The sequence below is a fragment of the Amblyomma maculatum genome, chromosome 6, assembly GCF_055883805.1.
Source record: "Amblyomma maculatum isolate TAMU_Amacu chromosome 6, ASM5588380v1, whole genome shotgun sequence".
In the NCBI taxonomy this organism is placed as follows: domain Eukaryota; kingdom Metazoa; phylum Arthropoda; class Arachnida; order Ixodida; family Ixodidae; genus Amblyomma; species Amblyomma maculatum.
The window spans coordinates 65,813-135,743 of record NC_139349.1 but is presented as its reverse complement, the minus strand read 5'-3'; the positions used below and the strand labels follow the sequence as shown (position 1 = coordinate 135,743).

The 69,931-nt window shown below is 49.6% G+C and overlaps 1 protein-coding gene and 1 pseudogene across 1 annotated transcript; both read left to right on the top strand.

Annotated features, from left to right (window-relative positions):
- Positions 1 to 23,961: 23,961 nt before the first annotated feature.
- Positions 23,962 to 24,879, top strand: LOC146184916 (uncharacterized). The gene is made up of 3 exons (XM_084605840.1): positions 23,962 to 24,085; positions 24,206 to 24,304; positions 24,351 to 24,879. The coding sequence occupies exons 1-3, from the start codon at positions 23,962 to 23,964 to the stop codon at positions 24,602 to 24,604; spliced, it is 477 nt and encodes a 158-aa protein (XP_084461966.1). The 3' UTR covers positions 24,605 to 24,879.
- A 2,686-nt stretch (positions 24,880 to 27,565) lies between these two features.
- LOC146184915 (uncharacterized) lies at positions 27,566 to 30,765 on the top strand (annotated as a pseudogene).
- Positions 30,766 to 69,931: the final 39,166 nt, after the last annotated feature.

The following is a 69,931-nucleotide window of genomic DNA, read 5'->3' as shown; positions in this document are numbered from 1 at the left end:
CAAGGGAAACGCGCGCTCGCTTTTAGCTTCGCCCGTGTCAGTTGCAACCGGCAGGTCCTGACATTTCGCCCCTTATGGTTTATACAAAGTCCGTCATCAACATCGAGCATTTATCATGTACGAGGAATAAAATACAGTCAACAATCTGCTCACGCGCGCGCTCCTTCGTCAGTGCGGCCGTGCACGGTCGAATGAAGCTTCGGGTATACTTCAACATTTTTTACCCCTAAGTTTTGTACAAAAATAAATGTACCAGGCTATGCAATGTGCCTTTGAATGTTGTAAGCAGGTGTAGAGCGACCTGACGGGAGTGCATGGTGAATTGCTGGGTGGAGATTCTGTCAACCGCTATCTTTTTCGTTTAGATCAGAAAAGGCACTGGCAATAATTCATGGCACGTCTCAGATTCAGAGTAAAGAACAAAAATTTACTCATATAATAAAAATTTCACTTGTCTAGTGGAGTGGGGGATTCTAGCTTCGTTCAAAACATATCAGCTGGTTGAATGACCGAAGATGTATATGTAGTCTCGCGACTACTTTTAATCAAGGAAATGGGCATAAGCAGTTAAGCAGAATGGAAAAGAGCGGCAAACAATAAAAAAATTATCCTTCAAAGTTACACATTGCACTATATATTCCTATGTTCATCAAAATGCGACCTGCGTCTAGAAAATTCAGGCTCAAAATCTTCTTGCACGGCTTGTGCACATAAGGAGTTGGCCTCTCGGTCTTCTCTGTCACTTTCCTGGTATAATTATTAATTGAGAAGAATTCTGAGAAATTTTTCAAATATCAAAGAAGCGAACCTAGTGAGATAGCTGTTGTCAATTCCTTTCGGCAACTCAGTGTTCTGAAATGCTGACAGGATCTTCAGTACTTCGTGAACATTTGTGTGTAGTAGGTGCACGGCAGCTTTTTCAAAAAAAAAAAAAAATCTTGTCCAATAGGGCAACAAGCTCTGGTTTCAGATAATGCAGTCCACTAGAACTTTGTCCTCGTAGAAGAGCGTACTACTTGGGTCTGCTTCTTTCACCAGTTTCAAGAAGAATAGCGCAAGCGTCACACCCGAAGTTGATTAACTAATCGATATATCCAGCGACGTAAAGTGAACCGGAATATGTGACAGTGGGAAATGGGATGGTAGGTGATGCCATCACTTCCTTCAGTGCCTTGATTTTATTTTGCTCTCGGATGAAACGTCCGTCTTGACAATATAGTCATGCTAGCTGTTACGGCCCTCGCATCTAGCATATGTCATTCCCTTCCGCACATTGACCTTACTTTCCCGAAGATCGAGAGAGCCTCAATGGGTCACTATATAAGGCTTGAAATGAGTCTTCAGTGAGAGTTTCCTTCTCTAACGCTTTAGAAGTTTCTTGCACACTTTCGATATATAGCAGGTGAACTCATTTGTAAGTCACTGCATCGAGTATCACCATCATTTATTGGCCTCTTTTTACCACTTCGAGCACAAGTGGTGTCATGAATATCAACCATTTTTTGTTTTCATAATAAGCATAATATCATGTAAAAATTTCATTAAAACAATGTTTATTTCCAAAACTAAAATAATGTTTATAATACCACACATTGCGTAATATATGAATTGTAATAACATTTAAAACTCAACCCTACAACGTTTACTTTGACTGTTATACTAATACTTTATATCATGCAAGCATTTTGCAATTTACATTACATTTTTATGAAATTATTTTCATCTTTGGTGCTAATGAATGGTTTCGCATCTAGTGCTGAAAGACGGTTTTGCTGTTGCAGATGAGTTGCTGTCATGTTAGCCTTGAAGAAGCTTCGATGTGATCACTGCTCATTCAGTCTTTTCGTTCCTATTCTTGTACAGGCTTGGGGAAAATTCGGATTAAAATGGACAAAAGTATCTACCGTGCCGCAATGTATACCATGCTTGTCGAACGTTTGCTGAACGACAGTGTTTTTTTATCCGTTCACGTATGGTACGTTGACGACATGCCACTGCAGCATCTACCTTCTGTGCTCTTTAATTTCGGGGCTGCACTTATCACGAAACTTGCGAGCAACAGCGCGAAACCAGGCAAAAGCCACCCGCCGCCGCTGAAGCAGACGCGGAGCGAACAGTGAGCAGGTCGCGCCCCTTGCGGTGGCGGAGAGCGTAACTCAAGGAGAAAAGTTCCCATTGTCCCCGCGGCGATTGAGAAGGCCGTAAGAGAGAGCGCGCACTCTCTCCCTCGAGACCGGCCGTGGCTTAGCGCGTCATGCCATTTGGTTTGAAAAACGCGGCCGCAACTTTTCAGCGAATGATGAATACGCTGCTATCGAGGCATCAGGCCTATGCTGCGGCATACTTTGACATCGCTATTTTTTCGGCTTCTTGGCAGAACACCTGAAGCATTTAAAGACTGTGTTCAGAACCTCGTGCCACCTACCACGAAACAGCTGCTGCGGAGCCTACTAGGGCTATGTGGATACTACCGCGAGTATGTACAGAAGTCGCTGCACCACTCGCGTCGTTAACGAAGCGAGGGGTACCAAACGCGATCCCTTGGACTCTGGAAGCGCTGTGAGCTTTCGAGAAACTTAAGACTTCGCTTTGCGAAGCAACAGCGTTAAACACAATTGATATCTGGAAGCCATATTGGCTCTTCACGGACGCGTCAGACGTGGCGGCCGGTGCTTGTTTGGCGCAAATTGGAGATTCTGGCAGAGAGGAACCAATTGCCTTTGCCAGCCACCGGTTCACGCAAACTCAAACCCGCTGGTCAACAATCGAGCGTGAGGCTTTCGCCATCATCTGGTCGCTCAAAAAATTTGATCACTGGGTGTTTGGAGCGCAGGTTAACGTGGTTTCTGACCACAATCCCCTGTCCTCTCTGACCATGAGCCGCCTCATGGGGCAATACTGGCAAGATGGGCGCTGGCATTACAGTGCTACAATGGAGTAGTTACACATCGTTAAGGCGCCTGCCATGGTAATGCAGACTTGCTGTCTCTCATCTCCAACTCCGGGTGGGGAAAAGAGCAACAAGATTATTGAGCCATGGCCCCTTAGTGGCGTGAATGTTCCCACCACCGCCGTGTTTTGTGATGTGAACAGTGATAAGTTGACCCCAGGCTGAGGGCAGCTCGGCCCCGCAAGAGGGGAGTTGACTTGAGACTTTGCGTGGTCGTCGAGTTGTTGATGGGCGCATGCAGACGTGCCGAGTAAGCACAATAAAAAAAAAAAAACGCTCGCTCTTTGGCCTCGGCGCGTGGGGGGTTTGACTGCCAGCTCGACTCCACGCACGAGTCGATTTTCACTGCGGCCTTACACGTCTCTCCTAAGAGGGTAAATGAGCTTGGAATCCAGGCATTTACACAAAAAAAAACAGGCCGCCACGTTCCTCTTCAGGCGACCATTTCTCCAGGCTACAGCGCACCTAAATCCGTCCCCACTGAGGAAAACCGTATGCTCGAAGTCTGGAAATAAAACCAATGCAAATCAACGGCACTGAAAACACGAAATTTCTTCATGACAGCATGCCAAATCTTGCATTGCGCACAGCAGTGTGCCCTAAAATTTGCTATACATGAGGCACATGTAAAGACATACCAGGAGTGTTTAACGCTGTTGCTTCGCAAAGTGAAGTCTTAAGTTTCTCGAAAGCTCACTACGCTTCCAGAGTCCAAGGGATCGCGTTTCGTACCTCTCGCTTCGTGAACGTGAGTGGTGCAGCGACTTCCGTACATACTCGCGGTAGTATCCACATAGCCCCAGTAGGCTCCTGCAGCTGCTTTTTCATGGTAGGTGGCACGAGGTTCTAATGAGCAGCTAGCTTTTCGGGATCCGGCGCGAGTACCACCGCCCACTACATGTCCCGGGTACTTTATCTGTGCCTGCGCGACTTGGCATTTCTTGGGGCTGACCTTGAGCTTAGCCTGCGGAGTAAGCGAAACAGTCTAAATGCTTCAGGTGTTCCTGCCAAGAAGCCGAAAAAATAGCGATGTCGTCAAGGTATGCCGCAGCATAGGCCTGATGCCTCGATAGCAGCGTATTCATCATTCGCTGGAATGTTGCGGCCGCGTTTTTCAAGCCAAATAGCATGACGCGCAAGCATACTGCCCTTCGTGGGTTACAAAGGCCGTCAAGTGTTGGCTTCCTGCGGCTACCGCTACTTGCCAATAGCCTCTACGCAAATCTACCATTGTAATACAGTAAAAGCTGGTTAATTCGACTCCCGTTAATTTGGAAAATCGGATAATTCGACCTTCTCGCCTGGTCCCCAGAATTATCTATAGGAGCATGGGACGAAACTCTCGTTAATTGGGACGGATTTGACCGCACAATGGATAATTCGGACAACTTCGGGCAGCTACCAAGGCTCGAAAACGAAAATAAGACGAACGCGGCGCAATAGCGATACCCAAAAGCAGCATCGCCATTGACATTAATTAATCAACTTGGCTCCACTTGTGGCTGGATGGGTGCTTTTTCTTGTTTTTTCACGAGTCGACGTTACTGGCGGTGCCATTTTGTCGTTTTGCTGCTGTTGGTGCGCTACGCTGTTGTATTGAAGACTGCTCGCTTTAGTGCGGCTCATTGCTTCTCTGTTGTGCGCTGGTATCGGCGCACTCGTTCCCGATGGCAACACCGGCAAAACGGCCAAAGAGCTACGAGGCCAAGGACTTGGCTACCAAAGTGGAAATTTTGCGGGCCTTTAAGAACGGGCTCTCCCGACAAGAAGCAATGAAAAAATATGACGTTAAAAGGAGTACTTTAAGCACATATGTAAAAAATGAACAGATTCTTCAGGCATTCGAAAGCGAGAAGTTCCAAGCGTCAAGAAAGCGTCTGCGAACAGCAGCTCATCCGGAGTTGAAAGAAGCCTTGCGTCGGTGGGTGGTCAACTCGCGTGATGCAAACCTCCCATCGAGCGGACCCCTCATCATGGCACAGGCCGAGAGGTTTGCACTGATGATGCATATCGATGGATTCAAAGCGTCAGAAGTGTGGTGTGCGCGCGTTAGAGACAGACATGGTCTCATTTTCAAGACTGTGTGCGGCGAAAGAGGTGCCGTCAACGACGATGTTGCCAACAACTTGAAGAACGCTCAGCTGTTGGAACATATCGCAGCATATGATCCAAATGACATTTGTAATGCTGATGAAACAGCACTTTTCTTTAAGGCATTGCCTGACAAGACTGTGACAATGAAAGGAGATCCCTGCATCGGAGGAAAAAGGAGTAAAGAACGAGTCACATTTTTTAGCCGCAAACATGACAGGGACAGAGCGCTTGCCGCTTGTCGTCATTGGAAAGGCACAAAAGCCACGGTGCTTTAAGAACGTGCCTGCTCTTCCGGTGAAGTGCCAGGCTAATAAAAAGGCCTGGATGACATCGGAAATTTTCGCGACTGGATGCAAAAGTTAGACCGACAGTTTTCCACGAAGAACCGCAAGGTGTTAATTGTCCTTGACAACTGTAGTGCACATAACAGTGCCACCGGACTGAACAACATTGAAGTTGTTTTTTTGCCGCCCAACACTACATCGGCCCTCCAACCGATGGACCAAGGTATAATTCAGTATGTGAAGACTAAATACTGCAGGCGCGTGCTGGAACGCATGCTACTGTGCAATGAAGTCGGTAAGCAGGGCGACGTGGATCTTCTGAGCGCGGTCAACATTCTTGCCTACGTTTGGAAGAACATGCTTGCGCACGGCATCGCTAACTGTTTTTGACACAGTGGCTTCGTTTTGCCTGAGCCCTGCAATGACACAGTGTCAGAAGTGTCGCCAGACGACAATGCAGATGACTGCCCGGATTTCGGAGGTGTGCTGCCGGATGCGGTGACACTCGCCGATTACATCAGCATTGATGACGGCGTTGCTACAGCCGGCTCTCTAACTGAGGAAGAAATTGTCCGGGACGTGCTGCACGGCGAAGATTCGGAGGAGGAAGAGGGGCTACGAGAGGAGCAGCCTCGGCCCCCTCGCACTGTGAAGGAAGCAGCAGAGGCCCTCTATGTTAGATGAATTTTGTTGGGGCACTGCAGATGGCATGCGCGCTGCTGAGCACCTGGAAGGACTGGGGAAAATAGTATCCGCGCGGGTTTCTGCGGGAAAGCAGACAAGCATCCATGATTACTTTAGTAATAAAGGTATGTTGAGATAAAATCGTGCATGTTTTCTTTTTGTTCTCTCGATAATTCGGACATATCTTACAGTCCCTAGAAGTCCGAATTAACGAGCTTTTACTGTATACAGTGGAACCTCGATTATACGACTTTGAGGGGACCACGCAAAACCGTCGTATAATCCGGACGTCGCATAATCGAAAAATGTCAACAATTATTTTTAAAATGTCAGCACTCGAGCATTTGTTTGGAGGAACTGTGAGTAACCCTTTATTCTCACCTTTAAAAGAAATCCGTTATTTTTTTCTGGACATTTACCCAGCCACGACGCATTAGTTTTCTTTCAAGGTTTGCGACATCTGACAGCAGGTTGCCGTCTTCGTCGTGAACGCAAACAAACTGCCGAATGTTGTCGACGCTGCGCAACACATCTGCGTAGGTTGGAACAGACACGCTGGCTTCCGTAGTCATCCGCGTCCTCCTCGTCGGAGGTACCTGCAGCGTCAGCACACACACTGTCGGCGATTTCATCCAGCGACACTGCGCTACATACAGCGTCATCGTCGTTGTCGGCACTAACGTAATCAGCAAAGGTCACTGGCAGGTGTAGAGTGCCAAACTCGGACTCTTCATCGACCGACGCCGCAGCTTCAATGGTAGAGGAGGCATCGCATCTCTTGAATCCACAGTGCCGAAAGGAATTCGCGATCGTGTCTGAGGAGATCGCATCCCAAGCACTAGCTATGTAGTGCATAGCACCCAGGACAGATAGCTTCCTGTCTTCCTGTCCCCGTTCCATGCCCGCCAGCGACGCTGCCCCCAAAACTTGTGGTACTTCTGCTTCACGCACTTGATGATTCCTGCGTCAAGTGGCTGCAGCTGCTTGGTGCAATTTGGCGGCAAGAACATTACTTCTACATTCCTCAACTGCGCAGTGTCCAATGGATGGCACGGCGCATTGTCCAGCACAAAAAAATTCTTCCTGTTCCTGGTGCCCATCCTCGTATCGAGCTGCTGCAGTAATGAAGAGAATATAGCAGAAGTCATCCAAGCCTTTCGGTTGAAATTCTATTGGCACGGCAGCCTCTTCAAATTCTTCAAGCAGCACGGCTTCTCAAATTTTCCAGTTACAAAGGGAGCGAGTTTTTCCGAACCGTCTTCATTGGCACAGAACAGCTTGGTGAGGCGCTCTTTGCTCCGCTTGTGGCTCTGGCAGCTCTCTCCTTTGAATGTCAATGTCTGTTCTGGCTGCAGGTTCTAGAAAAAACCCGTTTTGTCCGTGTTAAATACGTTGGACAGCTTGTACCTTCATATTGTCACATAGTGGTGACAAGGCTGACGACACAAATGAAGGGTCGATGATCGCACTGAAGAAACTCTTTATTGGGCTGACTTGCGCCCGCAAAAGAACTAAGCAACTCAGCAGCGGTGATAGCAACAAACGTGCTCGTCGGTCCTCGAACAAAGAATGCCCGTCACACTCGTCAACGCTCAATTTAAAGGCTGCTCAGAACAATCTAGATGACGTCATAAACTGTACTAGTGCACCCTGAACATTGTGGAAACATGCAAGTGATCGGAATCTTCGAGACAGATCTCAGCGCATCTTTCACGACAAAGAAAATGATAACGCGTCATATCGCGACAACGAGCATGAACAAACACGGGATACGGAATTGATACGCGTGCCAGAATCACAGTGATAAGGCATCATGCTGGCGGCTGTTAAAAAAACAACAAATACAGTTTTGAAGGTTTCGCGGCATTACTCCCCCCTTAAAAAAGACATCGCCTCCATGTTCCAAAACAAAGCAGCTTAGACATAAACAATGCAAAGTTTAAACACCGCAGGTTCTTTTAACGCGCGTAATATGGCTTCAGTCGTACATGTACAATATCTGGGTGTGCGCGTCGTTGTGATGCTGACGTTCCGTCGGGAATGACTTCATAGTCCAGTCACGGCCGCTCAATGGAGGCGCACTTGGGTGCGGCCCGTCGCGTCGCCCAAAAGAGCCGTATTGCGCCTAGTTCTCATCGCCACCGCTGTGGCGCCACCGCTCCGGGACGACTCCGGGCGGAGAGCTGCGCGCAGCGGCCGTGGCTGTGCTTTCGTTTCGGCATCCGCGTGGTCGGCGCTTGCTCAATTTAGGATTATGAGCGGCGTTTCACACAATATGTGATACTATGTGCAAGTTTGCTATTGATAAGGTGATAGCGGCAAGTCATCATCACTAGGCTTTTCCAAGTCATTCGTCGAGAACGAGGCAGTCGTGTGCTTCGCTGAGTGCGCACCCATTTAGTTGCGTTTCAACCACTGTAACAACGTATTAGATATTACAATCTTGAAATCGGGACACGGTTTGGGGCCATTTATTCAGCGTGCACTTTTCTGGAAACTTACAATTCAGGACGTAGCGTTCAACATTATTGTTCAGCCTGTTCCTCTGTTTTCACTGGAAATAATATTCAAGTCGGTACCACCACCAAAACATACTAACACAAACTGTTGCAAAAGAAACAACACAAGACAGCCAGTTCAACGACACGCCCGCAGGCTCAGGCAATTTTTTTTTTCTCGTTTGATTATGAAGCCGCGTGATGCACAGAAGACACGCAAGCTTATTTTACAAGCGACAAACTTTCCTCAAAAAAGATTTATATGCAAGCGTGATTTCTTCCACTGTCTGATTGATGTTGCCTGTCCAGTAGGTCAGCAGTGGTCACATTAGTGTGGTTAGGTCCTTAGTTTGACTGCGGTCTTCTCTCTCGCAAATCAATTCCGGAAGTTGCACAAAATAGGGAAGACGGGATGTAATTAACATGTTGCATAGCTTGCTGCTTTTTATGACCTGCGGGCACTTCATCACCTTGCTAACAAAGGTGCATGGTGATTTTCAGATGCCTTAGGTGTCCATCATCAAGAATTTTGATGTCCAGGGTTTTGCAGGAATCACAAGGCACAAAGTTAATAAATGGATGGGGACTAATAAAATAAAATTATTGACACTCTAAGTAAGCACTAGAGGTTATTTAAACTTTGGTAATATATAAATATAGAAAACACAGGTAGGCACTGAAACAGAATAAATAAAAATGTTTCATGAGATTCTGTAAAACTATTGATACTTTCTCTTCAAATGGACGTGCAAGGTAACCAGCCAAGAATGCAATCGGTGCTAACTTTATGTCAGCTGCTGGTTCACACCACACATGAATGAATCCAAGCTGACTCGAAAACTCGAGACGTGATATGGCAGTTGGCAAGGTACGACTTCCATAATCACGAATGCCAAGTTTTCTAGCTGCCTAATTGTTGATAGGTGCATTTGCAGACTTTGATGCTTGCAATATGCCAACCTGCACAAAGCATGGCAAAATGTGTATAATCTCAGTCGATATATATATATTTCTTTCGCTAGTGGTATCTTCAGTATTTTCTCCGAGGTGAAAACTGCAGCCCTTGCGTCAACTTTGTCGTTCCCGCCTTTGAATTGCCCTAGGCTGCTAAAAAGTGATACTATAAACCCGCTTTCAGAGCCTGCTTTAGGGCGTATCGGAAGCTGAAAATAAGATTTGGTTAAATGCAATGCACTAGTAAGGCACACAGAAGACATTGTTGTAAGATACTTGATGTGACCAAGAAGGTACTTAATTTGCACCACTGTGGATCTGGTTGTCATGATTGTTGCTTCGTACGTTTGTTTGGTTAGCCTTTGCTTCGACGTGCCTCCTTAGACCTGAATGTCTTCGATATGGCAAAGTCCAACTCTAACCAAGAGAGTCGCTCGTCATCTGACAAATAGAGCGGCTCCTCTTGGTGTCTCCATGGCTTCACTTATGCGATGTTGGGCAAGGCATACCATTTTGCTATCATCGTCATAAAAGTAATCGTGGCGGAGCTATCTTGAAACACACATGCTTCAGGATGACACGGGGGGTCAAGGAGAAGTGTAGCTGTAACAAGTGGGGAAAATATTCCTGTGCAGATTAATTTTTTTCAAGGTTGTTTAGCTCAACATGAGCCCGCGTGAGTAACCTAACTTGTAATGTGGGCAGTTCTGGAACACGGAGGGGACAGCTGAAGGAAGCAGGATCTTCAGCTTTATGTTCTTCCTGTAATCGTCATCAGTAAATGCAGTAAGTATGCTAGTGACTTGTCACTCGGCTCCCACCGGCTTCCTTTTCCATCCTAGCCCTCCCAAAATATGTTTTTTCAGCCATGCTGCTCGACGTTGTGAATCGCACGGGAACTTTTTCTTGCTTTCGTGGTGCACCGCGGCACACAGCAGTTGCCTGGCATGGTGCTGCATACGCTTAGGACGCTGTGGACACAGGCACCGATGACACGCATGCAGAACTATCAGAACCACGCTGTTATGCTGAGTAGTCAAAACGATAACACCTGCCAACATAGCCAGCACGCTCCTTCCGCTTCGTCTGTGCCAGCGGCGCCTTGTCATGAAGTGGTGGCGCCCCCGCGGAGAATGACGGCGGAAACTGTAACTTCTCCCAATACGCGCTTCCCCAGCCATTGAGCCGCGACGCGACGGTTGCACCAAGTGCGCCTCCATTGAGCGGCCGTGGTCCAGTGGTCCGACGCGGCGAATGATTTTGTACGGTCCAAAGTATCGACGCAACAACTTTTTACTTAGTCCGCGACGGCGAATTGGCGTCCGAACCCACAATTGTTCTCCTGGATTGTATTCTGCGTGGCGTTGTCATAAATTGTATTGTCGGCTGTCTGTGCGCTGTTGGTCTTTGATATGCAGCCGTGCGAGTCGTCGGGCTTCCTTTGCACGCTGCAGGTAGGCAGCGACGCCAAGGTTGTCCTCGTTGGTTACGTGCGGCAGCATTGCGTCGAGCGTCGTCGTGGCCTCCCTGCCGTACACAAGCTTGAACAGGGTTGCTCTGGTCGTCTCCTGGACTGCTGTGTTATACGCGATCACGTACGGCAAGATGGCATCCCAGGTCTTGTGTTCAGCGTCGACGTACATGGTGATCTTGTCCGCTATCATTTTGTTCAGGCGCTCCGTAAGGCTACTGGTCTGGGGATGGTACGCAGTTGTTCGTCGATGGCTTGTATGACTATTCCAGGATGGCTTGCGTCAACTCTTTCGTAAACGCCGTTCCCCTGTCCGTGATGAGCACTTCTGGGGCGCCGTGTCGCAAAAGAATTTGTTTGACAAAAAATTTGGCGGCTTTTGCCGCTGTACCATTTGGTAGTGCTTTTGCTTCGGCGTAATGGGTAAGGTAGTCAGTGGCCACTCCACTTGTTACCCATAGACGAAGCTGGAAAGGGGCCGAGGAGATCCATCCCAATTTGTTGAAAGGGCAGGTTTGGGGGCGGAATCGGATTTAGTAGTCCTGCTGGTCTGATAGGCGGTGTCTTGCGTCATTGGCACTCACGACATGTCTTCACGTAGTGGGCAACTTCGGCAGGCAGTCGCGGCCAGTAGTACTTCTCCTGGATTCGACGCAACGTCTGTGCAAATCCGATATGGCCTGCTGTGGGCTCATCATGCAACGCCTGCAGAATTTCCTGCCAGAGGTTTTAGGCACTACAAGGAGTTGCGCAGTCTTGTTGGGTGCGAAGTTCTTCACGAGGAGGCCATTGCTTAACGCGAACGAAGATAATTGTCGCCTGAACACACCAGGAGGGGAAGCGGTCTTTCCTTCTAAGTAATCGGCTAGCGCTTTCAGCTCAGGGTCTGATCGCTGTTGTCTGCGAAACTGCTGGCGCTTACCGGTCCCGAAAAGGCGTCGTCGTCATCGTCCTTCGGGGGAGCGTCGACGGGAGCGCGGGATAAGCAGTCTGCATGGGAATGCTTTCGGCCCGACTTATAGACTACAGTCATGTCAAATTCTTGAAGTCGTAGGCTCCATCTGGCAAGGCGGCCGGAGGGATCTTTCAAATTAGCCAGCCAGCGGAGCACGTGATGGTCGCTTACCACCTTGAATGGTAGGCCGTATAGGTATGGACGAAACTTAGAAGTGCCCAGATGGTCGTGAGGCACTCCTTGGTCGTCGAGTAATTGACTCTGGCTTTTGTGAGGGACCTGCTAGCATAGGCGATTGCTTGCTCCAGTCCGGCACTCTTCTGGACGAGAACGGCTCCTAGGCCCACACTGCTCGCGTCAGTGTGAATTTCGGTCTCGGCGTTTTCATCAAAGTGGCCAAGTACAGGAGGGCACTGCAGGCGGCGATTGAGTTCGTCAAAGGCTTCTCCTTGCGGCACTCCCCATTTTAAAGGTACGTCAGTCTTTGTAAGCTGTGTCAACGATTCGGCGATGCACGAAACGTTTCTGACAAATCGTCGATAACAAGCGCACAGCCCAAGGAATCGGCGCACAGCTTTCTTGTCGGCAGGCGGTAGGAATTGTTGCGATTGCAGCTGTTTTCTCCGGGTCTGGGCGAATACCATCCTTGCTAACGATGTGACCTAGGAACCGCAGTTCTTCGTAGGCGAAGTGACACTTCTCCGCTTTTAGCCTTAGCCCTGATAACTTGATGGCTTCCAGCACTGTCTGCAGTCGTTTGTTGTAGTCTTCAAAGTTTGATGAGAAGACGTCATCCAAATATACCAAACAAACTTGCCACTTCGAGCCTGCCAGGACTGTGTCCATTACTCGTTGAAATGTAGCTGGTGCGGAGCAGAGGCCAAATGGCATCACCTTGAACTCAAAAAGACCGTGTGGTGTGATGAATGTGGTCTTCTCGCGATCTCTTTCGTCGACCTCAATTTGCCAATATCCGCTCTTCAGGTCCATAGATGAGAAGTACCTTGCATTGCAGAGCCGGTCGAGAGTGTCGTCGATGCGGAGAAGCGGGTAGATATCCTTCTTAGTAATGCTATTCAAGCGGCGGTAATCAACGCAGAAGCGAAGTGTGCCGTCTTTCTTCACCAAAACGACTGGTGACGCCCAGGGGCTGTTCGATGGCTGGATTACGTCATCCCACAGCATTTCCTCAACTTGATTGCGAATGGCCTGGCGTTTTCGCGGCGATACACGATAAGGGCTTTGGCGCAGAGGTCGGGTATGTTCGTCCGTTGTAATGCGGTGCTTGGCCAGTGGTGTTTGTCGTACCTTCGATGCTGACGAGAAGCACTCTTATAGCTTCAAAGAAGACTGCGAATCTGGTTTTTCCTGCTGTGGGTCAATGCCGGGTTGATGTCAAATGTAGGCTGACGGAATTGGTCCGGTGCGTCTTCCAGTGCTTAGTCGTGGAAGGCGAATACAGTACAACCTTGTTAATTCGAAGTCATCGGGACCGCGAGAAATCTTCGAATTAAGCGGGTTTTCGAATTAACCGAACACACCAAGAAATAAGACTTAGGCAAAAAAATTCGTTGCAGGAATGTGTTACCTTTATTCGGCATATTTTGAATTACTACTGAAAGTAATCAGAGATGCTGGTTTGCCGCGTCCGGTAGTTTGCGGCTCCTAAGGTCATGCTCTCGAGTTGGTCAAATAGACGAAACATCTCTGAACTTCCACCGCGGCACTCAACAAAACTGCGGATAACGTTCAGCGATCCGATAACTTCACCAAGAGCAGGTGCTCGGGGAGGCTCGTCCAATCCTCGACAACGCTCTCGTTAGTGCTGCCGCTCTCACCATAGAAGGTGAGAAAGTTAAATTATTGCGTTCTTTAAAACGGCAAAACCATCCATTGCTGCACTTAAATTCCTTGTGCCCAAGTTGTAGAGCTAGGTCGTTGGCCTTCTCCCGCAGTAGCGTTCCATTGACGGGAAGGTGGGCAGCGTTTGCTTTCTGCAGCCAGCGAAGCAGAGCAGCTTCCACATCTTGATACGTGGGAGCCTGCACTCGTGACCGCTTCAAAGAATAGGTCTTGCCGTAAGCCTCTAGTATTTTTGACTTGTTGCTCAATATTGTGGACAACGTTGAGAGGGGCACGCCATGCCTTTTGGCCAACTCGGTCTTCGAACAAGCGCTCTTGCCTGTTTCCTGGATCAAGCAGAACTTCTGCTGCAGCGTTAAAGTCTTGTACTTTGGCATTTCTGCACTGCTACGGTCACAAAGCTAGCACTTCTGCACAGTCCCGCCCAAAAAACGGCACAGTAGCCGACCCTTAACCACAGCGCACAACACAAAGAAATGGCGCAGGCGAGACCGGCGCTGCGGTGGTGGTGGCGTACTTGCAGCGTCGGAGGCATGGGGGAAGAGTGGGCGAAGCACACCAAGGGATGGAGTGGGGGCGAGGTCACGTGATAAAAACCGGTATGCCCGCCGTGTTGCAGTGAAGCACGTCTTCTCCTCTGCAGGCGCGTGTGTTGGCGGTGCGCGAGGCGCACTGTGGACCGATTTTTGTGCAGAGAGTGCTCCGGCTGGGGCGCTTCGCCTATAAATCATCACCATTACTATGTGGCTTTGCCTCGCGGCTCCGTAGGGCCGTCGTTTCGCCGGGTTTGCGGCGAAACATGGATCAGGCATTGCCGCATAGCAGTCCAAATTTTCGAATTAACCGGGCTGGCGCAGGCCGCCTGGTCGAATTATCCGGCCAAATTTACATTGGAAAATACAGGACCACAGAAAACCTTCGAATTATCCGGGATTTCGAATTAACCGAGTTCGAATTATCGAGGTTGTACTGTACGTCTTTGAGGTCCGCTAATTCGTCGAGAAAAGCGATCCTAGTGCCCTTGTTGAGATGCCGGTATTCTTCGGTGAAGTTTGTTACCAGCACCTGAGCTTGTACTCTCCGGAATTTCGCGATGCCTCTTGAGATGCCGACACCTCGTTCCAAGAGCAATTGGATATTTCCTTCGACGATGCCTTCAGCGGTTTCGATGTCTGCGCTACCTACGCTGACTGCGACACTTGATCGGGGCGGCACGGTCAATTCTTCGCCGATGACGTTTAGAGCGACGTGTTGCGTTGAAGTCGTCGTAGTAGGTATGGCATTGTCTGCAGAGAGCTTGATGAGCTTGGATCGGAGGTCGATGATAGCCCTATGTTTATTTAGGAAATCCATGCCTAAAATCACGTCTTGGGAGCACTGCTGCAAGACCACAAAGTTGGTGGGGTAAGTATGCCCATTTATGGTTATTCTTGCAGTGCATCGTCCCATTGAAGTAATCAGGTTGCCACCTGCTGTGCAAATCATCGGGCTATCCCAAGCAGTTGTAACTTTCCTAAGCTGAGAGGCTAACGGTCTGCTGATGACTGAATAGTCAGCTCCGGTGTCTACTAGGGCAGTGACTCTGTGACCGTCAACTTCAAGGTCGCTTATTTGCGTCCTCGCGTTGCACATGGGCCTTGGTGTCCGATCTCGGCTCCGTCGTTTCTTCAGGTCATGGCCGGGGCAGACCGTTATTTCGCTGGGCGGCGGTGTCGGCTTGCACTCTGGTTGTGTTGTCGTGCGTAGCGGCAATGAAACAGCTGCGTCGTCAGTGGTCGTCGTCGGCGGAGGATCTTCGTCTTTTCGCCATTGAGCAACCTCACCTTCAAAGGTTGGTGCCTTTAGTTTTCCTACGGGGGCTAGGAGACTGTCCTTGCACGTAACTGCGGCCCGGCGACGCAAATCGGGCATTGTACGGCGATGGGGAACGTGACAGACGCCTTGGCGACGAGTGCTCTCCGCTGCGCATGAAGTCGTTGATTTCCTGTGGTCGCTCGCCAGGACGAAGTCGTGGGGCGTCGACAGCGAAACCACGGAGGCCGATCTCCCTGTACGGGCAGTGACGGAGGATGTGTCCTGCATCACCACAATGGAAGCAGAGCGGTCGGTTGTTTGCTGTCCTCCAGGCGTCGCGCTTGGGGGTCGTTGGTAGGCTTGGCGGGCAGGGGCCAAGGGGCGGTTTTCAGGAACAGGACGGTAGCGGCGAGGGCTCGGAAAGTCATCACGTCGGGGCGCAGGTCGACGTAATACAGCAGCGTAGTCCATCGCTGTTGTCTCTTGTGCTGGAACAGTCACAGACGTCACTTGAGGAACGCCCAGTGCCGGCTGGACTTCTTCACAGACGACGTCCGCAAGTGTCGCCACCTGGGGTTGTTGCGAGGATGGCATCAATTGGCGGAGCTCCTCTCGCACGATCTCCCAAATGAGGTCCCGAAGGTTTTTTGCGCTTGCAGGTGCCCTGTGGTAGTGGCTTGAGTATTCCGGCTAAAGTGGTTGCTCGTAGTGGCTCATCCGGGTGTCCAACGTCTTCTCGATGGCAGACGCTTCCGTTTCATATTCCGCCACGGATTTTGGCGGATTTCTGACAAGGCTTGCAAAAAGCGATTCTTTACGCCTCGCATATAAAAATTTGACTCACCTTCGGTTATGTTAGGGTCGGCGTGGTGAAAGAGGTGCTTCATCTCCTCAACGTACGCCAGGACAGGCTCGTTAGGAAGTTGAAGTCGACTGAAGGAGGGCCTGGGCTCTTTCCTTTCGGACGACGCTTGAAAAGGCAGTCAAAAACGCTTCCTTGAAAATCTCCCAATCTTTCATAGCTGCCTCATGATTTTCGAACCAAACTCGGGCATGTCCTTGAAGAACAAAGTAGACTTGCCTGAGTTTCGCGGCGTCGTTCCAGCCATTGAATTCTGCCACACGGTCGAAAAGGTCCATCCAGTTTTCTGCATCTTCGTCCGGTCGTCCATGGAAGCAGGGGGGCTCACGGGGTTGAACGAAAACAACCGGTGCTGTAGGCTGGGGTCATTGTCAGCGTCGATGCCTTCCGAGATCGAATGGGGTCCGGCAGCAAACCGTGTTCAGGTTGGAGCCCTTGAAGCCGGCGACTGGTTCGGTGGCCTGTTGGCTGTTCCTCCAGGGTAACAGGAACCAGGCTGGGGTCTTCGCTTGAATGATCAAAGGCAGCACCTCCACCAGATGTCACGTAGTGGTGACAAGGTCGACGACACAAATGAAGGGTCGATGATTGCACCGAAGAAACTCTTTATTGGGCTGAATTGCACCCGCAAAAAAACTAAGCAACTCGGCGGCGATGGTAGCAACAAACGTGCTCGTCGATCATCGAACAAAGAATGCCCGTCACACTCGTCTACGCTCAATTTAAAGGCTGCTCAGAACAATCTAGATGGCGTCGCAAACTGCTACTAGTGCACCCTGGAACATTGTGGAAACATACACAAGTGATCGGAATCTTCGAGACAGATCTCTGCGCATCTTTCGTGACAAAGAAAATGATAATGCATCATATCGCGACAACGAGCATGAACAAGCACGGAATACAGAATTGATACGCATGCCGGAATCACAGTGATAAGGCCGCATGCTGGCGGCTGTTAAAAAAACAAATACAGTTTTGGAGGTTTCCCGGCAATATCAATTCCATCAACGATGCAGTCCACTGCAACGGTGGAGGGGCTGACCGAAGCGCTTTCTCCACAGCAGCGGCTGTAAACGATCCCATTACGTTTCTTAAAACGTTCTAACCAGCCATTCGACGCGCTGAATTCATTCATGTTGAAGCGCAACGCAACTGCCGACGCCTTTTCTTTCAAGATTGCACCATCCACTGCAATCCCCGAACTGCGTCCTTGGCGCAACCACTCCACGTTGTGTTCTCCAGCTCCCTTCCGCTTCTCAGCTTCTTCTATTATTCGAAGTTTTTCTCCGAAGTTTAGTGGCTTTCGACTCGGCAACATTGTGAGCCGCACCGGTCGCAGTCGAAAATACGCCAAATATACCACGCAGACCAAGAAGGAAAACACGTTACCGGAACACTGTGCAGCACAAAAGAGAAGCAGCGGCCCACGCCGGATAAAGCAAGTGCATGTGTCAGTTTCGTACCTGATAATAAGACTTATCTGTTTCGCATTTAATTTTTACTACTTGTAATATAATTTTACTAAGGCGGTGATAAATGTCCTTGCAGGATACATTTTTGACATCACAGATTTGATCCCATTTTTCTTTTTTCATAGCTGAAGTGCAGTAGTACTGCATTCTTGCCGCCACAGGCCTTGCCCTAAAAAAAAAAAGAAAAACTATTGGGCATGCAGAGCGGCAGCAGCTGCCGCTGTTTGCTTCCTTTGTGAGATTACATACTTCCCATTCATTATCAGCCGGCTACAATGTGCTTACGGAACAGTCTGTGTCTGCTTAGATTTTTTTTTTTTTTGCGCTGTACCAGGGCCGTCGTAGGAAGCGAGGTCGGCGTAAAATTGCGTCGTATAATCGAGGATTTTAATACATTGTCTCTATGGGGGTATTGCGGGGACCAAGCCGATTCGGCATAAAATGCGGGTGGTCGCGTAACCGAGGGACATATAATTGAGGTTCCACTGTATTTGGCGCGGCCGATCCTCATTAACTCCTGCGGGGGCGTCATCGGGAATGCATCAGTGTGCGTGGCCGCGTTTAGCGCGCGGTAATCGGTACACAGTTTCTAGTGCTTTTTTGACCTCGTCCTTCGTCACTGGTGGAACGTCTGAATGTTTTCCCCTACCGCCAATCTCATTACGGTCCTGACTACTTTGGCTACTGTAGAGATCTGTATAGAACTCCTCGGCTATTTTGACTATCTTGTCCATATTAGTGATGATGTTGCCTGCTTTGTCCCTTATCGCATACATCTGGTTTTTGCCTATGCCCAATTTCTTCTTTACCACTTTAAGGCTTCTCCCGTTCTTTACAGCATGCTCAATTTTCTCCATGTTATACTTCCTTATATCGGCCACCTTGCGCTTATTGATTAGCTTTGATATCTCGGCCAATTCGATCTGGTCTGTTGGATTGGAAGCTTTCATACTCTGGCGTTTCGTAACTCTTTCGGGACCGCCCAAAAAAAGGCAATTCTGACACATGTTTGAAAATATTTCTTTATTCGAAAAATGTTTACACTGTCCTGTTGAAACATACATCAAACTGAAGCTAATTGATTGGGCTTTTATTGTACATAAATTGAAATGACTAAATCATATATATAATATATAAAAAAAATTCAAAACAAAATTTTTCTTCAAGGAAACCAAAAGAAGTTGAAAATTTTTGCATGTGAAAGAAAAAAACGCCACTAAAAAAATTACAGAATATACAAAATGTGTAACAGTACCTCTGAGATAAACTCTGAGGCAAAAAACTAATTCAGGGTAATGTACTTTTTTTTTCTTGTGATTTCTCACATCACTGCTCACTTCTGTGCACGCTCTGTGCCACTCTAGGAAGCAGTTCCGCGATGCGTTGAAACACAAATGTGCATTGCAGTCACTGCAGAAAACAGTAGTTTTCACCTCAGTTTTTGTTTCTTGATAGCACAGCTTGCAATTTTTTGCGTTTTTCCACTTTTTGGGGCTTGTGAAGGGGGGGTGTGGCAGGTGGTGGTGGAGGAGCACGAGCTTGCTTGGCTCCTTCAAGATGCAAAAGCTGTTGCAATAGTTCCTCCCTGAAAGCTAGATGGTCATATGAAGCATTTCTGGCCAGCTCAGGGACTTCTGGGTGTAACTTGCGGTATTCTTGGAATAGTATGGAACTATTCACGCATGCGATGTCGATGCAGTGGAAGAAGAGCGTCTTCCACCAGCAGACACTGCGCATCAGTACATTGTAATAGCCAATCATCTGATCTATCAACTCCAAGAACGGAGGTTTGGGCTAGTTGGTGATCATTCATGTTTAAGCAGCAGCGCGAAAGGACAGAGACAAGTGGAAGGAGGTACAATCAACTCCAAGCATTCCAGAATTGTAGTCGTGAATTAGCAAAGGCTTTGGGATAGAAATTTGGGATAGAAACCTCCACTTCTTTCTCTTCTTTTTGCGGTGACTGTCTCGTTGGCGGTGTGCATCGTGCTCATCATATTTACTACGTGTCGGTCTTTCCATTGTAGGTAGAGAATTTCTTGGTCGCGCAACCATCTAATTTCACCTCGTTTAGATTTTTTTTCCCAGCGTGTATCTCTCAATTCAGCAGGGAATCCCCGGCGGTCTTTTCGAGTAGTTCCGCAAGCCAATGTTTTCCGGTCGAGCAGGTGACTGAACAGGTGTGTAGAGGTGTAAAAGTTGTCCATAAAAATTCTGTAGCCCTGATCAAGGTATTCAGCACACAGCTGGCAAACTACATCGAAAGCCAACCCGCGAGGCCTGGCCGCTCGCGCTTGCCTGTGTACACCGCAAACTGCACTGTATATCCGGTGTCAGGGTCAGCAAGGACCCACAGGTTGTATCCCCACTTGGTTACCTTGTCCTTGATATATTGCCGTATCCCTGACCTCCTTTTAGACTTCACCATGTGTTCGTCCACAGAGAGGTCTCGATGAGGCTGAAAGTGCTTTGCCGACACTTTGTTGATGTGCTGAAGAAGCCACCACACGAAGCGAAGCTTTCCTTTCGACACCTGGGTTGCATCGTCCAGGTCAGCGACATGCAGCATCGCAAGGAGTGCTATGAAGCGACGCCGAGGCATTATTTGCGGTGGCAGCAAACCACCATAGACGCTTCCCACATTCCAGTACTGTTTGATTCGTGGTACTTTTACGATGCCCATATAAATTACAAGGCCAATGAACTTTATCATTTCGCTAGGAGTCACCTCTTCCCAAGATCCATCGGGACGGGCATGAGTGGGTTTCTCCAAAATCATCATCCAAGCACATTTATTCGTGTTGTCACAAATAGTCTTGATTACTTCGTGAAAAAAAGGAAAAAGAAGTCCAGAGCGGTCAGGAATTTCCTTGTGGTGGTCCGGAAGGCAACACCCACATCTTCGTTCACATGCACGCCAGGTTCACGCCTGGGAGCAAGCTGGATACTCTTCTGCCGCGAGGGTAGGAAGTCGTTCCCGTAGGTTGTGGAAACCCTACCAATCACAAAAAAATAGCGAGAACATATAGCGATCCTGCGTAAGTACTCGAGAGCAAGCAGAAAGTGATACGGTTTACAGTCGAACCCCGCTACAACGAACGTCGCTTCAACGAAATTTTCGCTTCAACGAAATATTTCCAATTCCCCGTCAGCTTGCTATACAAAGTAATGGAACAAATTTCTCATCACAACGAATCATTTTTGGGGCGCGTTTCCGCTTCAACGAAATTTTTGCTATGCGAAGCTCGATTTAAAAATATATCTTACAATAAAACAAGCATATCGCCGCCCATCTATGTACTTCCATAGGCCCACGCTGCTTTGTTTCGCTAAACATTCGCTGGACCCAACTAATCCACTCACTGAAACGCACATGATCGCCGCCATAGCTTGGTGTTGATGACAATCGGGCTGGCTGCCTTGCGACAAGGCGCGGGGGCAAGCTCCCGTTTTCTTCCAATCCAGAGCCGCAAACAATCCGTTGCCAAAGGACGCAGCAGCCTGGCAACAGCAGCGCGTTTGCCCTAGTTTTTTTCACTCGTGCTTGTGCTGCTAGTGCGCTGTAATGAATGCGAGCATGGCGACTTCATCTAGAAAGCGGAAGTTCCTCTCGCTTGAAGAGAAGGCACGGATTATCAGCGCGGCATCCAGCGGCAGGAAAAAGGGAGATGTTGCAGCGGACTTCGGCATCTTACAGAGCACGCTGTCAACGATCTTGAAGTCGAAAGACGCGATAGCGCAAGCTCTTTCTTCGGGGACATCCGCGAAGCGGAAAAAGCTGACGCAAGCGGCTCACGAGGACCTTGAGAAGGCTCTCTACACGTGGTTCCTCGACGTGCGCGCAAAGAAGATGCCGGTCAGCGGAAACATGCTGCAGCAAAAGGCGCTTGGCTATGCCTGTATGCTGGGCATCAATGATTTCAAAGCCAGCTCAGGGTGGCTGACCCGTTTTAAGGCCAGGCATGAAATCGTCGCTAAAGTGCTGTGTGGCGAGTCCGCCTCATCAGATGCCGACGCTGCATCTGCTTGGGCATCAGCTACTGTGCCGGAATTAATGGAGAAATATGCCACATCAGACATATACAATGCCGATGAAACGGGACTTTTCTTCGAGCTCCTCCCCTCCAAGACGCTTCACATGAAGGGCCAGCCATGCAGCGGAGGGAAGCATAGCAAAAAGCGTGTGACTGTGCTCCTGTGCTGCAACATGGACGGGTCTGACAAGCGCTGCCCACTGGTGATAGGCAAAAGTGCGAAGCCGCGGTGCTTCAAAGGTGGCAAGAGCCTGCCCGTCAAATATGTTGCCAATAAGAAGTCTTGGATGACACGGGCCGTTTCAAAGAGTGGCTAACCGCTTTCGACCGTGACATGACGGCAAAGAAACATAAGGTTTGTTTGCTCATCGACAATTGCTCGGCGCATAACGTTGAAGACGTTCAGCTTCAAAGCGTGGAAGTAAGATTCTTCCCACCGAATTGCACGGCTTTAATCCAGCCACTGGATCAAGGTATTATCAATAGCGTTAAAAGCGCTTATCGACAGCGACTGATTCAGCGGCTGGTGTTAAACATCGACACCGGTCGGGCAATCAAAGTGGATTTGTACATGGCTGTACAGATGGTCTCAGCAGCGTGGACGGCAATCAGTCGCAGTATCATCTACAACTGTTTTGTGCACGCCGGCTTTCACTCCGATGCTCAACTGGCAGCGAACTCCACGTCGGACGAGGAAGGCTGCAGTACTATTGCTCCACCCTCCACAGAGGCCAGTGCGGTATGGGCAGCCCTTCAGGACTCCGGAGATGTGCCGGCCGATGTTCACATCGGCGACTACATCGCTGTTGACAGTGAAGTGCTAGTAGCTCACGAGGAGCTGAGTGACGAAGCTATAATTGAGGGCGTTCGCCACAACGACGCATCATCGGATGATGACAGCGACGCGGAGGATTTAGCGCCACCACCTGCAATAAAAGTGATGGATGCTTTTGATGTGATCCGCAGGTTTTTCGGTGCTCACGATGACGACGTCGCGATGCAACTGTTCACCGAGTGCGAAAGTCGCGCCACTGCACTCGTGGCAAAAAAAAAGAAGCAGAAGAAGCTTGCCGACTTCTTTGGAAATAAATGATGTTTTGGCACTATGTGGTCCAACCTCACAGTGTTTTTGGGCTGTTTTCGCCTCAACGAAATTTCGCTTTAACGAAATTTTTCGCGCGCCCCGTCAGTTTCGTTGTAGCGAGGTTCAACTGTACTCACTTTCGGACACTTGTTGACGGTCCAGGTGATTGCAATGCTGGATCACTGTCTGAACTAAAATCAGAGCTTGATAACTCATCCTCGGACTCTTCGCTGCTAGTTTCATCGAAAAAGTCCGTTGTCGAAGCAGCTGAGTCGCGTGACAGACGCTTTTTTCTTTGCGCAGCCTGACGTGACATCGACGCCATGCTTTTGAATCTCGGCCGCTACCGCGTCTAAGATTCAAGTCTCTCCTACGTCGCCGCCTGCCGAGAGACAGGCAAACTACACAAAAACAAGAAGTATAGATGTTTAATAGCAACTCCACTAGGTGACGAAACGGGTTCCAGCGCGAAAATTGAGTTTGAAAAGGCGCATAATTTGATCGGGCATTTTTGCACGAAATTGGGACCGCGGTCCTGAAAGAGTTAATCAAATCTTTCGTCTCCTTAGACAGCTTACCGGTATCTTCTCTAACTATCCTACCGCCTACTTCTACTGCGCACTCAGTAATGATATCTCTGAAATTATCGTTTCTTGCCTCTAGGGTAATGTCGCCATCCTCAGTTAGAGCTGAATACCTATTCTGTAGCGAGATCCTGAACTCTTCTGCCCTCCCTCTCACCGCTAATTCGTTGATGGGTTTTTTTCTTACTAATCTGTTGCGTTCCTTCAGATTTAGGCTAATTCAGGACCTCACCATCTTGTGGTCACTGCATCGCACTTTCCCGGTTACCTCTACATCCTTTCATTATTACAGCGCAAAGACGGATGGAACAAGAAGAGGACACAACAGCGCTGTTGTGTCCTCCTCTTGTTCCGTCTGTCTTTTCGCTGTAATAATGAATGTATGTTCCTCGAGACCATGGGGTCGTAACTGGGTTCCATGACACTAGAATTGTCAGCCTGGGGCTACACAATGTTAAAAACCGATACCACTTGGAGAAAACATTTTTTGGTGTGCTGAAGAGTTTGTTGCGTTTACCAGTGGATCGCCCGTACTTGTATATACCCAAGGCTAATTTTGAAAACCTTCCGGATCACATTAGAGTGGTAAAATGCGCTGTAAAGTAACTCCGCATGGCTTGAGTACACTGGAAAACTGGTCCATCTGTAGTACAACCAGTAAACTCCGTTTTTTATGGCATTGCTAGCACAGGTCTGAACATGAACATGGATAGGGGTATGTGTCGCATAATATAGGACGCGACTGGTAATCCAATGAAGGCTGTGAGCATGCAACTGTTCTCCGAAACGGACCACGCACTGCTCGCCAAAAGCTACTGGGGACTCAAAATTAAGCAAGGCACCGAAGAAAGCGAAGGCTATGACTACCGACGTGTGCACAAGCATGTGTACACAGACAATTTCGCCTAAGACTATTCATGTGTGTGACACCAGCCCCAGCTTGATAAAATTTGTAAACCCGTTTCTGTTCAAGGGCCACGTAGGGACGCTGATAATGAACGAGCACACATTAACCCGGTAATAAACGGCACTGTCGTCTCTCTTGCAATAAAAAGGGTATATAATTTCTCTTCAAGGAACTACTGCAACGCGATTTAATCTCAATTAGCCAGGCGAGTAAAAAGGAGGCCCCTGTAACTGAGGACGACTGGACTTCGCAACCTCATCATACACGAGGACTCGTCGTGTTGAAGGTAAGTTTGCACCGGTTTTTCGCTAATTTTAAGTAAGAACTTTTATTCTTTAGATGGAGGCTGAAAAACGAAGGCGCACAGATACTGATACAGAGGAAAGTGACGCGGGGTCAGACTGTGAAGAGGTACTACTGGTATTCGCTTTAGAAGTACTTTTCAGTGATTCTGAATATACGCCATGCGCAGTGCTTATTGGGGTGCCACTGAAAGCTGCGTAGCGGCGGGCGGCGGAACCCGAGGCGGGCCTCTTGCGGCAGCGTGGAGGTGGTGCGCGCATGCGACCTGCTGTTTGTGCGCATCTCGTGGGCACTTCCGCGGTGCCAGTGTGCGCAAGGGGATCATACTTTATAATAGTGGACATGTGTTCGATATCACGGCCGTCTGGAACTACATCACCTAAATATGCATCGTGTCTGCTGCAGACGAGCGTCATTAAGTTTGCATACGAAGTGGAGCTCATTTTGAGTGTCCCGCTGCCATTAAAACGCCACGCTAATTCGTTCATTCCTTGACCTATGAGCTAATGTTCTTTTCTTAATGGTACACGCTTGCTTCGTTTACATGCTATATATTGTTACAATAAACAAGGCAGCGTCGTTGAAACTGCGAGCAGTTTTGTACTGGCGCGACGGCAGGGAAAGCCAGCAAGCTGGCAACCAAGCTACAGCATTCTGAGCATCAGAAAAATAATGCATATTGGGCTCCTGTAGCAAGTGTTACGATTTTTCATGCTTGCGCTTTACTACTGCCTGTACAGCATGAATTTCACGTATTCCGTCGTCAAAAAGGCAGAGCAGGTAGAAAGTTTCTTGGGGGAGTGAGATATTAGCAGAGGCAATATCTGAAAAGCTGCAGCACAGGTTAGCCAAGAGCGTATTAGATTTAAATCTTATATCCTATTTCATTACTGTAGTATCATCTCCATTTCATTTGTATTACCCTGCGCCCAACTGCGGAAATACAGGGTGCTTTATAATAAGCTCTAGAGCCCTTAGTCTGAAGCAAGTGCAGTGACATGTTTTTGTAATCTTGCCAAACAGGAACACTGGCTCTGGTCTTCAAAGTAATTGCATGGCAAGTTTCAAAACGCATATTGGCAAATATCTGTCTAATACCCGCCGCAGTGGCTTAGGCTACTGAGGAAGATCGAGTTATCGGGAGCGAAGTCGACCACGCCGCCCGCGTTTAGGTGGAGGCGAAACACAAAATGCAACCGTGTGCTGTGCGATGTCAATGCATGCTAAAGATCGTCTGGCTAAGCGTTTCACAAATCTAATGCGTATTGCATCTCGGCTAGCGGACATGACCAAGTTTAAATAAGTGTTCACGGAAGGTGCAATGACAAGCAGAAAACACTGAAAAATAGTTATCACTCTGCCCTGCCATACGACAAATTTATGCCTTTTCCATCGAATGACGCTCGTTCAAAATTATATTTGCTTGCTACTACATGAGAAAATACAGTCGGACCTGGATATATCGAATTTTGGTTATATCGAACTCTCGGAATATCCCCTTGAAAATCCCATGTAAAAGTACAGGAAAGCCGCGTCATATGTCGAACTCAATTTCACCGGTCGTTCAATATATCGAACTCCGCACCACGCACTGGAAAGTGTGCCTTCCCCAAAGACGATCGCATCACGCTTGGCCGTTTGCCGCGTGACGTTTTCAAGCCACGTGCGGAATGAATGAGAAGGGACAGTTCTGGACAGCGCCGCGCCCAATCCCCAAAGGCGCGCGCATCTGCAGTCATTGTTTCCCGCGCGCCAACACATGACGTTTGCAAGCCATGTGCGTGGGTGTGCCCATTCTTTTGCCGAGCTATCTCTCTCCTTCAGCACGCGCTACGCATGCGCCAAGCCAGCTCAGCCCGTTTTCAGACAGACGTCGGACGCTTTCTCCAGCGTGTGTTGCGAATCCTCTGCGCGCGGCGGCTGACATGGCTATGGCGCCTGCGGACGTTAAGAAGCGGCAGCTCTCTGTTCTTTTTTTTTCTTTTTTGCGAGAGTCATCCTTTATTGTTGTGCTGTACGCACGACGTATCGTAAGATATGGCGGCTGCGGACGTTAAGAAGCGGCAGGCTTTTTTTTTTTGGCGGGAGCCGTTTATCTTTGCATGTATGAATCAACGGAAGCACGCGGTCTGCTGCTGCGATCATGACGCCCGCCCCAAGCGCGGCGTGATAAATCGAGCCAGGCTTGTCCAATCAAGCCATCACGGGCACTCTGCCAAGTCGCTCCCCGCCACTGGAGGAGCAATAAAAAGATAAACGCACCCTGAAGCATCTTGGCACACTGCCAAGAAATGAGCTGTGGATGGAAAGACCGAAACGGAGTGACGCGCGCCATCCACATGCAAGCGAAAACGCTCGCAATTTCTGCCGCAGCGACACAGAAACCTTGTATTGAGCTGTCGCGGTGGCTCAAGCGGCAAGGGGGACGCAGTTCCAACAAGTTTGAAAGTTTTCGCTCTGTCACTGCCGCTCGTCGCTGAGATCGCTCCATCGCTTGCATGTGAGCGAGCTGGTCTTAACGCATTTTTTTTCAAATTCTCGGGTGAAAAAGTGGAGGGTGGGTTCATTATGCGAGTGGATTGATTACGCGACACGTGCGGTATCGTTTTTTGGCATCGCAAGTGCAGTCACAAGCCGATTTTTGTATATCGAAATATTGATATATCGAACTATTTCGCGATCCCCTTCGAGTTCGATATATCCGGGTTCGACTGTATGACATTAGATGAAAATGACATTAGGTATCGAATGAGTTTGAGTATACTCATCCGAATGCGATCAACGTGGAAATGTATGTCGACATCAGACACTCGGTGAGAAGATACACCCAAAATAAACTACAAAAGTGCCACCTGCATTAAATACTACTGTGCTCCTATAATTTTGCAGCTAGTCATCTATGTGAAATATGCTAAATAGCATTGTCAAAAAAAAATGCCCCATCGCTGCCAGCCAACCCGTAGCCACAAAGCACTCGGCGCGGACGGAACAGGTCGCTTCTGCTGCCGCTGGCGCCGAATCGCTGACACGGCAGATTTCTTTCGCCACCTTCAGAAAAGCATACTCTGTTTATCTTAAATAATATGCACTTAATTTGAGGAAGGAATTTAAAAAATATCTTTACTGAGGAGTGCTGTTATGTAACGAGATTTCGAAAGAAGTGACAACAGCAATACAAGCAAATTTCTGCTTTTAGCAACTGCCGCCAGTGTGACGCAGCTCATCTGATTTCGTTCTCTAGCTCCGCTGCTAAGGCGTTGCCGAAGTTGCACCTTCTGTGTATTGTAAGACAATTTGGAAGACAATTGAACTGATAGTAAGGCAGTTTTATGAATAGGAAATTTACTATTTCCAAAGCACTTCCAGCTGCGGCTTTTATGCGAAACCGTTTAGGCCTAGCGACGACGACGGGCCTAGCACACGGCCAGAGCGCCGGCGTCGGCCGCCTTCGCGGGCAGCATCGTTGCGGTAAGGCACCCGATGTAGCATGCGTTACGAATTTGCGGTATTTCTTAATGAGGCTAAGGTCGAGCATTTTTCGACAGGCCTTGATACGCCGAGCGAACGATTTGGTGAAAACATACGGGAGTCAATGAGGCTGTCGTGTGCTGCGTCGTAGGGCAATACTTGAAGGTTCTATAAAACCGCCGTCGGACAGTTCTCTATAATACTGCCTATTTTACGTATTGCTCTTTACACTTGCTTTCGTGCGGAAGGTGTACGTTGTTCAAACTCGTACGCGTTTCACAGTCGAGCGCAGACGTGCCCACCTTCCGTTCAATGCATTTCGCAAACAAATGCCACCTACACAGCTGCTAACTTCGTAATTGATAGTCCTAATCAAGAGGTTGGTTACAAGGTATGCAAGGCATGAATCAATTTAAAGGCTGCTTTCGTTTATAAGTGCCTTCATCTTCGCAACATATTGAAGGCACTCCAATATTAGCATATCAATCACAGTTACCATAATTTGGAAATAGCATTAGCTTTGGTCGTGTAGCAGCACGTCGAAAAAATTACAACCTGAACGTGATTCGGTGCGATTGCTTGCTTTCTGCGTCGAACAGCCGCGATTCACGGGGCCCCGTCGTTCTTGTGAAGCATCACTGAAACTTTACAAATGTTCGTGGCTAGTTTTTTGTGTTCGAAAAAACAACTGCGCAGCAATTCTTCCCGGACATTGCTAAAGGTTGGCAGCGGCATTATATCTGTTTAACCGCAACCAAAGACGAAAACACTACGCGTGCACATAGACTCTGACATGAACAGCGCCTGACTGAGCCTGTCTACGCTTTGCGGCTTTGGCGACAGGCGGTGTTGGCGTTCTGCATATCGCGTATATCCCCAGGGATACTCTGCAAGCCAAGCTGGGTCAAGCATCCAGGACGATTCCCATTAACTTAGTGAAACCTTGGAGATGCTTTCAAAAGCTGACCGAAGGGTGGATGGCGTTTCAGACGCAAACATATCCCAATCAGGAGCCACACGAGATGGAACTGCAAAAAGTAGACTGTAATTGGCAGTTTCCCAGACTGCAGTTGAGCTACACAGAAATCTGAATCGAAAAATTGCACGTGTTTCCCATCATAGACGGTGGAGAAGCTGAGGACATTTGTCACCAACTTATTTCACTGTTTGAACTCTGCCCCACCCAGTATGCAGTCACAGGTGTCTCTATGCATGTCACAGACAACCATCCCTCATCCATGTGCTCCATGACTGAAATGCACTGTTCCTTGGCCTTGCTAGAAGACCTAACCGCGCGTCAGTTTGGGCTTCAAAGAACACCCAAGGACTTCCATCTCATCGTATATATCAATGTGCAATTAAGAGGGCTGCAATACTTTAAAGTGGGAAGAGCTGACATGGGTAACGACTGGCGGAAATTATGGAGCAGCAAAGTGAGGGACACATCACGGGAATTTTGAAATATTGTTATCGAAGGTTACGAGTACATGTACATGCAATGAAGGCCAAAGAAGTGCACAAGTCACAATGATAAGTCAGCAAGACAAAAAAAAATGAACCTGTTTACGACTCGCTCAGGCAGAACCTCGTATCACTGCTCGTGTGCACACCGAAATGGTTATCCAATCCCGAAATGCACTTCATAAGACAGCAAGCACCTGCAACATGCCATTCAAGTGCACAACCACAAAATGTGAATGTTGGACTTTATCGAAATGTACTGCAACACAAGTCCCTTCTTTGATGCACCTAACGGCAACGTCTACGCTTACTACATGCCCGTACCTGCATCATTTGCTGCGATGAATGAACTGTTAGCTTTCCAATTCTATGACAGATTAAATAACCTATACGCATTGGCAGAAACACTAATACCTAAAAAAAACTGCTGGAAATCATTACTCTGCCAAGCGTGAATAAGAAGTTCAACCCGGTGCTTCGTTCTACTTGAACTGTGGCACAATTCGGAAGTTTAACTGATTCTCAACTTTTCCGCTACAAGACACTGTCGGCCGCTGCATACTGTTCTGAAACGAACCAAACTGCCAGTCTTCTGTGCTCCACACGAAAAAATTTTCGGTGGTGACAAACTGCGGCAGTCAATTATTCCCAAGACGTCTTGGGAATACTTGACTCACCTGCACCCCGGTCGTGCTCTCCAACAACTGTGTTCCCCAGACGACTCCTTCAATCATCGCATGTTTCACCAGCAGTGGAAGGCAAGCCCAGCACCAACTACAAGACCCACTCACTTGCCCTCATCGCCTTGTTTGACGCCCAAGGCAGACAGAATACATAACACCGCGAGCACTCAATAAAAAACTTCATCCCAAGTACTTGGTCAATGCTTAACATTCTACGACACACGACATCACTTGGTTTTGCATTAAGTCAGGTTAGGTTTGGTCTGGACTAATTAGGTTTGGACGGGTTGGATTTGGTTAGGTTAGGTCTAGTTAGATTTGATTTGGTCGGGTTGGATTTGGTCGGCTCTGGTTGTGTTCGGTTGGGTCTGATTGGGTTTGATCGGATCTGGTTAGGTTTAGTCGGATCTTGTAAGGTTTGGTCAGGTTGGATTTGGTTTTGGTCGACTGGTTGGGTTTAGTCGGGTCTGGTTAGGTTTGGTCGGGACTGGTTAGGTTTGGTCGGGTTGGATTTGGTTTTGGTCAGGTTGAATTTGGTTATGTTAGGGTTGGTCTTGTCTGGTTAGCTTTGGTCTACTTGGTTTTGGTCAGGTCAGGTTAGGTTTGTTACGTTTGACCGGATTAGATTTAGTTAGGTTAGCTTTAGTCGGGTTTGGATAGGTTGGTCTGGTTGGTTTTGGTTGGGTTTAATCAGGTCTGGTTAGGTTTGGTCGGGAATGGTCAGGTTTAGTCAGGTCAGAGGTTCGGTCTGGACTAAACAGGTTTGATCGGGTTGGATTTGGTTTGGTCAGCTCTGGTTGTGTTCGGTCAAGTCTGATTGGGTTTGGTCGGGTCTGGTTAGGTTTGGTCAGGATGGGTTAGGTTTAGTATGGTCTGGTTAGGTTTGGTCGGGTTGGATTTGGTTAGGTTAGGTCTAGTTAGATTTGGTTTGGTCGGCTCTGGTTGTGTTCGGTCGAGTCTGATTGGGTTTGGTTGGGTCTGGTTAGGTTTGGTAGGGAATGGTCAGGTTTAGACAGGTCAGGTTAGGTTTGGTCTGGACAAAATAGGTTTGATCGGGTTGGATTTGGTTTGGTCGTGTTGGGTTTGGTCGGCTCTGGTTGTGTTCGGTCAAGTCTGATTGGGTTTGGTCAGGATGGGTTAGGTTTAGTATGGTCTGGTTAGGTTTGGTCGGGTTGGATTTGGTTAGGTTAGGTCTAGTTGGATTTGGTTTGGTCGGGTTGGATTTGGTCGGCTCTGGTTGTGTTCGGTCGGGTCTGATCGGGTTTGGTCGGGTCTGTTTAGGCTTGCACGGGATTGCTTAGGTTTAGTCGGGTCTGGTTAGGTTTGGTCGGGTTGGATTTGGTTTTGGTCAACTGTTGGATTTGGTCAGCTCTGGTTGTGTTGTCGGGTCTGATTGGGTTTGTTCGGGTCTGGTTAGGTTTGGTCGGGATTGGTTAGGTTTAGTCGGGTCTGGTTAGGTTTGGTCGGCACTGGTTAGGTTTGGTCGGGTTGGTTTTGGTCAGGTCAGGTTACGTTTTGTTTGGTTTGGCCGGGTTGGATTTGGTTAGGTTAGGTGTGGAATAATTAGTGTAAGATGTTTGTTAGAGCACCAAGACCATATGCAACGTCCGCAAACCAAAGCGAGGGGAGTAGTGTTCGAACCAACAGCTTGCCAACAGTGCAGTGCCAACAAGGCTCCGGCTCCACTTCGTCTACCTCTTCGGGTTGGCACGCGAGCTGATGGCGATCGGGATTACTACAATACCCCCCGGCGAAAAAGGAGCCATCCTGGCGACTCATGGTGAGGAAAGGGTAGGGGGATCATGATACGGCTTGAGGCGGTCGACATGTAGTTTCTCGGCCGCGGCGGCGATGATCTGGAGATGGGTTCAAGCTCTCTACTATGTAATTGACAGGAGATTGAGAATGCGGTAAGGTCCATGATAGCGCGATAGGAGTTTGGATGAGAGGCCGGGTGCTGAGGCAGGCACCCAGAGCCAAACGAGGCACTTGAGGGATATGAAGACGCTGGATTTGTAGGGTCCCCGTTATGCTTTTGTTGAGCCTGGTTCTCCGTTGTGAAGGAGCACGCCAATTGTCGGCATTCTTTGGCAAATGTGTGCGCTTCAGACAGTAGAGTGATCTCTGAAGCTTCGGGGTGGTAGGGCAGGATAGTATCCATGGTGGACGTGGGTTCGCAACCATATAAAAGAAAGAAGGGGAAGAACCCAGTCATAGTCTGCGTAGCCGTATTGTAGGCGTACGTTACGAAAGGCAGCACTTGGTCCCAATTAGAGTGAGCGCTATCAACGTACATGGCTAGCATTACACTAAGAGTGCGATTAAATCGCTCAGTCATGCCGTTCGTTTGGGGGTGATATGCGGTGGTGCTCCGGTGAATGATCTGGCACTGTTTGAGGAGGGCTTCGACAGTGTCGGAAAGAAACGCATGTCTGCGGTCACTGATCAATTCTTTCGGTGCGCCGTCACAAAGAACGAGGCGATGCAGAATGAACGAAGCAACGTCCCGTGCGGTGGCAGACTTCAAGGCCGATATTTCCACGTAACGGGTTAGGTGGTCAATGGCTACGATGACCCAGCACTTGTTAGCCGAAGTGGTCGGAAGCGGGCCATGCAGATCGATACCGACACGGTCAAAAGGGCGGCTGGGGCAAGGCAGTGGCTGTGACGGAGCGGCTGGATGAGGGGGTGGATTCTTGCGATGTTGGCAGGCGGTACAGGATCGGATGTATTGACGAATGAAGTGGTACATACCGTGCCAGTAATATCTGATACGCAGTCGAGAATAGGTTTTCATGACACCTGCATGGCCGCATAGGGGATCGGCGTGGAAAGAGGCGCAGATTTCAGCACGGAGATGTCGCGGAATCACGAGAAGCCACTTTCGCTCTGTAGGATGGTAATTGCGGCGGTATAAAAGTCCATAAGTGGCGAAGTGGTGGACCTGACGACGAAGTGCACGTGACGGAGACAGCTCTGCGGGCGTAGACAGCAATGTTAAGAGGGAGGATATCCATGGATCCTTCTGCTGCTCAGATTTCATGTTGGTAATGTTGAGCGGCGACATATCGTAGGCACAAACGAAGCCAGCCGTCGAGTCGTTAGAAAGCGGTGAACGGGAAAGGGCATCAGCGTCGGTGTGCTTGCGTCCAGATTGATAGATGACATGGATATCATACTCCTGAAGACGTAACGGCCAGCGGGCGGGGCGGCCGGAGGGGTCTTTGAGGGAGGATAGCCAACAGAGTGCGTGGTGGTCGGTAACAACGTAGAATGGGCGACCGTAAATATAAGGACGAAACTTGGTAATGGCCCATATGATGGCCAGACACTCCTTTTCGGTCACAGAATAGTTGGATTCTGCTTTCGTGAGGGTACGACTAGCGTACGTGAGGACATACTTGGAATATCCAGGTTTCCGTTGAGCAAGAACAGCGCCCAGACCTACGCCGCTCGCATCAGTGTATTTCAGTCGAGCAGGCAGGGTCAAAATGGCGGAGTATAGGGGGAGAGACCAGTAGACGGCATAGTGTACTGAACGCAGCATCACAGGCTGGTGACCAAAAGGAGAGGTTCGGGCCTCCGGTGAGAAGTTGCGTTAAAGGGGCGATGATACTGGCGAAGTTGCAGATAAAACGGCGGAAATACGAACATACACCGACAAAAATGCGAAGTTCTTTCAAAGTTGTGGGCTTGGGGAAGTCTGCGACGGCACGAAGTTTGGTAGGATCCGGTAGAACGCCATCCTTGGATATGACATTACTGAGTATTGTGAGCTTGGTAGCGGCAAAGTGACATTTTTTCAAGTTAAGCTGTAGGCCGGCTTCAGTAAGGCACGTAAGGACACGCTGAAGGTGCAGAAGGGAAATCTTTCGAGAACACGACAATGTCGTCTAGATAACAGACACGTTTCCCATTTGAGCCCACTGAGAATGTTATCCATCATTCTCTCGAAGGTGGCGGTGCGTTGCAGTCCGAATGGCATCACATTGAATTCATACAAGCCATCGGGAGTGATGAAGGCTGTTTTCGGGCGGTCAGCGGTAGCCATCGGTACTTGCCAATAGCCAGAGCGCAAATCTAGTGACGAAAAACTCCGCTCCTTGCAAACAATGTAGCGCGTCATGAATTCGTGGTAGTGGGTAAACATCTTTGCGGGTTATCTTATTCAGACGCCGGTAGTCCATACAGAAGCACATCGTGCCATCTTTCTTCGTCACCAACACTACGGGGAGGTCCAAGGGCTATGAGATGGTCGTATGATGCCCTGTTGTAGCATATCGGCGACATTGTCACGAATGATGCGGCGCTCAGTGGGCGACACGCGATATGGTCGCTGCCTCGGCAGCATGAGGACCAGTGTCAATTGCATGAGATACGGTCAAGGCGCGGCCCAAGGAAGGCTGGGACACGTCAAAAGATGCACTGAAGCACTGAAGGAGGGCGAATATTTTGTCCCGTTGGGCGGACGGAAGGTCGGTCGCGATAGCTCGATGAAGGGCGTCGACAGGAAGCTCATCACTCGTAGCAGCACAAGACATCAGGGCAGTGACGTGAGGAAAAACTTCAGGTTCGGAGAACATGTAAGTGCGATCAGGGTCCACCTCTTCAATGTAGCCGAGGCACTCCCCGCGAAGAACCGTCGGGCAGGGAAAAGGGTTTGAAGCATAGATGACACAGCTGCCATAAGGAATTGTTAGAACGGCGAAAGGAAGAAGGAGGTGGTTATGGTGGGCGGAGGCGAGTTTGGGCGTAAAGAGAACAGGACTAGGGAGGGCAGATATCGAAATAAGGGGAACGAGAACAGAAGAAAAGGGAGAAATGTCGGTGTCTGCAGCTACAAGGAGTTTAGCAGGGCGCACAGGCGGGTCACACGGAAACATTACACACAGGGGAAAGCTCAACTTCTGCACGGGCACAATCAATCACAGCACTGTGAGTCGACAGAAAGTCGTAGCCGAGGATGATGTCGTAGGAGCAGGCGTAAAGCACCACCATCTCGACGAGATATGTAATGTCTGATGCAAACTCGTACCGTGCACGCTACCACAGGGCTGATGCGCTCTGAACTGGCTTACGAAGTGAAAAGGCAGAAAGCGGCGTCGTGACCTTGCGAATTTTGCGGCGAAGGGCATCACTAATTACGGAAATGGCAGCACCTGTATCCACCAGCGCAAGAACGGAAAAACCTTCTACGAACACTTCAATGATGTTGGCGGGAGAAGGCGGAGGACTTAACGAGCTCGTCAAACGCACAGTTCTTGCCTCCGGAACTGCGGCATTTAGTTTTCCTCTTGCGTAGGGCCCTGTCGCCGGAGCATCGGCGTAATGGAACGTCGGCGAGGCAAGGCGAACGGCGTGTCGAGTACTGAGCCCGAGGTGGAGACGATCCAGAAGAGACGTTGCTCAAGGGAGGCTCGGGATCGTAGTGGAACTGACGGACTGTGTTCTCAGGATGAAGCGGGCGCTGACGGCAAAAGTGAGCGACGTGACCCGGGAGCCCACAAGAATAGCAAATCGGACGATTGTCGGCGGTTCGCCATGGGTTCGTAATGCGGCGTCGCGGTCGAGGGTTCGGAGATTGTGGGGCCATGAAAGGAGGTTGAGCATAAAATGTAGGGCCGTTCTGGTAAGACTTCATCTACCTCTTCGGGTTGGCACGCGAGCTGATGGCGATCGGGATTACATTAGTTTGGTTGGGTAGGATTTGGTTCGGTCGGGCCTGATTGGGTTTTGTCGGGTATTGGTTAGGTATAGTCGGGTCTGGTTAGGTTTGGAGGGGTTGGATTTGGTTTTGGTCGACTGGTTGGATTTGGACGGCTCTGGTTCTGTTCCGTTCGGTGTGATTGGGTTTGGTCGGGATTGGTTGGGTTTAGTCTGGTTAGGTTTGGTGGGGTTGGATTTGGTTTTGGTTGACTGGTTAGAGTTGGTCGGCTCTGGTTGTGCTCGGTCGGGTCTGGTTAGGTTTGGTCGGGACTGGTAAGGCTTAGTTGCGTCTGGTTAGGTTTTGATCGGGTTGGATTGGTTTTGGTCGACTGGTTGGATTTGGTTGGCTCTGCTTGTGTTCAGTCGGGTCTGATTGGGTTTGGTTGGCCCTGGCTAGGTTTGGTCGGGATTGGTTAGGTTTAGTCGGGTCTGGTTAGGTTGGTTGGGTTGGATTTGGTTTTGGTCAACTGGTTCGGTTTAGTCGGCTCTGGTTCTGTTCGGTCGGGTCTGATTGGGTTTGGTCGGGATTGGTTGGGTTTAGTCAGGACTGGTTAGGTTTAGTCGGGGTTGATTTGGTTTTGGCGTACTGGTTGGATTTGGTCGGCTCTGGTTCTGTTCGGTCGGGTCTGATTGGATTTGGTCGGTATTGGTTGGGTTTGGCCGGATTGGATTTGGTTTTGGTCGACTGGTTGGATTTGGTCGACTCTGGTTCTGTTCGGTTCGGTGTGATTAGGTTTGGTCGGGATTGGTTGGGTTTAGTCTGGTTAGGTTTGGTGGGGTTGGATTTCGTTTTGGTCGACTGGTTAGTGTTGGTCGGCTCTGGTTGTGTTCGGTTGGGTCTGGTTAGCTTTGGTTAAGATTGGTTAGGCTTAGTTGCATCTGGTTAGGTTTTGATCGGGTTGGTTTTGGTCGACTGGTTGGACTTGGTCGGCTCTGCTTGTGTTCGGTCGGGTCTGATTGGGTTTTGTCGGGACTGGTTAGGTTTGGTCGGGATTGGTTAGGTTTAGTCGGGTCTGGTTAGGTTGGTTGGGTTGGATTTGGTTTTGGTCGACTAGGTGGGTTTAGTCGTCTCTGGTTCTGTTCGGTCGGGTCTGATTGGGTTTGGTCGGGATTGGTTGGGTTTAGTCAGTACTGGTTAGGTTTGGTCGGGTAGGATTTGATTTTGGTCGACTGGTTGGATTTGGTCGGCTCTGGTTCTGTTCAGTAGGGTCTAATTGGATTTGGTCGGTATTGGTTGGGTTTGGTCGGGTTGGATTTAGTTGGCTCTGGTTGTGTTCGGTCGGCTCTGATTGGGTTTGGTCGGGTCTGGTTAGGTTTATCGGGATTGGTTAGGTTTAGTCTGGTCTGGTTATGTTTGGTCGGGTTGGATTTGGTTTTGGTTGACTGGTTTGAATTGGTCGGCTCTGGTAGTGTTCGGTCGGGTCTGATTGGGTTTGATCGGGTCTGGTTAGGTTTGGTCGGGTCTGATTAGGTTTTGTTGGGTTGGATTTAGTTTTGGTCGACTGGTTAGATTTGGTCGGCTCTGGTTGCGTTCAGTCGGGTCTGATTGGGTTTGGTCAGGATTGGTTAGGCTTATTCAGGTCTGGTTAGGTTTTGATCGGGTTTTGGTCGACTGGTTGGATTTGGTCGGCTCTGGTTGTGTTCGGTTGGGTATGATAGGGTTTGGTCGAGTCTGGTTAGGTTTGGTCGGGATTGGTTAGGTTTAGTTGGGTCTGGATGGGTTCGATTTGGTTTTAATTGACTGGTTGGGTTTAGTCGACTCTGGTTCCGTTCAGTCGGGTCTGATTAGGTTCGGTTGGGTTTAGCCGAGTGGTTAGGTTTGGTCGGGTTGGATTTGGTTTGACTGGTTGGATTTGGTCGGCTCTTGTGTTCGGTTGGGTTGGGTCGGGTCTGGTTAGGTTTTGTCGGGATTGGTTAGGCTTAGTTGGGTCTGGTTAGGTTTTGATCGGGTTGGATTTGGTTTTGGTTGACTGGATGGATTTGGTCGTCTCTGGTGATCGGTAGGGTCTGATTGAGTAGGTTTCGTCGGGATTGGTTGGGTTTAGTCGGGTCTGGTTAGGTTTGGTCGGGTTGGATTTAATCGGCTCTGGTTATGTTCGGTCGGGTCTGTTTGGGTTTGGTCGGGATTAGTCGGGTCTGGTTAGGTTTGGTCGGGTTGGATTTGGTTTTCGTCGACTGGTTGGATTTAGTCTGCTCTGGTTGTGTTTGGTTGGGTTTGGTCGCGTCTGGTTAGGTTTGGTCGGGATTGGTTAGGCTTAGTCGGGTCTGGTTAGGTTTTGATCGGGTTGGATTTGGCTTTGGTCGACTGGTTGGATTTGGTCGGCTCTGGTTGTGTTCAGTTGGGTCTGATTGGGTTTGGTCGGGATTCGTTAGGTTTAGTCTGGTCTGGTTAGGTTTGGTCAGGTTGGTTTTGGTTGACTGGTTGGATTTCGTCGGCTCTGGTTCTGTTCAGTCGAGTCTGATTGGATTGGGTCGGTATTGGTTGGGTTTGGTCGGGTTGGATTTGGTTGGCTCTGGTTGTGTTTGATCGGGTCTGATTGGGTTTGGTTGGGTCTGGTTAGGTTTGGTCCGGATTGGTTAGGCTTCGTCGAGTCTGGTTAGGTTTTGATCGGGTTGGATTTGGTTTTGGTCTACTGGTTGGATTTGGTCGGCTCTAGTTGTGTTCGGTCGGGTCTGATTGGGGAATGTTGGGATCAGTCAAGTCTGGTTGGGTTGGATTTGGTTTTCGTCGACTGGTTGGATTTGGTTGGCTCCTCTTGTGTTCGATTGGGTTTGGTTGGGTCTGGTTAGGTTATTTGGGATTGGTTAGGCTTAGTCGGGTCTGGTTAGATATTGATCGGGTTGGATTTGGTTTTGGTCGACTGGTTGGATTCGGTCGGCTCTGGTTCTAATCGGTCGGGTCTGATCGGGTTTGGTCGGGATATGTTGGGTTTAGTCTGGTTAGGTTTGGTGGGGTTCGATTTGGTTTTGGTTGACTGGTTACAGTTGATCGGCTCTGGTTGTGTTCTGTCGGGTCTGGGAAGGTTTGGTTGAGATTGGTTAGGCTTAGTCGCGTCTAGTTAGGTTTTGATCGACTGGTTTAATTTGGTCGGCTCTACTTGTGTTTGGTCGGGTCTGATTGGGTTTGGTCGGGTCTGGTAAGGTTTGGTTGGGATTGGTTAGGTTTAGTCTGGTCTGGTTAGGTTTGGTCGGGATTGGTTAGGCTTAGTCACGTCTAGTTAGGTTTTGATCGAGTTGGATTTGGTTTTGGTCGACTGGTTGGATTTGGTCGGCTCTGCTTGTGTTTGGTCGGGTCTGATTGGGTTTGGTCGGGTCTGGTTAGGTTTGGTCGAGATTGGTTAGATTTAGTTGGGTCTGGTTAGGTTGGTTGGGTTGGATTTAGTCGGCTCTGGTTCTGTTCGGTCGGGTCTGATTGGGTTTGGTTGGGATTGGTTGTGTTTAGTCAGGACTGGTAGATTTGATTGGCTTGGATTTGGTTTTGGTCGACTGGTTGAATTTGGTCGGCTCTGGTTCTGTTCTGTCGGGTCTGATTGGGTTTGGTCGGTATTGGTTGGGTTTGGTTGGGTTGGATTTAGTTGGCTCTGGTTGTGTTCGGTCGGGTCTTATTGGGTTTAGTCGGGTCTGGTTAGGTTTGATCGGGATTGGTTAGGTTTTGTCTGGTCTGGTTAGGTTTAGTCGGGTTGGATTTGGTTTTGGTTGACTGGTTTGATTTGGTCGGCTCTGGTTGTGTTCGGTCGGGTCTGATTAGGTTTGGTTGGGTTGGATTTGGTTTTGGTCGATTGGTTGGGTTTAGTCGGCTCTGGTTCTGTTCTGTCGGGTCTGATTGGGTTTGGCTGGGATTGGTTGGGTTTAGTCAGGTCTGGTTAGGTTTGGTAGGGTTGGATTTGGTTTTGGTCGACTGGCTGGATTTCGTCGGCTCTAGTGTTCGGTCGGGTCTGATTGGGTTTGATCGGGTCTGATTAGGTTTGGTCGGGATTGGTTAGGTATTGTTGGGTTAGATTTGGTTTTGGTCGACTGGTTAGATTTGGTCGGCCCTGGTTGTGTTCGGTCGGGTCTGATTGGGTTTGGTCAGGATTGGTTAGGCTTATTCGGGTCTGGTTAGGTTTTGATTGGGTTTTGGTCGGCTGGTTGGATTTCGTCGGCTCTGGTTGTGTTCGGTCGGGTCTGATAGGTTTTGGTTGGGTCGTGTTAGGTTTGGTCGGGATTGGTTAGGTTTAGTTGGGTCTGGCTGGGTTGGATTTGGTTTCGATTAACTGGTTGGGTTTAGTTGGCTCTGGTTCTGTTCGGTCGGGTCTGATTGGGTTCGGTTGGGTTTAGCCAAGTGGTTAGGTTTGGTCAAGTTGGATTTGGTCGACTATTTGGATTTGGTCGGCTCTGGTGTTCAGTTGGGTTTGGTCGGGTCTGGTTAGGTTTTGTCGGGATTGGTTAGGCTTAGTTTTGCCTGGTTAGGTTTTGATCGGGTTGGATTTGGTTTTGGTTGACTGGTTGGATTTGGTCGTCTCTGGTTGTGGTCGGTAGGGTCTGATTGAGTTTGGTTGTGTCTGGTTAGGTTTGGTTGGGTTTAGTCGGGTCTGGATAGGTTTGTTCGGGTTGGATTTTGTCGGCTCTGGTTATGTTCGGTCGGGTCATTTTGGGTTTGGTCGGGATTAGTCGGGTCTGGTTAGGTTTGGTCGGGTTGGATTTGGTTTTCGTCGACTGGTTGATTTAGTGTGCTCTTGTTGTGTTTGGTTGGGTTTGGTCGGGATTGGCTAGGCTTAGTCAGGTGTGGTTAGGTTTTGATCGGGTTGGATTTGTCTTTGGTTGACTGGTTGGATTTGGTCGGCTCTGGTTCTGTTTGGTCGGGTATAATTGGGTTTGGTCGGGATTGGTTGGGTTTTTGTCGGGTCTGGTTAGGTTTGGTCGGGTTGGATTTGGTTTTTGGTTGTCTGGTTGGATTTGGTCGGCTCTTTTTGTGTTCGGTCGGGTCTGATTGGGTTTGGTCGGGATTCTTTAGGTGTAGTCTGGTCTGGTTAGGTTTGGTCGGGTTGGTTTTGGTTGACTGGTTGGATTTCGTCGGCTCTGGTTCTGTTCAGTCGAGTCTGATTGGATTTGGTTGGTATTGGTTGGGTTTGGTCGGGTTGGATTTGGTTGGCTCTGGTTGTGTTTGATCGGGTCTGATTGGGTTTGGTTGGGTCTGGTTAGGTTTTGTCCGGATTGGTTAGGCTTCGTCGAGTCTGGTTAGGTTTTGATCGGGTTGGATTTGGTTTTGGTCGACTGGTTGGATTTGGTCGGCTCTAATTGTGTTCGGTCGGTTCTGATCTGGTTTTGTTCGGTCGGGTCTGATTGGGTTTTGTCGGGATTAGTCAAGTCTGGTTAGGTTTGGTAGGGTTGGATTTGGTTTTCGTCGACCGGTTGGATTTGGTCTGGTTAGGTTGGTTGGGATTGGTTAGGCTTAGTCGGGTCTGGTTAGGTTTTGTTGGGTTAGATTTGGTTTTGGTCGACTGGTTAGATTTGGTCGGCTCTGGTTGTGTTCGGTCGGGTCTGATTGGGCTTGGTCAGGATTAGTTAGGCTTATTCGGGTCTGGTTAGGTTTTGGTTGGGTTTTGGTCGGCTGGTTGGATTTCGTCGGCTCTGGTTGTGTTCGGTCGGGTCTGATAGGGTTTGGTCAGGTCGTGTTAGGTTTGGTCGGGATTGGTTAGGTTTAGTTGGGTCTGGTTGGGTTGGATTTGGTTTTGATTAACTGGTTGGGTTTAGTCGGCTCTGGTTCTGTTCGGTCGGGTCTGATTGGGTTCGGTTGGGTTTAGCCGAGTGGTTAGGTTTGGTCGGGTTGGATTTGGTCGACTATTTGGATTTGGTCGGCTCTGGTGTTTGGTTGGGTTTGGTTGGGTCTGGTTAGGTTTTGTCGGAATTGGTTAGGCTTAGTTGGGTCTGGTTAGGTTTTGATCGGGTTGGATTTGGTTTTGGTTGACTGGTTGGATTTGGTCGTCTCTGGTTGTGATCGGTAGGGTCTGATTGAGTTTGGTTGGGTCTGGTTAGGTTTCGTCGGGATTGGTTGGGTTTAGTCGGGTCTGGTTAGGTTTGGTCGGGTTGGATTTGGTTTTCGTCGACTGGTTGGATTTAGTGTGCTCTGGTTGTGTTTGGTCGTGTCTGGTTAGGTTTGTTCGGGATTGGTTAGGCTTAGTCGGGTCTGGTTAGGTTTTGATCGGGTTGGATTTGGCTTTGGTCGACTGGTTGAATTTGGTCGGCTCTGGTTCTGTTCGGTCGAGTCTAATTGGGTTTGGTCGGGATTGGTTTGGTTTTTGTCGGGTCTGGTTAGGTTTGGTCGGGTTGGATTTGGTCGGCTCTGGTTGTGTTCGGTCGGGTCTGATTAGGTTTGGTTGGGTTGGATTTGGTTTTGGTCGACTGGCTGGATTTCGTCGGCTCTAGTAGTGTTCGGTCGGGTCTGATTGGGTTTGATCGGGTCTGGTTAGGTTTGGTCGGGATTGGTTAGGCTTAGTCGGGTCTGGTTAGGTTTTGTTGGGTTAGATTTGGTTTTGGTCGACTGGTTAGATTTGGTCGGCTCTGGTTGTGTTTGGTCGGGTCTGATTGGGTTTGGTCAGGATTTGTTAGGCTTATTCGGGTCTGGTTAGGTTTTGATCGGGTTTTGGTCGACTGGTTGGATTTGGTCTGTTCTGGTTGTGTTCGGTCGGGTCTGATAGGGTTTGGTTGGGTCTGGTTAGGTTTGGTCGGGATTGGTTAGGTTTAGTCGGGTCTGGTTGGTTTGGATTTGGTTTTGGTCAACTGGTTGGGTTTAGTCGGCTCTGGTTCTGTTCGGTCGGGTCTGATTGGGTTTGGTCGGGATTGGTTGGGTTTTGTCAGGTCTGGTTAGGTTTGGTCGACTGGCTGTATTTGGTCGGCTCTGGTAGTGTTCGGTCGGGTCTGATTGGGTTTGATCGGGTCTGGTTAGGTTTGGTCGGGATTGGTTAGGCTGTCGGGTCTGGTTAGGTTTTGTTGGGTTAGATTTGGTTTTGGTCGACTGGTTAGATTTGGTTAGCTCTGGTTGTGTTCGGTCGGGTCTGATTGGGTTTGGTCAGGATTGGTTAGGCTTATTCGGGTCTGGTTAGGTTTTGATTGGGTTTTGGTCGGCTGGTTGGATTTCGTCTGCTCTGGTTGTGTTTGGTCGGGTCTGATAGGGTTTGTTCGGGTCGTGTTAGGTTTGGTCGGGATTGGTTAGGTTTAGTTGGGTCTGGTTGGGTTGGATTTGGTTTTGATTAACTGGTTGGGTTTAGTCGGCTCTGGTTCTGTTCGGTCGGGTCTGATTGGGTTTCGTCGGGACTGGTTGGGTTTTGTCAGGTTTGGTTAGGTTTGGTCGACTGGCTGTATTTGGTCGGCTCTGGTAGTGTTCGGTCGGGTCTGATTGGGTTTGATCGGGTCTGGTTAGGTTTGGTCGGGATTGGTTAGGCGGTCGGGTCTGGTTAGGTTTTGTTGGGTTAGATTTGGTTTTGGTCGACTGGTTAGATTTGGTTAGCTCTGGTTGTGTTCGGTCGGGTCTGATTGGGTTTGGTCAGGATTGGTTAGGCTTATTCGGGTCTGGTTAGGTTTTGATTGGGTTTTGGTCGGCTGGTTGGATTTCGTCGGCTCTGGTTGTGTTCGGTCGGGTCTGATAGGGTTTGGTCAGGTTTTGTTAGGTTTGGTCGGGATTGGTTAGGTTTAGTTGGGTCTGGTTGGGTTGGATTTGGTTTTGATTAACTGGTTGGGTTTAGTCAGCTCTGGTTCTGTTCGGTCGGGTCTGATTGGGTTTAGCCAAATGGTTAGGTTTGGTCGGGTTCGATTTGGTCGACTATTTGGATTTGGTTGGCTCTGGTGTTTGGTTGGGTTTGGTCGGGTCTGGTTAGGTTTTGTCGGGATTGGTTAGGCTTAGTTGGGTCTGGATAGGTTTTGATCGGGTTGGATTTGGTTTTGGTTGACTGGTTGGATTTGGTCGTCTCTGGTTGTGATTGGTAGGGTGGTGGGTGGTGAAAACGTTTAATAAAATATGGGGTTACATGAAGGTTGCTGTGGGGTCAGGCTTAGTGCCCTTCCCCTCACAAACACTAGGTGGAGTCCCTAGTACGGGACCCCAGTGGCTTCCGCTGCCGCCATTGCTCTTTTGACCAAGGCCTTTTGGGCTTTCAGGTCGGAGCAGGCGAGTAGGGTCGCCTCCCAGTCCTCCCGGGTGGTGTTTTGGTTAGGTGCAAAGGCAGGGTTGGAGGGGCACGCCCACACCATGTGGAAAAGGTCCGAGGACATTTCCCCGCAGTGTGGGCACTCCCCGGAGAAGGCACTGTCAAAGTGTTTAAGTGACGCCGGGCACATCATAGTATTCGTAAGGAGGCGAAGAAACACGCGTTCCTCCGCTCTTGTTAATCCTTTACACGGGTGGGGGTAAATATTGACGCATGTAGAAGACGACGCAAAAGATGGCATCTGGGACGACAAGCGCGAGCCTGGAAGTGAAAGAAGCTTGAACGCAAGACTTGTTCTGGTCTACCATTCAAACCATCTATCGCTAGGTCCTCCTTGGTGTTCTACCGAGACGTGACACTGGTGGAACGCGCTGGGGTATGCATAGGACTCCTTCCGGCAGTCCACAGCGGATCCCAAACGTCGACACGCCTGTCCATCGTGCTAGCCGCCGCCTTCTAGGCCTAGCGCCGGAGTACAGTCACCTACCGAACGACTCCTCAAACGCCCAAGTTCCTCAGACCTCCCAAGCCATGGCACATACCAACCCTACGCCGGTGACTCTACAGAACACCAAGGTGCCAGAGTGCTTTCGCGGGGAAGCGTTTGAAGATGTGGAGGACTGGCTCGACCAGTTTGAGCGAGTGGCCAAGATAAACCAGTGGAGCGCAGACCAGAAGCTTTGTAATGTTTATTTTGCCCTTCAGGATAATGCTAGAACGTGGTTTGAAAACCACGAGGCCAGCTTATCCACATGGGATGACTTCCGCTGCCAGCTGGTCGACACTTTCGCGAGAACTGACCGACGGGACAATGCGCTGCGCCTGCTTGAAGTGCGCATCCAGAAGCCAAATGAGAGCGTGGCTATGTTTGCGGAAGACATGGCTCGCCTTTTTCGCCGTGCCGACCCTGATATGAGTGAGCCAAGGAAGCTACGGCATCTCATGCATGGTGTAAAAGAACAGGTGTTTGCCGGCTTGGTACGCAACCCACCTAAAACGGTGAGAGGGTTCGTTAAGGACGCTACTGCTATAGAGCGAGCCCTACAAGACCGGTGCCGCCAGTACAACCGACCCGTTAACTGTGCTTCGACGACTGCGGCGGCGCTGAATGCAACCGATAGGACCGCTCTTCGAGACCTCATTAGAGAAATTGTCCTTGAGGAGCTCCAGCGAATTACGGCTACGAAGGCTCAGTCATCACAGGCCCTCGTGGAAACCGTCAGGAATGAAATTCGGTATGCCTTATCACCGTCTGCACCATGTAACCAGTCTCACCCCGTCGACAACGCGGCAGCTATTTCGGAGCCATACCACGCTCCACAACCGGTCAGCTTCACGGCCGACGTTCCTGCACCTTACCAGGAGCAGCAACATGAGAGCTATGCCGCAGTCCTTCGTCGCCCGCCTCCAGACTACGCCCCATCGAGCTCATCGAGCCGTCAGGAGACGCGACTCTTCCATGGACCTCAGTGGGCGCCTTCCAGGCGCTTTCAACCACGCCGAACTGACAGGTGGCGCAGTTATGATAACCGGCCACTCTGTTTCTACTGCGGACAACCTGGCCACGTGTATCGGTACTGCCGCTACCGCGAAGAGGGGCAAGCCTTTCCGCCTGCTTCTGCTCGCCAACACTTCAATGCCGACACTGCCCAAATCGAGGACAACCCTCCGGTCAGCAGGGAAAACAAGTCCCGGGGCTTCCGCCGCCGCTCCTCCCCATCACCACAGCGTTATCCTTCGCCAATGCGCCGTAGCATTGCTGACGCTAGCGGACAGCGGTCCCCGAGCCCTCACCGGGGAAACTAACAGCCGCAACCTCGCGAGGGGAGGTTGCAACCAGTCGAAAAATGCCAAACCCCTCACCACCGCCGCAACCGCCGACAACCTGTGCTTCTGACGCCGCTGTTAACATTAACATTGACATCGCCGCACTACCGCCGAAAATGCCGCCTACATTACCGCCGAAAATGCCGCACCAGATGAGCAGCCCCGACGACGAAGCTGACAGCGCCGACCTTGCTACACTTCCGCCGCAAATGCCGAAAAAGACGAACAACCTGGATGAAATTGTTAGTGCTGACCTCGCCGTTTCTATTGACGGGCTGGAGGTACATGCTCTAGTGGATACCGGAGCGGATTTTTCAATTATTAGCCAGAAACTGGCTGATACGCTGCGTAAAGTAAGAACTGAATGGACTGGGCCAGTAATTAGAAGTGCTGGGGGTCAGCTACTGGCACCGACAGGGAAGTGCACTGCCCGGATAGCAATAGGAAACGCGGTGTTTGTCGGCAGTTTCGTTATTCTCCCTGACTGTTGCAAAGACCTCATCTTGGGCATGGACTTTCTGCGCCTTCATGGGGCTGTAATCAGCATTCGAGATAGCGTCGTTGCCTTCACCAAGAATCATGGAGACCTTGGTTATGCGGAAGTACCACTGATGCCCTTACGCGTCGCCAAGGAGACGGTGACATTACCTCCGCGATCATGCTCTCTTGTTCAAGTGAAGTGCGACGTGGCGCACACCGGCGATGGAATCGCCGAAAGGGCAGTCACCCTGGTACTAAGCCGAGGTGTTTCTATAGCTCGGGGGCTAGTCAACTTGACCGATGGACAGACCGAAGTGCTGCTGACAAACTTCAGCGACGAGCGTCAGCAAATTCCGAAAGGCACAACTGTGGCCTTTTTCGACAGCATCCTAAATGCGCAGCACTGCTTCTCACTGCAACAGGAAGAGCCAATGTGCAAGACGCCCGTAACCATCGTCGATGTGAGTCCAAATTTGTCTTCTTCAGAACGGGACCGCCTTTTGGATCTCATAGATCAATTTCGAGACTGCTTTGCTTCCGAATCACGGGTCGGCCAAACGCCCTTGACAAAACATCGAATCATTACGGATGACTCGATTCGCCCAATTCGACAAAATCCTTACCGTGTGGCTCCGAAAGAACGCGAAGCCATTCAGCGCCAGGTGGCCGAAATGCTTAGAGACGACGTTATCCAGCCGTCACAGAGCCCCTGGGCTTCCCCCGTGGTGCTTGTTAAAAAGAAGGACGGCAGCTTACGATTTTGCATAGACTACCGCAAGCTCAACCAAGTGACTAAAAAAGACGTGTACCCTCTTCCTCGCATCGACGATTCCCTTGATCGCCTACGAAATGCACGTTACTTCTCATCAATGGACTTGAAAAGTGGATATTGGCAGATAGAAGTAGATGAGAGGGATCGGGAGAAGACAGCATTCGTCACTCCCGACGGATTGTACGAGTTCAAGGTGCTTCCGTTCGGTTTGTGCTCTGCACCAGCAACATTTCAGAGGCTGATGGACACTGTGCTCTCGGGACTTAAGTGGCAAACATGCCTGGTGTATCTTGACGACGTGATTGTGTTTTCGGCCACATTTGAAGAGCATCTACGCCGTTTGCTAGCTGTGTTTCAGGCCATACGATCTGCAGGCCTCACCCTAAAGCCCGAGAAGTGCCACTTCGGTTACGAGGAGCTGCAGTTCTTAGGCCACGTCGTTAGCCAAGAAGGTGTGCGGCCTGATCCTGAAAAGCTATCCGCAGTCGCCAAGTTCCCAACACCTACGGACAAAAAGACATTACGGCGCTTCCTGGGTCTTTGCGCCTATTATCGTCGGTTTATTGCTGGCTTCTCACGAATTGCCTGGCCATTAACTTCGTTGACGCGTGACAACGCTGTCTTTAGCTGGGGTGAAGAACAGCAACAAGCTTTTAATGAGCTGCGGAGGCGTTTACAGACACCACCTGTTCTGGCACACTTTGATGACGACGCCCCTACACTGCTTCATACGGATGCCAGCAACGTGGGCTTAGGTGCTGTGCTGGTGCAGCGCCAGGATGGTGTGGAAAAAGTAATTGCTTACGCCAGCAGGACCCTATCTAAAGCGGAAGGGAACTACTCGACAACCGAAAAAGAATGCCTTGCAGTGGTATGGGCGGTTATGAAGTTCCGCCCTTATTTGTACGCTCGCCCCTTTGAAGTCGTTAGCGACCATCACTCTCTCTGTTGGCTGACGAACCTAAAGGACCCTTCAGGGAGACTCGCGCGTTGGAGCCTTCGATTACAAGAATTTGACATGGCCATTATTTACAAATCTGGAAGGAAGCACACGGATGCGGATTGCCTTTCACGAGCGCCGGTCGAGCCTTCCACTATGACCGATGAAGGCACTGCGTTTTTAGGTGTCATAGATGACGCAACGCTTTCCCAACAGCAACGGGAGGACCAGCAATTGCTCCCTCTTATTGATTTCTTGGAAAAGCGAACTACGGTTGTGCCTAAGACTTTCGCCCGAGTAATGCCTTCGTTCTTTATTCGCAACAACGTACTTTACAAGAAGAACTTCCGCCCTGGGGGAAACAGTCATTTACTCGTCGTCCCATCAGCTCTCCGCAGTGAAGTTTTGCAAGCGTGTCACGACGAGCCAACCGCCGGTCACCTAGGCTACACCCGCACTTTGGCTAGAGTACAGCATGGATACTACTGGCCGAAACTGCCGGCGACAGTGAAACACTATGTACGTACGTGCATAGACTGCCAGCGCCGTAAATCACCTCCTGTAAAACCAGCTGGCCTACTCCACCCTCTTCAAGTGCCAACGACACCTTTTAAACAAATCGGCATGGACCTCCTGGGACCATTTCCGACGTCCACAGCCGGGAATAAATGGATAATTGTCGCCACCGATTATCTAACCCGCTACGCGGAGACCAAGGCTCTGCCAAGGGGTACCGCCGCTGAAGCAGCTCGGTTCTTCGTTGAGAACATTGTCCTGAGGCATGGCGCCCCGGCACTCATTATAACAGACCGAGGAACTGCATTTACGGCCGAACTTTTGGAGACCGTTCTCCGCCTCAGTGGCACCAGTCATCGTAAAACTACAGCCTATCACCCCCAAACCAATGGGTTGACGGAACGTCTCAATAAGACCATCGCAGACATGCTTTGCATGTACGTCGACGTGAACCACAAGAATTGGGACGAAATTCTTCCCTACGTCACGTTCGCCTACAATACGGCGCGCCAAGACACCACTCGTATGACACCATTCAGCCTCCTTCACGGGCGACCAGTAACAACTATGCTGGATGCAATGTTGCTCCCAAATGCTGACACCGATGATCTCGATCAGGACGCCGAGGAATTCGCTCAACGTGCAGAGGAAGCTCGACAACTAGCGCGTGTGCGAATCAAAAATCAGCAAGAGCATGATGCACGACGCTACAATCAGAGACACCGACATGTCATGTACAAACCTGGCGACAAAGTGTGGGTCTGGACTCCTATTCGCCGCCGTGGACTCTCCGAAAAATTATTGCGGCGATACTTCGGGCCCTATGTTGTCCAGCGACGTTTAACCGACGTCACTTATGAGGTGGTGCCAGACAAGGTGTCGACATCAAAGCGACGCCAGCAACAAGCAGACGTCGTCCACGTTGTGCGTATGAAGCCGTACAACTCGGACTGACCTCATCGAGACGATGCTTCCTGAGGAGGGGGGCAAATGACGCATGTAGAAGACGACGCAAAAGATGGCATCTGGGACGACAAGCGCGAGCCTGGAAGTGAAAGAAGCTTGAACGCAAGACTTGTTCTGGTCTACCATTCAAACCATCTATCGCTAGGTCCTCCTTGGTGTTCTACCGAGACGTGACAATATTGTGCCTGTTTTGGTACAGCTGCGTAATTTCTTTGAAAGTGTAGGCCGGTGTAAATTCTTCTGAGGAGGAAGGAGACGAGGTTGCCCGGTTAGAAAGCGCGCGGGCGGCGGCATCTGCTGCCTCGTTTCCTTCTAGCCCAGAATGGGCCGGAGCCCAGACTATGAAGCGGCGGGATGGACTTTCCACGTACGAGCTGTTTTGCAGTAGTGGTAGGTCAGGTCCGAGCTGTTTTTTAGTAGCCGGTAGGCCAGGTACGGGACCCAGCCCTGTTGAAAGTTCCTACACGCCCCTCGCGAGTCCGTTATGATTGTTTTGGAATCAGAATGTGTTGCTGCTAACGCGATGGCGACCTCCTCTGCCTGTGTTACGCTTCGGGCTTTAAATGTGAGCCCGTTTACCGTTTTGGACTCGTGGATCACTGCCGCCGTGTACCACCCGCCTTGGTGCGGGCCGGACGCGTCCACATAGTACACTCCGGGTTTCCTTTCGTAGTGATGAGCTAAGGCCTCTGCCCTGGCCATGCGCCTACCCTCGTGGTCGTCCTTGGACATATTAGTGGGGAGTGGTTTTACGTGCAGGGCGTATCGCCACTCCTGGGGAAGCCTTACTCTTTCCTCGGTTACAGTCGTGTGTTGTATGTGTAGACGGGTTAATAGGCGACGCCCCGACGGTGTCTGCGATAGTCACGTGTATTGACTCGTTAGGTGGGCTTCTCTCAGCTCCTCGAACGAGTTCGTCATACCCAGACCTTGGAGTCTCAGGTTCGACGTGGTTATAGGGAGGTCGAGGGCCTTCTCTATTTTGCGCGTGATCACCTCGAGGATGTTCTCGTCGTGTTTCTTGAGGTGGAGATAGGGGGTCGAGAACAGGATTCTGCTTGTTACAAAGGCATTGGCCAGCCGTAGAGCATCTTTGCTTTTCAGTCCCCCTTTTTTGTTTGAGACTCTGCGGACCATTCGGCCCACCTGGTCTCCCACCTTTTTTAGCTTGTCTGGTGTGGTCGTCGCTAGCTTACGCTGGTGAATGAAAAGGCCCAGTACTCTAATTTCCTCTCTCTCGGGTATTGGTTCTGATCCAAGTCGCAATTCTATCTTGTCTGTGCATTTTTTGGAGGGACGAATATGGACGAATTCTGGACGGGCGAAGTTCCTCTTCCCACCGAATGGAAGACGGCACTCATCACTTTCATCCCAAAGGCAGGCAAAGCCATAGATACGGACAACCTCAGGCCCATTTCTGTCACGTCGTGCGTAGGCAAATTGATGGAAACAATGGTCAGAGACAGACTTTCCGGGTATCTTGAAAATAAGCGAGTCTTCGCCGACTCGATGTATGGCTTCAGGCCAAATAAATCGGCTCAGGACGTCCTGCTACAGCTTAGCAGAGAAATATTGAATCCAATAGAACATCCGAATGGGGATAAGATAGTGCTGGCCCTAGATCTGAAGGGAGCCTTCGATAATGTGACGCACGAGGCCATCCTGACACACCTTTCGGAGACGGGGTGTGGAAAGAATGCGTTCGAGTATATAAAACGCTTCCTCTCAGACAGACAGGCCTACGTGAGGATCCAGAACGCAGACCACGGTCCCTTTCTATTAGGCACGAGAGGTACACCACAGGGAGCGGTGCTATCCCCGCTTCTTTTCAACATGGCAATGAAAAATCTCCCGGTCCACCTGGAGAAAGTCTCGGGCGTGCAGTATGCGGACGACATCTCCATATGGGCCACGCAGGGCTCCCTCGGAGATATGGAGGCCAGCTTGCAGGAAGCAGCCACCGTTGTAAATGAGTACGCGAAAAAATGCGGCCTTCAGTGCTCACCAAAAAAATCCGAAATCGGTAGGGTCTGATTGAGTTTGGTTGGGTCTGGTTAGGTTTGGTTGGGTTTAGTCGGGCCTGGTTAGATTTGGTCGGGTTGGATTTGGTCGGCTCTGGTTATGTTCGGTCGGGTCTGGGTTTGGTCGGGATTAGTCTGGTCTGGTTAGGTTTGGTCGGGTTGGATTTGGTTTTCGTCGACTGGTTGGATTTAGTGTGCTCTGGTTGTGTTTGGTTGGGTTTGGTCGCATCTGGTTAGGATTGGTCGGGATTGGCTAGGCTTAGTCGGGTCGGGTTAGGTTTTGATCGGGTTGGATTTGGCTTTGGTCGACTGGTTGGATTTGGTTGGCTCTGGTTCTGTTCGGTTGGGTCTAATTGGGTTTGGTCGGGATTGGTTGGGTTTTTGTCGGGTCTGGTTAGGTTTGGTCGGGTTGGATTTCGTCGGCTCTGGTTCTGTTCAGTCGAGTCTGATTGGATTTGGTCGGTATTGGTTGGATTTGGTTGGCTCTAGTTGTGTTTGATCGGGTTTGGTTGGGTCTGGTTAGGTTTGGTCCGGATTGGTTAGGCTTCATGGAGTCTGGTTAGGTTTTGATTGGGTTGGATTTGGTTTTGGTCGACTGGTTGGATTTGGTCGGCTCTACTTGTGTTCGGTCGGTTCTGATCTGGTTCTGTTCGGTCGGGTCTGATTGGGTTTTGTCGGGATTAGTCAAGTCTGGTTAGGTTTGGTCGGGTTGGATTTGGTTTTCGTCGACTGGTTGAATTTGGTCGGGTCTGGTTATGTTGGTTGGGATTGGTTAGGCTTAGTCGGGTCTGGTTAGATTTTGATCGGTTTGGATTTGGTTTTGGTCGACTGGTTGGATTCGGTCGGCTCTGGTTCTAATCGGTCGGGTCTGATCAGGTTTGGTCGGGATATGTTGGGTTTAGTCTGGTTAGGTTTGGTGGGGCTCGATTTGGTTTTGGTTGACTGGTTACAGTTGGTCGGCTCTGGTTGTGTTCTGTCGGGTCTGGGAAGGTTTGGTCGGAATTGGTTAGGCTTAGTCGCGTCTAGTTAGGTTTTGATCGACTGGTTTGATTTGGTCGGCTCTGCTTGTGTTTGGTCGGGTCTGATTGGGTTTGGCCGGGTCTGGTAAGGTTTGGTCGGGATTGGTTAGGTTTAGTCTGGTCTGGTTAGGTTTGGTCGCGATTGGTTAGGCTTAGTCGCGTCTAGTTAGGTTTTGATCGAGTTAGATTTGGTTTTGGTCGACTGGTTGGATTTGGTCGGCTCTGCTTGTGTTTGGTCGGGTCTGATTGGGTTTGGTCGAGATTGGTTAGATTTAGTCGGGTCTGGTTAGGTTGGTTGGGTTGGATTTGGTTTAGGTCGACTGGTTGGGTTTATTCGGCTCTGGTTCTGTTCGATCGGGTCTGATTGGGTTTGGTCGGGATTGGTTGGGTTTAGTCAGGACTGGTTAGGTTTAGTCGGGTCTGGTTAGGTTGGCTGGGTTGCACTTGGTTTTGGTCGACTGGTTCGGTTTCGTTTGCTCTGGTTCAGTTTGGTCGGGTCTGATTGCGTTTGGTCGGAATTGGTTGGGTTTAGTCAGGACTGGTTAGGTTTAGTCGGGGTTGATTTGGTTTTGGTGTACTGGTTGGATTTGGTCGGCTCTGGTTCTGTTCGGTCGGGTCTGATTGGGTTTGGTTGGGATTGGTTAGGTTTAGTCGGGTCTGGCTAGGTTTGGTCGGGTTGGATTTGATTTTGGTCAACTGGCTGGGTTTGGTTGGCTCTGGTTCTGTTCAGTCGGGTCTGATTGGATTTGGTCGGTATTGGTTGGGTTTGGCCGGATTGGATTTGGATTTGGTCGACTCTGGTTCTGTTCGGTTCGGTGTGATTAGGTTTGGTCGGGATTGGTTGGGTTTAGTCTGGTTAGGTTTGGTGGGGTTGGATTTGGTTTTGGTCGACTGGTTAGTGTTGGTCGGCTCTGGTTGTGTTCGGTCGGGTCTGGTTAGGTTTGTTTGGGATTGGTTAGGCTTAGTTGCATCTGGTTAGGTTTTGACCGGGTTGGTTTTGGTCGACTGGTTGGACTTGGTCGGCTCTGCTTGTGTTCGGTCAGGTCTGATTGGGTTTTGTTGGGACTGGTTAGGTTTGGTCGGGATTGGTTAGGTTTAGTCGGGTCTGGTTAGGTTGGTTGGGTTGGATTAGGTTTTGGTTGACTAGGTGGGTTTAGTAGTCTCTGGTTCTGTTCGGTCGGGTCTGATTGGGTTTGGTCGGGATTGGTTGGGTTTAGTCAGTACTGGTTAGGTTTGGTCGGCTTGGATTTGGTTTTGGTTGACTGGTTGGATTTGGTCGCCTCTGGTGGTGTCCATTCGGGTCTGATTGGGTTTGGTCGGGTCTGCTTAGGTTTGGTCGGGTTTGATTTGGTTTTGGTCTACTGGTTGAATTTGGTCGGCTCTGGTTCTGGTCGGTCGGGTCTCTGTGGGTTTGGTCGGGGTTGGTTAGGTTTAGTCAGGTCTGGTTAGGTTTGGTCGGATTGGATTTGATTTTGGTTGACTGGTTGGATTTGGTCAGCTCTGGTTCTGTTCAGTCGGGTCTAACTGGATTTGGTCGGTATTGGTTGCTGTTGGTCGGGTTGGATTTAGTTGGCTCTGGTTGTGTTCGGATGGGTCTGATTGGGTTTGGTCGGGTCTGGTTAGGTTTATCGGGATTGGTTAGGTTTAGTCTGGTCTGGTTATGTTTGGTAGGGTTGGGTTTGGTTTTGGTTGACTGGTTTGAATTGGTCGGCTCTGGTTGTGTTCGGTCGGGTCTGGTTGGGTTGGATTTGGTCTTGGTCAATTGGTTGGGTTTAGTCGGCTCTGGTTCTGTTCGGTCGGGTCTGATTGGGTTTGGTCGGGATTGGTTGGGTTTAATCAGGTCTGGTTAGGTTTGGTGGACTGGCTGGATTTGGTCGGCTCTGGTAGTGTTCGGTCGGGTCTGATTGGGTTTGATCGGGTCTGGTTAGGTTTGGTCGGGATTGGTTAAGCTTAGTCGGGTCTGGTTAGGTTCTGTTGGGTTGGATTTGGTTTTGGTCGACTGGTTAGATTTGGTCTGCTCTGGTTGTGTTCAGTCGCATCTGATTGGGTTTGGTCAGAATTGGGTAGGCTTATTCGGGTCTGGTTAGGTTTTGATCGGGTATTGGTCAACTGGTTGGATTTGGTCGGCTCTGGTTGTGTTCGGTCGGGTCTGATAGGGTTTGGTCGGGATTGGTTAGGTTTGGTCGGGATTGGTTAGGTTTAGTTGGGTCTGGTTGGGTTGGATTTGATTTTAATTGACTGGTTGGGTTTAGTCGGCTCTGGCTCTGTTTGGTCGGGTCTGATTGGGTTCGGTTGGGTTTAGCTTAGTGGTTAGGTTTGGTCGACTGGTTGGATTTGGTTGGCTCTGGTGTTCGGTTGGGTTTGGTCGGGTGTGGTAAGGTTTTGTCGGGATGGTTGGGTTTGGTCGGGTCTGGTTAGGTTTTGTCGGGATTGGTTAGGCTTAGTTAGGTCTGGTTAGGTTTTGATCGGGTTGGATTTGGTTTTGGTTGACTGGTTGGATTTGGTCGTCTCTGGTTGTGATCGGTGGGGTCTGAGTTTGGTTGGGTCTGGTTAGGTTTGGTCGGGATTGGTTGGGTTTAGTTGGGTCTGGTTAGGGTTGGTCGGGTTGGATTTGGTTTTCGTCGACTGGTTGGATTTAGTGTGCTCTGGTTGGGTTTGGTCGCTTCTGGTTAGGTTTGGTCGGGATTGGGTAGGCTTAGTCGGGTCTGGTTAGGTTTCGATCGGGTTGGATTTGGCTTTGGTTGACTAGTTGGATTTGGTCGGCTCTGGTTCTGTTCGGTTGGGTCTAATTGGGTTTGGTCGGGATTGGTTGGGTTTTTGTCGGGTCTGGTTAGGTTTGGTCGGGTTGGATTTGGTTTTTGGTTGTCTGGTTGGATTTGGTCAGCTCTGGTTGTGTTCGGTCGGGTCTGATTGGGTTTGGTTGGGATTCTTTAGGTGTAGTCTGGTCTGGTTAGGTTTGGTCGGGTTGCTTTTGGTTGACTGGTTGGATTTCGTCGGCTCTGGTTCTGTTCAGTCGAGTCTGATTGGATTTGGTCGGTATTGGTTGGGTTTGGTCGCTTTGGATTTGGTTGGCTCTGGTTGTGTTTGATCGGGTCTGATTGGGTTTGGTTGGGTCTGGTTAGGTTTTGTCCGGGTTGGTTAGGCTTCGTCGAGTCTGGATAGGTTTTGATCGGGTTGGATTTGGTTTTGGTTGACTGGTTGGATTTGGTCGGCTCTAGTTGTGTTCGGTCGGTTCTGATCTGGTTTTGTTCGGTCGGGTCTGATTGGGTTTTGTCGGGATTAGTCAAGTCTGGTTAGGTTTGGTCGGGTTGGATTTGGTTTTCGTCGACTGGTTGTATTTTGTCTGGTTAGGTTGGTTGGGATTGGTTAGGCTTAGTCGGGTCTGGTTAGATTTTGATCGGGTTGGATTCGGTTTTGGTCGACTGGTTGGATTCGGTCGGCTCTGGTTGTGTTCAGTCGGGTCTGATTGGGTTTGGTCAGGATTGGTTAGGCTTATTCGGGTCTGGTTAGGTTTTGATCGGGTTTTGGTCGACTGGTTGGATTTGGTCGGCTCTGGTTGTGTTCGGTCGGGTCTGATAGGGTTTGGTCGAGTGGTTAGGTTTGGTCGGGATTGGTTAGGTTTAGTTGGGTCTGGTTGGGTTGGATTTGGTTTTAATTGACTGGTTGGGTTTAGTCGGCTCTGGCTCTGTTCGGTCGGGTCTGATTGGGTTCGGTTGGGTTTAGCCGAGTGGTTAGGTTTGGTCGGGTTGGATTTGGTCGACTGGTTGGATTTGGTCGGCTCTGGTGTTCGGTTGGGTTTGGTCGGGTGTGGTTAGGTTTTGTCGGGATGGTTGGGTTTGGTCGGGTCTGGTTAGGTTTTGTCGGGATTGGTTAGGCTTAGTTAGGTGTGGTTAGGTTTTGATCGGGTTGGATTAGGTTTTGGTTGACTGGTTGGATTTGGTCGGCTCTGGTTCTGTTCTGTCGGGTCTAATTGGGTTTGGTCGGGATTGGTTGGGTTTTTGTCGGGTCTGGTTAGGTTTGGTCGGTTTGGATTTGGTTTTTGGTTGTGTGGCTAGTTTTGGTCGGCTCTGGTTGTGTTCAGTCGGGTCTGTTTGGGTTTGGTCGGGATTAGTCGGGTCTGGTTAGGGTTGGTCGGGTTGGATTTGGTTTTCGTCGACTGGTTGGATTTAGTGTGCTCTGGTTGTTTGGTTGGGTTTGGTCGCGTCTGGTTAGGTTTGGTCAGGATTGGTTAGGCTTAGTCGGGTCTGGTTAGGTTTTGATCGGGTTGGATTTGGCTTTGGTCGACTGGTTGGATTTGGTCGGCTCTGGTTCTGTTCTGTCGGGTCTAATTGGGTTTGGTCGGGATTGGTTGGGTTTTTGTCGGGTCTGGTTAGGTTTGGTCGGTTTGGATTTGGTTTTTGGTTGTTTGGCTAGATTTGGTCGGCTCTGGTTGTGTTCAGTCGGGTCTGATTGGGTTTGGTCAGGATTGGTTAGGCTTATTCGGGTCTGGTTAGGTTTTGATCGGGTTGGATTTGGCTTTGGTCGACTGGTTGGATTTGGTCAGCTCTGGTTCTGTTCGGTCGGGTCTAATTGGGTTTGGTCGGGATTGGTTGGGTTTTGTTGGGTCTGGTTAGGTTTGGTCGGGTTGGATTTGGTTTTTGGTTGTCTGGTTTGATTTGGTCGGCTCTGGTTGTGTTCGGTCGGGTCTGATTGGGTTTGGTCGGGATTCGTTAGGTTTTGTCTGGTCTTGTTAGTTTTAGTCGGGTTGGTTTTGGTTGACTGGTTGGATTTCGTCGGCTCTGGTTCTGTTCAGTCGAGTCTGATTGGATTGGATCGGTATTGGTTGGGTTTGGTCGGGTTGGATTTGGTTGGCTCTGGTTGTGTTTGATCGGGTCTGATTGGGTTTGGCTGGGTCTGGTTAGGTTTGGTCCGGATTGGTTAGGCTTCGTCGAGTCTGGTTAGGTTTTGATCGGGTTGGATTTGGTTTTGGTCGACTGGTTGGATTTGGTCGGCTCTAGTTGTGTTCAGTCGCGTCTGATTGGGTTTGGTCAGAATTGGTTAGGCTTATTCGGGTCTGGTTAGGATTTGATCGGGTATTGGTCGACTGGTTGGATTTGGTCGGCTCTGGTTGTGTTCGGTCGGGTCTGATAGGGTTTGGTCGAGTGGTTAGCTTTGGTCGGGATTGGTTAAGCTTAGTCGGGTCTGGTTAGGTTTTGTTGGGTTGGATTTGGTTTTGGTCGACTGGTTAGATTTGATCGGCTCTGGTTGTGTTCAGTCGCGTCTGATTGGGTTTGGTCAGAATTGGTTAGGCTTATTCGGGTCTGGTTAGGTTTTGATCGGGTATTGGTCGACTGGTTGGATTTGGTCGGCTCTGGTTGTGTTCGGTCGAGTCTGATAGAGTTTGGTCGAATGGTTAGGTTTGGTCGGGATTGGTTAGGTTTAGTTGGGTCTGGTTGGGTTGGATTTGATTTTAATTGACTGGTTGGGTTTAGTCGGCTCTGGCTCTGTTCGGTCGGGTCTGATTGGGTTCGGTTGGGTTTAGCTGAGTGGTTAGGTTTGGCCGACTGGTTGGATTTGGTCGGCTCTGGTCGGTTGGGTTTGGTCGGGTGTGGTTAGGTTTTGTCGGGATGGTTGGGTTTGGTCAGGTCTGGTTAGGTTTTGATCGGGTTGGATTTGGTTTTGGTTGACTGGTTGGATTTGGTCGTCTCTGGTTGTGATCGGTGGGGTCTGAGTTTGGTTGGGTCTGGTTAGGTTTGGTCGCGATTGGTTGGGTTTAGTCAGTTCTGGTTAGGGTTGGTCGGGTTGGATTTGGTTTTCGTCGACTGGTTGGATTTAGTGTGCTCTGGTTGGGTTTGGTCGCGTCTGGTTAGGTTTGGTCGGGATTGGGTAGGCTTAGTCGGGTCTGGTTAGGTTTTGATCGGGTTGGATTTGGCTTTGGTTGACTGGTTGGATTTGGTCGGCTCTGGTTCTGTTCGGTCGGGTCTAATTGGGTTTGGTCGGGATTGGTTGGGTTTTTGTCGGGTCTGGTTAGGTTTGGTCGGGTTGGATTTGGTTTTTGGTTGTCTGGTTGGATTTGGTCAGCTCTGGTTGTGTTCGGTCGGGTCTGATTGGGTTTGGTTGGGATTCTTTAGGTGTAGTCTGGTCTGGTTAGGTTTGGTCGGGTTGGTTTTGGTTGACTGGTTGGATTTCGTCGGCTCTGGTTCTGTTCAGTCGAGTCTGATTGGATTTGGTCGGGTTGGATTTGGTTGGCTCTGGTTGTGTTTGATCGGGTCTGATTGGGTTTGGTTGGGTCTGGTTAGGTTTTGTCCGGATTGGTTAGGCTTCGTCGAGTCTGGATAGGTTTTGATCGGGTTGGATTTGGTTTTGGTCGACTGGTTGGATTTGGTCGGCTCTAGTTGTGTTCGGTCGGTTCTGATCTGGTTTTGTTCGGTCGGGTGTGATTGGGTTTTGTCGGGATTAGTCAAGTCTGGTTAGATTTTGATTGGGTTGGATTCGGTTTTGGTTGACTGGTTGGATTTGGTCGGCTCTGGTTGTGTTCGGTCGGGTCTGATAGGGTTTCGTCGAATGGTTAGGTTTGGTCGGGATTGGTTAGGTTTAGTTGGGTCTGGTTGGGTTGGATTTGGTTTTAATTGACTGGTCGGGTTTAGTCGGCTCTGGCTCTGTTCGGTCCGGTCTGATTGGGTTCGGTTGGGTTTAGCCGAGTGGTTAGGTTTGGTCGGGTTGGATTTGGTCGACTGGTTGGATTTGGTCGGCTCTGGTGTTCGGTTGGGTTTGGTCGGGTGTTGTTAGGTTTTGTTGGGATGGTTGGGTTTGGTTGGGTCTGGTTAGGTTTTGTCGGGATTGGTTAGGCTTAGTTAGGTGTGGTTAGGTTTTGATCGGGTTGGATTAGGTTTTGGTTGGATTTGGTCGTCTCTGGTTGTGATCGGTGGGGTCTGAGTTTGGTTGGGTCTGGTTAGGTTTGGTCGGGATTGGTTGCGTTTAGTCAGGTGTGGTTAGGTTTGGTCGGGTTGGATTTGGTCAGCTCTGGTTATGTTCGGTCGGGTCTGTTTGGGTTTGGTCGGGATTAGTCGGGTCTGGTTAGGGTTGGTCGGGTTGGATTTGGTTTTTGTCGACTGGTTGGATTTAGTGTGCTCTGGTTGTTTGGTTGGGTTTGGTCGCGTCTGGTTAGGTTTGGTCAGGATTGGTTAGGCTTAGTCGGGTCTGGTTAGGTTTTGATCGGGTTGGATTTGGCTTTGGTCGACTGGTTGGATTTGGTCGGCTCTGGTTTTGTTCCGTCGGGTCTAATTGGGTTTGGTCGGGATTGGTTGGGTTTTTGTCGGGTCTGGTTAGGTTTGGTCGGTTTGGATTTGGTTTTTGGTTGTGTGGCTAGATTTGGTCGGCTCTGGTTGTGTTCAGTCGGGTCTGATTGGGTTTGGTCAGGATTGGTTAGGCTTATTCGGGTCTGGTTAGGTTTTGATCGGGTTGGATTTGGCTTTGGTCGACTGGTTGGTTTTGGTCGGCTCTGGTTCTGTTCGGTCTGGTCTAATTGGGTTTGGTCGGGATTGGTTGGGTTTTTGTCGGGTCTGGTTAGGTTTGGTCGGGTTGGATTTGGTTTTTGGTTGTCTGGCTTGATTTGGTCAGCTCTGGTTGTGTTCGGTCGGGTCTGATTGGGTTTGTTCGGGATTCGTTAGGTTTAGTCTGGTCTTGTTAGTTTTAGTCGGGTTGGTTTTGGTTGACTGGTTGGATTTCGTCGACTCTGGTTCTGTTCAGTCGAGTCTGATTGGATTGGATCGGTATTGGTTGGGTTTGGTCGGGTTGGATTTGGTTGGCTCTGGTTGTGTTTGATCGAGTCTGATTGGGTTTGGCTGGGTCTGGTTAGGTTTGGCCCGGATTGGTTAGGCTTCGTCGAGTCTGGTTAGATTTTGATCGGGTTGGATTTGGTTTTGGTCGACTGGTTGGATTCGGTCGGATCTGGTTCTAATCGGTCGGGTCTGATGGCTTTGTCGGGATATGTTGGGTTTAGTCTGGTTAGGTTCGGTGGGTTTGGATTTGGTTTTGGTCGACTGGTTGGATTTGGTCGGCTCTGCTTGTGTTTGGTCGGGTCTGATTGGGTTTGGTCGGGTCTGGTTAGGTTTGGTCGAGATTGGTTAGATTTAGTCGGGTCTGGTTAGGTTTTGTTGGGTTAGATTTGGTTTTGGTCGACTGGATAGATTTGGTCGGCTCTGGTTGTGTTTGGTCGGGTCTGATTAGGTTTGGTCAGGATTTGTTAGGCTTATTCGGGTCTGGTTAGGTTTTGATCGGGTTTTGGTCGACTGGTTGGATTTGGTCTGTTCTGGTTGTGTTCGGTCGGGTCTGTTAGGGTTTGGTTGGGTCTGGTTAGGTTCGGTCGGGATTGGTTAGGTTTAGTCGGGTCTGGTTGGTTTGGATTTGGTTTAGGTCGACTGGTTGGGTTTAGTCGGCTCTGGTTCTGTTCGGTCGGGTATGATTGGGTTTGGTCGGGATTGGTTGGGTTTAGTCAGGACTGGTTAGGTTTAGTCGGGTCTGGTTAGGTTGGTTGGGTTGGATTTGATTTTGGTCGACTGGGTGGGTTTAGTCGTCTCTGGTTCTGTTCGGTCGGGTCTGATTGGGTTTTGTTGGCATTGGTTGGGTTTAGTCAGGACTGGTAGAGTTGGTTGGCTTGGATTTGGTTTTGGTCGACTGGTTGAATTCGGTCGGCTCTGGTTCTGTTCTGTCGTGTCTGATTGGATTTGGTCGGTATTGGTTGGGTTTGGTTTGGGTGGATTTAGTTGGCTCTGGTTGTGTTCGGTCGGGTCTGATTGGGTTTAGTCAGGTCTGGTTAGGTTTGATCGGGATTGGTTAGGTTTTGTCTGGTCTGGTTAGGTTTTGATCGGATTGGATTTGGTTTTGGTCGACTGGTTAGATTTGGTTAGCTCTGGTTGTGTTCGGTCGGGTCTGATTGGGTTTGGTCAGGATTGGTTAGGCTTATTCGGGTCTGTTTAGGTTTTGATTGGGTTTTGGTCGGCTGGTTGGATTTCGTCTGCTCTGGTTGTATTTGGTCGGGTCTGATAGGGTTTGGTCGGGTCGTGTTAGGTTTGGTCGGGATTGGTTAGGTTTAGTTGGGTCTGGTTGGGTTGGATTTGGTTTTGATTAACTGGTTGGATTTAGTCGGCTCTGGTTCTGTTTGGTCGGTTCTGATTGGGTTTGGTCGGGACTGGTTGGGTTTTGTCAGGTTTGGTTAGGTTTGGTCGACTGGCTGTATTTGGTCGGCTCTGGTAGTGTTCGGTCGGGTCTGATTGGGTTTGATTGGGTCTGGTTAGGTTTGGTTGGGATTGGTTAGGCTGTCGGGTCTGGTTAGGTTTTGTTGGGTTAGATTTGGTTTTGGTCGACTGGTTAGATTTGGTTAGCTCTGGTTGTGTTCGGTCGGGTCTGATTGGGTTTGGTCAGGATTGGTTAGGCTTATTCGGGTCTGGTTAGGTTTTGATTGGGTTTTGGTCGGCTGGTTGGATTTCGTCGGCTCTGGTTGTGTTCGGTCGGGTCTGATAGGGTTTGGTCAGGTCGTGTTAGGTTTGGTCGGGATTGGTTAGGTTTAGTTGGGTCTGGTTGGGTTGGAATTGGTTTTGATTAACTGGTTGGGTTTAGTCGGCTCTGGTTCTGTTCGGTCGGGTCTGTTTGGGTTCGGTTGGGTTTAGCCGAGTGGTTAGGTTTGGTCGGGTTGGATTTGGTCGACTATTTGGATTTGGTTGGCTCTGGTGTTTGGTTGGGTTTGGTCGGGTCTGGTTAGGTTTTGTCGGGATTGGTTAGGCTTAGTTGGGTCTGGTTAGGTTTTGATCGGGTTGGATTTGGTTTTGGTTGACTGGTTGGATTTGGTCGTCTCTGGTTGTGATCGGTAGGGTCTGATTGAGTTTGGTTGGGTCTGGTTAGGTTTGGTTGGGTTTAGTCGGGTCTGGTTGGATTTGGTCGGCTCTGGTTATGTTCGGTCGGGTCTGGGTTTGGTCAGTATTAGTCTGGTCTGGTTAGGTTTGGTCGGGTTGGATTTGGTTTTCGTCGACTGGTTGGATTTAGTGTGCTCTGGTTGTGTTTGGTTGGGTTTGGTCGCATCTGGTTAGGATTGGTCGGGATTGGCTAGGCTTAGTCGGGTCTGGTTAGGTTTTGATCGGGTTGGATTTGGCTTTGGTCGACTGGTTGGATTTGGTCGGCTCTGGTTCTGTTCAATCTGGTCTAATTGGGTTTGGTCGGGATTGGTTGGGTTTTTGTCGGGTCTGGGTAGGTTTGGTCGGGTCTGGTTGTGTTCGGTCGGGTCTGATTGGGTTTGGTTGGGATTCGTTAGGTTTAGTCTGGTCTGGTTAGGTTTGGTTGGGTTGGTTTTGGTTGACTGGTTGGATTTCGTCGGCTCTGGTTCTGTTCAGTCGAGTCTAATTGGATTTGGTCGGTATTGGTTGGATTTGGTTGGCTCTAGTTGTGTTTGATCGGGTTTGGTTGGGTCTGGTTAGGTTTGGTCCGGATTGGTTAGGCTTCATGGAGTCTGGTTAGGTTTTGATTGGGTTGGATTTGGTTTTGGTCGACTGGTTGGATTTGGTCGGCTCTACTTGTGTTCGGTCGGTTCTGATCTGGTTCTGTTCGGTCGGGTCTGATTGGGTTTTGTCGGGATTAGTCAAGTCTGGTTAGGTTTGGTCGGGTTGGATTTGGTTTTCGTCGACTGGTTGAATTTGGTCGGGTCTGGTTATGTTGGTTTGGATTGGTTAGGCTTAGTCGGGTCTGGTTAGATTTTGATCGGTTTGGATTTGGTTTTGGTCGACTGGTTGGATTCGGTCGGCTCTGGTTCTAATCGGTCGGGTCTGACCAGGTTTGGTCGGGATATGTTGGGTTTAGTCTGGTTAGGTTTGGTGGGGCTCGATTTGGTTTTGGTTGACTGGTTACAGTTGGTCGGCTCTGGTTGTGTTCTGTCGGGTCAGGGAAGGTTTGGTCGGAATTGGTTAGGCTTAGTCGCGTCTAGTCAGGTTTTGATCGACTGGTTTGATTTGGTCGGCTCTGCTTGTGTTTGGTCGGGTCTGATTGGGTTTGGCCGGGTCTGGTAAGGTTTGGTAGGGATTGGTTAGGCTTAGTCGCGTCTAGTTAGGCTTTGATCGAGTAAGATTTGGTTTTGGTCGACTGGTTGGATTTGGTCGGCTCTGCTTGTGTTTGGTCGGGTCTGATTGGGTTTGGTCAAGATTGGTTAGATTTAGTCGGGTCTGGTTAGGTTGGTTGGGTTGGATTTGGTTTAGGTCGACTGGTTGGGTTTAGTCGGCTCTGGTTCTGTTCGGTCGGGTCTGATTGGGTTTGGTCGGGATTGGTTGGGTTTAGTCAGGACTGGTTAGGTTTAGTCGGGTCTGGTTAGGTTGCTTGGGTTGGATTTGGTTTTGGTCGACTGGTTCGGTTTAGTTTGCTCTGGTTCAGTTTGGTCGGGTCTGATTGCGTTTGGTCGGGATTGGTTGGGTTTAGTCAGGACTGGTTAGGTTTAGTCGGGGTTGATTTGGTTTTGGTGTACTGGTTGGATTTGGTCGGCTCTGGTTCTGTCCGGTCGGGTCTGATTGGATTTGGTCGGTATTGAGTTTGGCCTGATTGGATTTGGTTTTGGTCGACTGGTTGGATTTGGTCGACTCTGGTTCTGTTCGGTTCGGTGTGATTAGGTTTGGTTGGGATTGGTTGGGTTTAGTCTGGTTAGGTTTGGTCGGGTTGGATTTGGTCGACTATTTGGATTTGGTCGGCTCTGGTGTTTCGTTGGGTTTGGTCGGGTCTGGTTAGGTTTTGTCGGAATTTGTTAGGCTTAGTTGGGTCTGGTTAGGTTTTGATCGGGTTGGATTTGGTTTTGGTTGACTGGTTGGATTTGGTCGTCTCTGGTTGTGATCGGTAAGGTCTGATTGAGTTTGGTTGGGTTTGGTTAGGTTTCGTCGGGATTGGTTGGGTTTAGTCGGGTCTGGTTAGGTTTGGTCGGGTTGGATTTGGTTTTCGTCGACTGGTTGGATTTAGTGTGCTCTGGTTGTGTTTGGTCGTGTCTGGTTAGGTTTGGTCGGGATTGGTTAGGCTTAGTCGGGTCTGGTTAGGTTTTGATCGGGTTGGATTTGGCTTTGGTCGACTGGTTGAATTTGGTCGGCTCTGGTTCTGTTCGGTCGAGTCTAATTGGATTTGGTCGGGATTGGTTGGTTTTTGTCGGGTCTGGTTAGGTTTGGTCGGGTTGGATTTGGTCGGCTCTGGTTGTGTTCGGTCGGGTCTGATTAGGTTTGGTTGGGTTGGATTTGGTTTTGGTCGACTGGCTGGATTTCGTCGGCTCTAGTAGTGTTTGGTCGGGTCTGATTGGGTTTGATCGGGTCTGGTTAGGTTTGGTCGGGATTGGTTAGGCTTAGTCGGGTCTGGTTAGGTTTTGATCGGGTTGGATTTGGCTTTGGTCGACTGGTTGGATTTGGTCGGCTCTGGTTTTGTTCCGTCGGGTCTAATTGGGTTTGGTCGGGATTGGTTGGGTTTTTGTCGGGTCTGGTTAGGTTTGGTCGGTTTGGATTTGGTTTTTGGTTGTGTGGCTAGATTTGGTCGGCTCTGGTTGTGTTCAGTCGGGTCTGATTGGGTTTGGTCAGGATTGGTTAGGCTTATTCGGGTCTGGTTAGGTTTTGATCGGGTTGGATTTGGCTTTGGTCGACTGGTTGGTTTTGGTCGGCTCTGGTTCTGTTCGGTCTGGTCTAATTGGGTTTGGTCGGGATTGGTTGGGTTTTTGTCGGGTCTGGTTAGGTTTGGTCGGGTTGGATTTGGTTTTTGGTTGTCTGGTTTGATTTGGTCAGCTCTGGTTGTGTTCGGTCGGGTCTGATTGGGTTTGTTCGGGATTCGTTAGGTTTAGTCTGGTCTTGTTAGTTTTAGTCGGGTTGGTTTTGGTTGACTGGTTGGATTTCGTCGACTCTGGTTCTGTTCAGTCGAGTCTGATTGGATTGGATCGGTATTGGTTGGGTTTGGTCGGGTTGGATTTGGTTGGCTCTGGTTGTGTTTGATCGGGTCTGATTGGGTTTGGCTGGGTCTGGTTAGGTTTGGCCCGGATTGGTTAGGCTTCGTCGAGTCTGGTTAGGTTTTGATCGCGTTGGATTTGGTTTTGGTCGACTGGTTGGATTTGGTCGGCTCTAGTTGTGTTCGGTTGGTTCTGATCTGGTTCTGTTCGGTCGGGTCTGATTGGGTTATGTCGGGATCAGTCAACTCTGGTTAGGTTTGGTCAGGTTGGATTTGGTTTTCGTCGACTGGTTGGGTTTTGTTGGCTCTGGTTGTGTTCGATTGGGATTGGTCGGGTCTGGTTAGGTTGGTTGGGATTGGTTAGGCTTAGTCGGGTCTGGTTAGATTTTGATCGGGTTGGATTTGGTTTTGGTCGACTGGTTGGATTCGGTCGGATCTGGTTCTAATCGGTCGGGTCTGATGGGTTTGTCGGGATATGTTGGGTTTAGTCTGGTTAGGTTCGGTGGGTTTGGATTTGGTTTTGGTCGACTGGTTGGATTTGGTCGGCTCTGCTTGTGTTTGGTCGGGTCTGATTGGGTTTGGTCGGGTCTGGTTAGGTTTGGTCGAGATTGGTTAGATTTAGTCGGGTCTGGTTAGGTTTTGTTGGGTTAGATTTGGTTTTGGTCGACTGGATAGATTTGGTCGGCTCTGGTTGTGTTTGGTCGGGTCTGATTAGGTTTGGTCAGGATTTGTTAGGCTTATTCGGGTCTGGTTAGGTTTTGATCGGGTTTTGGTCGACTGGTTGGATTTGGTCTGTCCTGGTTGTGTTCGGTCGGGTCTGTTAGGGTTTAGTTGGGTCTGGTTAGGTTCGGTCGGGATTGGTTAGGTTTAGTCGGGTCTGGTTGGTTTGGATTTGGTTTAGGTCGAGTGGTTGGGTTTAGTCGGCTCTGGTTCTGTTCGGTCGGGTATGATTGGGTTTGGTCGGGATTGGTTGGGTTTAGTTAGGACTGGTTAGGTTTAGTCGGGTCTGGTTAGGTTGGTTGGGTTGGATTTGATTTTGGTCGACTGGGTGGGTTTAGTCGTCTCTGGTTCTGTTCGGTCGGGTCTGATTGGGTTTTGTTGGCATTGGTTGGGTTTAGTCAGGACTGGTAGATTTGGTTGGCTTGGATTTGGTTTTGGTCGACTGGTTGAATTCGGTCGGCTCTGGTTCTGTTCTGTCGTGTCTGATTGGATTTGGTCGGTATTGGTTGGGTTTGGTTTGGGTGGATTTAGTTGGCTCTGGTTGTGTTCGGTCGGGTCTGATTGGTTTTAGTCAGGTCTGGTTAGGTTTGATCGGGATTGGTTAGGTTTTGTCTGGTCTGGTTAGGTTTTGATCGGGTTGGATTTGGTTTTGGTCGACTGGTTAGATTTGGTTAGCTCTGGTTGTGTTCGGTCGGGTCTGATTGGGTTTGGTCAGGATTGGTTAGGCTTATTCGGGTCTGTTTAGGTTTTGATTGGGTTTTGGTCGGCTGGTTGGATTTCGTCTGCTCTGGTTGTGTTTGGTCAGGTCTGATAGGGTTTGGTCGGGTCGTGTTAGGTTTGGTCGGGATTGGTTAGGTTTAGTTGGGTCTGGTTGGGTTGGATTTGGTTTTGATTAACTGGTTGGATTTAGTCGGCTCTGGTTCTGTTCGGTCGGTTCTGATTGGGTTTGGTCGGGACTGGTTGGGTTTTGTCAGGTTTGGTTAGGTTTGGTCGACTGGCTGTATTTGGTCGGCTCTGGTAGTGTTCGGTCGGGTCTGATTGGGTTTGATTGGGTCTGGTTTGGTTTGGTTGGGATTGGTTAGGCTGTCGGGTCTGGTTAGGTTTTGTTGGGTTAGATTTGGTTTTGGTCGACTGGTTAGATTTGGTTAGCTCTGGTTGTGTTCGGTCGGGTCTGATTGGGTTTGGTCAGGATTGGTTAGGCTTATTCGGGTCTGGTTAGGTTTTGATTGGGTTTTGGTCGGCTGGTTGGATTTCGTCGGCTCTGGTTGTGTTCGGTCGGGTCTGATAGGGTTTGGTCAGGTCGTGTTAGGTTTGGTCGGGATTGGTTAGGTTTAGTTGGGTCTGGTTGGGTTGGAATTGGTTTTGATTAACTGGTTGGGTTTAGTCGGCTCTGGTTCTGTTCGGTCGGGTCTGTTTGGGTTCGGTTGGGTTTAGCCGAGTGGTTAGGTTTGGTCGGGTTGGATTTGGTCGACTATTTGGATTTGGTTGGCTCTGGTGTTTGGTTGGGTTTGGTCGGGTCTGGTTAGGTTTTGTCGGGATTGGTTAGGCTTAGTTGGGTCTGGTTAGGTTTTGATCGGGTTGGATTTGGTTTTGGTTGACTGGTTGGATTTGGTCGTCTCTGGTTGTGATCGGTAGGGTCTGATTGAGTTTGGTTGGGTCTGGTTAGGTTTGGTTGGGTTTAGTCGGGTCTGGTTGGATTTGGTCGGCTCTGGTTATGTTCGGTCGGGTCTGGGTTTGGTCAGTATTAGTCTGGTCTGGTTAGGTTTGGTCGGGTTGGATTTGGTTTTCGTCGACTGGTTGGATTTAGTGTGCTCTGGTTGTGTTTGGTTGGGTTTGGTCGCATCTGGTTAGGATTGGTCGGGATTGGCTAGGCTTAGTCGGGTCTGGTTAGGTTTTGATCGGGTTGGATTTGGCTTTGGTCGACTGGTTGGATTTGGTCGGCTCTGGTTCTGTTCAATCTGGTCTAATTGGGTTTGGTCGGGATTGGTTGGGTTTTTGTCGGGTCTGGGTAGGTTTGGTCGGGTCTGGTTGTGTTCGGTCGGGTCTGATTGGGTTTGGTTGGGATTCGTTAGGTTTAGTCTGGTCTGGTTAGGTTTGGTTGGGTTGGTTTTGGTTGACTGGTTGGATTTCGTCGGCTCTGGTTCTGTTCAGTCGAGTCTAATTGGATTTGGTCGGTATTGGTTGGATTTGGTTGGCTCTAGTTGTGTTTGATCGGGTTTGGTTGGGTCTGGTTAGGTTTGGTCCGGATTGGTTAGGCTTCATGGAGTCTGGTTAGGTTTTGATTGGGTTGGATTTGGTTTTGGTCGACTGGTTGGATTTGGTCGGCTCTACTTGTGTTCGGTCGGTTCTGATCTGGTTCTGTTCGGTCGGGTCTGATTGGGTTTTGTCGGGATTAGTCAAGTCTGGTTAGGTTTGGTCGGGTTGGATTTGGTTTTCGTCGACTGGTTGAATTTGGTCGGGTCTGGTTATGTTGGTTTGGATTGGTTAGGCTTAGTCGGGTCTGGTTAGATTTTGATGGTTTGGATTTGGTTTTGGTCGACTGGTTGGATTCGGTCGGCTCTGGTTCTAATCGGTCGGGTCTGACCAGGTTTGGTCGGGATATGTTGGGTTTAGTCTGGTTAGGTTTGGTGGGGCTCGATTTGGTTTTGGTTGACTGGTTACAGTTGGTCGGCTCTGGTTGTGTTCTGTCGGGTCAGGGAAGGTTTGGTCGGAATTGGTTAGGCTTAGTCGCGTCTAGTTAGGTTTTGATCGACTGGTTTGATTTGGTCGGCTCTGCTTGTGTTTGGTCGGGTCTGATTGGGTTTGGCCGGGTCTGGTAAGGTTTGGTAGGGATTGGTTAGGCTTAGTCGCGTCTAGTTAGGTTTTGATCGAGTAAGATTTGGTTTTGGTCGACTGGTTGGATTTGGTCGGCTCTGCTTGTGTTTGGTCGGGTCTGATTGGGTTTGGTCAAGATTGGTTAGATTTAGTCGGGTCTGGTTAGGTTGGTTGGGTTGGATTTGGTTTAGGTCGACTGGTTGGGTTTAGTCGGCTCTGGTTCTGTTCGGTCGGGTCTGATTGGGTTTGGTCGGGATTGGTTGGGTTTAGTCAGGACTGGTTAGGTTTAGTCGGGTCTGGTTAGGTTGCTTGGGTTGGATTTGGTTTTGGTCGACTGGTTCGGTTTAGTTTGCTCTGGTTCAGTTTGGTCGGGTCTGATTGCGTTTGGTCGGGATTGGTTGGGTTTAGTCAGGACTGGTTAGGTTTAGTCGGGGTTGATTTGGTTTTGGTGTACTGGTTGGATTTGGTCGGCTCTGGTTCTGTCCGGTCGGGTCTGATTGGATTTGGTCGGTATTGAGTTTGGCCTGATTGGATTTGGTTTTGGTCGACTGGTTGGATTTGGTCGACTCTGGTTCTGTTCGGTTCGGTGTGATTAGGTTTGGTTGGGATTGGTTGGGTTTAGTCTGGTTAGGTTTGGTCGG

What these genes read in the sequence shown, in the direction of transcription:
- LOC146184916 (XM_084605840.1), top strand. Translation starts at nt 23,962, where the DNA reads ATGTATGTTCCTCGAGACCATGGGGTCGTAACTGGGTTCCATGACACT. An exon ending in ATTTTTTGGTGTGCTGAAGA is followed by an intron (nt 24,086 to 24,205) that starts GTTTGTTGCGTT and finishes GCATGGCTTGAG; the next exon opens with TACACTGGAAAACTGGTCCA. An exon ending in GAACATGGATAGGGGTATGT is followed by an intron (nt 24,305 to 24,350) that starts GTCGCATAATAT and finishes GAAGGCTGTGAG; the next exon opens with CATGCAACTGTTCTCCGAAA.